This window comes from Sander lucioperca, chromosome 2 (assembly GCF_008315115.2).
Source record: "Sander lucioperca isolate FBNREF2018 chromosome 2, SLUC_FBN_1.2, whole genome shotgun sequence".
Taxonomy (NCBI): domain Eukaryota; kingdom Metazoa; phylum Chordata; class Actinopteri; order Perciformes; family Percidae; genus Sander; species Sander lucioperca.
In genome coordinates this window covers 21,044,780-21,116,868 of record NC_050174.1, presented here as the reverse complement: position 1 = coordinate 21,116,868, position 72,089 = coordinate 21,044,780, and the positions used below count along the sequence as shown (strand labels likewise).

Genomic DNA, 72,089 nt, shown 5'->3' with positions numbered 1-72,089 from the left:
CAACCAAATTAAAACAAGCCACTGGTTGGGCTGTGCTTGCTCAGGCAGCACCTATGAATTGGGACAAACTGGGCTGGCATTCTCAATCAATGACATCACTAAATGAGGAATATCAAACAGGAACGAGGGCGAGGAGTTTCAGGCAGATGAGAAAAAGTCTGTGGGAGAGAAAGTTACACTGAACGTGTTGAATGTGTTTTTTATACATCAACTGCATACAAACATTTTTTTTATACAGTTGAAATCTATTACAACATCTGGGGAATAGTCTGTGATGATGATTGGGACTTAAACAATGCTGAGGTGCACTGAATGCCATTCAGTCAGCCTCTTCTGGTGAAGACCACCGGACAAATCTGACTTGATGATGTGGCCTGTTCAGGAAGTGAGAGGTCTCTCACTGAGTGTCAGCACAGAGGATTTGGGACATAGTGAGGATGCTGGTGTTGTCTGTTCAGGTGAGAAAACTTTTGGATAAAGTGTTTTAAATAAATGTATCCTTTTATAATAGAATAGAATACACTTTATTGTCCCCAAGGGGAAATTTGTCTTGGACATAGTGCTACAATCTGTTGCTTCACAACATAACCAACAAAAAAACATTCTCAGATTAACATAGAATAAAACACAAATACAATACAAAAGGATAAAATCAACATGAAGGTGAGATCAGCATAACATCCTAAGACACAAAAGACACAAAAGAAGGACACATATGACAGCACGAACGACACAACGTCCTAAGAGTGAACTGTAATAATTAAAGTGTGAGGTGCAAAAAGTGCTGGTGTATTTACTGCACCCCTGCTTTGCTGGGCTAAGATTTACTATTGGAGTTCAGCAGCTTGATGGAAGTTGGAATAAACGATAACTTTAGTCTGTTTGTTTTAAATCTTGGCACACGGAATCTCCTCCCTGATGGCAGAAGTTCATATTCAGGGAAGAGAGGGTGTTGAGAGTCTGCAGTGATTCTTTCAGCTTGTTTTCTAACAGCTTGCTCGTACAGGCTCTGTATGGGCTTGTACTCTTTCCTCCCTATTATCTTCATAGCTGTCTTGTGTGTGCTGACCAGCCTGCTTCTCAGCTGCACTGTTAAGTTGCCAAACCATGCTGTGATTCCATATCTAATGATGCTCTCCAGAATCGCCTGGTAGAACATGAGCATGATCTGGCTGCTTACTCCATACAGTCTCAGTCGCCTTAAAAAGTATAGTCTCTGCTGCAATTTATTAGATAGTCAATGTGTGTTTTCCAGCAGAGCAGATTATCTATATGGACACCTAAGTATTTGTAAGACGTTACCTGGATGATTTTCTGATTTTTTATGACGACTGGCTCATGGTCAATCACTTGCCTTGGGTCCAGGATCATCTCCTGTGTTTTTGTGACATTTAAGATAAGATGGTTACTATCACACCACTTGATAAAGGTGTCTATCTCATCATGGTACACAGAAGGATTTATATCTTTCTGGAGAAGGCTCAAAATTGCTGTATCATCTGCAAATTTTATAATATAGTTATTTGGGTGTACTTTCCTACAGTCATTGGTATACAATGTAAAAAGTATGGGTGATACCACAGAACCTTGTGGGACCCCCGTGTTGCTATGTTTGACCTCTAACAGCGTGCCATTGACTTTCACCTGTTGTGTCCTATTAGTTAAAAAAGAATAAAACCATTTGGTCAGGGCAGGGTTCACATGCATATCATTCAGTTTCTTTAAAAGCAGATAGGGTTGTACAGTATTAAATGCAGAACTAAAATCAATAAATAATATTCTAGAATAGGCTTTTGTATCCTCAAGATGTTTAGAAGTAAGATGCGAGATACAGAGGATGGCATCTTCTGTACTGCGTTCATGTTTATAGGCAAATTGCCACGTGTCCAACACTGGCTCAACCTCTGCCTTAAGCTGGGACACTACAAATTTCTCAAGGCATTTCATTACAATAGGAGTCAAAGCTATGGGCCGAAAGTCATTATTCACTGAGGCAGAGGGCTTTTTAGGAACTGGTGTTATGATGGATTTCTTCCATAGAGCTGGGACGGTGTGCGTGTCCAGAGACCGTTGGAATATGGGACACCATGCTGGTGTTAGTTCCTCTGCACAGTTTTTGAGCAGAAAAGCTAGTAGTCCATCTGGGCCTGTTGACTTGTTGGCACACACATTTTTAAAAAGACGCTGAACGCTGGGTGGATCCACTTCCAGCCAGCGGGTGTAATCGTTATCAGGCATAGATTCCCACACACTGTCCAGTTCCTGGGAGAAATTTTCTGACTCAAACCTCAGGAAAAAGTCATTCAGCTCATTTGCCCTTTGTAATTCATCCACTGCGACAATTGTTTTTTTTGGAGGGTTCATGTTAGTAGCTGATTTCATAGTGGCCCACAGTTTTTTAGTATTTGATGTTTGTATACTGTTTTCCATGGTTTGCCTATGTTGTTGTTTTGTATTTCTGAGAAGCTGTTTAAGCTCTTTTTGTACAACAGACAATAATTCAATTTCAATTCAATTCAATTTTATTTATAGTATCAAATCATAACAAGAGTTATCTCGAGACACTTTACAGATAGAGTAGGTCTAGACCAAACTCTGTAGTTTACAAAGCCCCAACTATTACAGTGGTTGCCTCAAGAGCAAGCATTAGCAGTAGCTATTGCGACAGTGGCGAGGAAAAACTCCCTTTTTTGTTAGGAAGAAACCTCGGACAGACCCAGACCAAGAGGGTAGGCGGTGTCTGACAGCACCAGTTGGGGGAGTGGTGAACGGTGGCAATAATAGTCATAATAAAGATAGTGAAACAGTGATCACAATGGTAGTCGTAGTAGTTCATGTCATAGTAGGGTACAGCAGGGCGTTACGGGGTGTAGTGTGGCACAGCAGCCTGGGTGGATGCGGTTGGACGTGGCAGGACGCAGTCGGACACTGCGGGGAATCGCAGAGCGTAGCAGGGTGTAGTAAGTCCATAGCGTCAGCTGCACCCAGGACCCCGGTGTAGGTGCCACCCAATTCCAAATGCGATGTTCTGGGTGAAGAAGAAGCAAAGGGACTCCGGGGAGAAAACTCGCTAGGTTAGTAACAGGCATTTCTGGGACTAAGATGCACACAAAAGGAGACAAGTGAAAAGAGAGAAGAGGGAGCGGCTCATTGTGTCCTTGGAAGGAGCTTCCCACAGCAGTCTAGAGTTATAATAGCATAACTAAGAGAGGCAGGCTAAAGAGAGGGGCCCTGGACCGGGCTCGTACTCTCCCCTGCTGGAACGGGCTTGTACTTCCTGCCTCCCTCTACTCTACTCTACTATGCTGCAACTCCTCACTCCCTAACTATAAGCTTTATCAAAGATGATGGTTTTCAGTTTATTCTTAAATGTGGCGACGGTGTCAGCCCCCCGAACCCAAGTTGGGAGCTGGTTCCACAGGAGAGGAGCCTAGTAGCTGAAGGCTCTGGCTCCCATTCTACTTTTAGAGACTCTAGGAACCACAAGTAGCTCTGAGTTCTGGGAGCGCAGTGCTCTAGTGGGACAACAAGGTACTAAGAGCGCTTCTTCTTCTCTTCTAAGAGGATTTTAAATTCAATCCTGGATTTTACAGGAAGCCAATGCAGAGAAGCTAATACAGGAGAAATGTGATCTCTTTTGTTAGTTCTTGTCAGAACACGTGCTGCAGCATTCTGGATCAGCTGGAGGGTCTTGAGGGACTTATTTGAGCAGCCTGATAGTAAAGAATTACAGTAGTCCAGCCGGGAAGTAACGAATGCATGGACTAGTTTTTCAGCATCGTTTTGCGAGAGGATGTTCCTGATATTGGCATTGTTACGAAGATGGAAAAAGGCTGTTCTTGAGGTTTGTTTTAAGTGGGCGTTAAAGGATAGATCCTGGTCAAAGATGATTCCTAGATTTCTGACAGTAGTGCTGGAGGCCAGGGCAATACCATCTAGGGTAGCTATATCTTTAGATAATGAAGTTCGGTGGTGCTTGGGTCCCAGCACAATAACTTCCGTTTTGTTTGAGTTTAACATCAGAAAATTGTGGGTCATCCAGGATTTTATATCTTTAATGCACGCTTGAAGTTTAGCTAACTGAACGCTTTCGTCTGGCTTAATTGACAGATATAATTGGGTGTCGTCTGCGTAACAGTGAAAGTTAATTGAGTGTTTCCTAATAATATTGCCTAGAAGAAGCATATATAAAGAGAATAGAATTGGTCCAAGCACTGAGCCTTGAGGAACGCCATGGCTAACTTTAGCGTATTTGGATGGTTTATCGTTAATATTAACAAATTGGGATCGTTCAGAAAAATAGGACTTAAACCAGCTTAGTGCGATTCCTTTAATGCCAACTAAATGTTCCAGTCTCTGTAAGAGGATGGTATGGTCAATAGTGTCGAATGCAGCACTAAGATCTAATAAGACAAGTACGGAGACAAGTCCTTTGTCAGCAGCAGTTAGAAGGTTGTTAGTGATTTTCACCAGTGCCGTCTCTGTGCTATGATGCATTCTAAATCCTGACTGAAAGTCTTCAAATAGACTATTTCTATGCAGAAAGTCACACAATTGATTAGCGACTACCTTCTCAAGGATTTTGGAGAGAAACGGGAGGTTAGATATAGGTCTATAGTTGGCTAAGACCTCAGGGTCGAGGGTGGGTTTTTTCAGAATAGGTTTTATCACAGCTACTTTAAAAGACTGCGGTACGTGACCCGTTAATAAGGACATATTGATCATATCTAGTAATGTGGTATTGACCACGGGTAGTGCTTCTTTAAGTAGCCTCGTTGGAATGGGGTCTAAGAGACAGGTAGTTGGCTTAGCTGAAGAGACCCTTAACATTAATTGTTGGAGGTCTAAAGGATAAAAGCCGTCTAAATAAGTATCAGGTCTTATCGTTCTCTCTAGCCCTCCTGCGCCCAATGGTGAGTCGTTAGAAGCTGTGGGCAGAAGGTGATGAATTTTTTCTCTAATTGTTATAATTTTATCATTAAAAAAGGTCATGAAGTCATCACTGCTCAGAGCTATAGGAATAGATGGCTCAACAGAGCTATGACTCTTTGTCAGCCTGGCTACAGTGCTGAAAAGAAACCTTGGGTTGTTCTTATTTTCTTCTATTAGTATTGAGTAGTAGTCTGATCTGGCATTTCTGAGGGCCCTCCTATAATTTTTTAGAGTATCTTGCCAATCCACACGAGATTCTTCCAGTTTGGTGGAACGCTATTTACTTTCAAGTTTTCGTGAGATTTGTTTTAATTTGCGAGTTTGGGAGTTATACCAAGGTGCTAGTTTCCTTTCCTTCATCATCTTTTTGATAGGAGCAACCAAGTCTAAAGTAGTCCGTAGGCAGGCCGTAGCAGCGTCTACAAAGTTATCAAGTTGGGAGGGACTAAAGTTAACATAACGGTCCTCTGTTATATTAAGGCATGACATTGAGTTAAGTGCTGTTGGAATATCTTCCTTAAATTTAGCTATAGCACTGTCAGATAAGCATCTAGTGTAGAAACTTTTATTTAATTTTGTATAGTCTGGTAGTAGGAATTCGAAAGTTATTAAAAAATGGTCTGATAATAAAGGATTCTGCGGAAATACTATTAAATCGTCAATTTTGATGCCATATTCTAGCACAAGGTCGAGGGTGTGGTTAAAACAGTGCGTGGCCTTATGCACCCTCTGACTGAAACCAATAGCAGTGAATTGAAAGCAGTACTAAGGCTATTGCTGTCAACGTCCACATGGATATTAAAATCACCTACAATAAGTACTTTGTCTGATTGAAGGACTACGCATGATAAAAACTCTGAGAATTCAGATAAAAACTCAGAATATGGACCTGGTGCTCGGTAAACAACAACGAATATAATTGGCTGTACTGTTTTCCATGTTGGGTGTTGAAGATTAAGAACAAGGCTTTCAAACGAGTTATAATTTAGTTTAGGTTTAGGATTAATTAACAGGCTCGAGTCAAATATGGCTGCAACTCCCCCTCCTCGGCCTGAGCCTCGTGGAATTTGGGTATTATTATGACTGGGAGGAGTGGCTTTGTTTAAACTAACATATTCATCATGGCCCAGCCAGGTTTCGGTGAGGCAGAGTAAATCAATTTGGTTATCTGATATCAATTCGTTTACCAATAATGCTTTCGATGACAGAGATCTAATATTTAATAGTCCACATTTGATTTTCCTATTTTGTTCTATCGTTGCAGTGGTTGTTTTAATTCCAATTAGGTTGTTTAGTATAGCACCTCTTTTGTTAGTGTTTGGTTTAAACGGTCTCAGTCGGGGGACAGATACTGTGGTTAAGGGATTATGAATGGGTGATTGCTCTGAAGGGAGCACAGAGCGGCGTATAGCGCTGTATCTCTGATTATTGACTTTGGGAGAGTGTGTCTGGTCAGTGTGCTTGTGGGAGTGTTTACGGGATGTAAACAGTCAGAGGTCTGGGTATGCAGGGCGTGGTGCAAATTTCCACGTAGCATCTGGCTTCCGCGTGTATTGGGATGAATCCCATCCCTGCTGAACAGGGAGCCACGTTCCCAAAACAGATTGAAGTTGTCAATAAAACCTATCTTGTGAATGCTGCATGTGAGCTGGAGCCAGGTGTTAAGGGAGAGTAGTCTACTAAAGAGGCATGATCCGCGACCTAGAGATGGAAGTGGGCCCGAAATAAAAACCGACTTCCCAGTGCTTTTTAAAGCCTCAATGAGAGTGGTAAAGTCTCGCCTTGTGCGCTCACACTCCTGAGTCCGAGTGGACATGTCGTTATGTCCACAATGGACCACGATGCGTTTGATAGAGGTCCGAAATGAGGGTATCAGGTCCACAACTTTAGCCAGGATGTCTGCAACTTTGGCTCCAGGAAAACAGTGTGTGACAGCATTATGAAACCGTAGGTCTCTAGTGATGGAGTCCCCAATAATTACTGTGGTTAGGGGGAAGAGCGGACGAGGAGTGGGGGGGTGTGGATAGCCGGTGACGGGAGCAAAACAGTCAGTGTCGGTTTCAGATGGGCAGGGAAAAGAAGAGGAAGATTGCTTACCGTTCGGTTGTGGGGATTGTTTTTGAGGAACGTTGTCATTTGGCAGATCCAGGCAGTGTAGGCCACCGGACCGTCTGACTACCGCATCCCTCAGAAGCTTTCGCCGCGCGGTAGCAATCGTCTTCCGTGACGACAGCTGGTCAGTCTGCTTTGAAGCGGGGCGAGCCCGGTGAGCCGCATTGGCCACCACCGGCTCCGACTCCGACAAGGCATTGAAGCGGTTGGAGAGGCTGAGGGCAGGAGGCGATGGAGCCCTACCCGAGGCTCTCTTTCGGCCGCAAACCACCTCAGTCCAGGGTGGCTTGATAACCGGTGTCGAGCAGGACGATGGGCGTTGGCAGGCAGCTGGGTCCCATGGCGCTTTTCTTGGAAGGCCGCCGAGAGAGATGAGATCCGGAGCGACCGATTATGAGCCACGTCCAAGCAGGCGGTTAACAAAGCCAACGAACATCTTCCCTGAGGTCAGCAATTTCTGTGTTTGTATTATTAAACAACGAGGAAATCATGTGGGGGAGTGATGACTCGCCAGGTGTAGAGGTTGCCATGAAGCTAGCGTTAGTTTAGCCGGTAGGCCTAGTCTTGATAAATTAGCGTGAGGCTAATACTTACTTGCACGTAAAAATGTATCTTTGGTTTTTTTAAAAACACTTTATTAGTATAATAAAAACTAGGCGATAGAGCCGACTGTTAGGTAGGAGGTTGAAGGCAGCTGCCGGCTGCCTCGTCCCCGCCGACTGCTGTCGCTTGTGGATGATGTAGATTGACGTAGATACCAACATCATTGTAAGATGGTGAGTTGAGGACCTCCGAGTTAGTCATCTGAGGAGGAGCTGGTCTTGAACTCTTGCTGGTTCTCCTGTCTGCTAAACATTAAATGTATATTCATATGAAAAAAAAAATCCTATGTCCATTTAGGGGCTCCGTAAACTTCAGTGTCTTTTTTGTACTTTTTAAACTATCCCTTCCTGCTTTAACATTGTGAATTTCCCTGTGATTTATAAAAGGATTTTTAATCTTGAATCTTTTCTGGCTCTTCATTTAGTATGTTAAAGAAACACTGATAACCTTTTATGAACAAACTTTGCTATTTTATACAGTTGTTGGGACCCTAGAGAACACTGAACTCCACTCTACTGTCCCAGAGAGTTGCCTTAGAAGATGAATACATGGACTACTTTTTAGCCATATGGACCATTGACTTAAAAAAAGCTGTCAAACTCATCCTCCTGCTGTTGTTTTCTATTTTCCATGTATTCCATTTTAGCAGTGTGAAGGCTATCAGTGTAGAACACTGGGTAGGTGTAGACGTCCCTGCTTCGGCCCTTTTTCTACCCCTGTGGTGTCTACACTGACTGCCCTTCAACTCCCTCCTCATCCTCGTCCAGCAGGTTACCTGACGTTCTATTACAAAGGTGCTCTAAGTGATGTTGGGTGACGGCACTTCTTGTTGACGTTCAAAGTATTGTCAAACAAAACAGAGGCTAACTCGCCCCTCCCTCCTCCTCATCCTGTCCCCTCCCTTTCGTGCTTCCGCGGACTAACCCCGCAACCCCCACCCCCAAATATCGCAGATAGTGAGGAGATGTTTGCTGTATGTGACAAAAAATATTGTAGCCTAAAAAAATGCGTGAGATCGCTTAGAGCACCTTTAAGATAATTGTATTTTAGTCATGTGGTTTGCTACAGTTGCATGTGAGAAATAATCTGTTGTTTTATGAGGTCCTTACTGAAAACATTTAATCCTTACGAGTATAATCTGTACAACTACAGACTTTGCTTATTGATTACAAACTCACTCCCCTGTACTGGAGGTGCAGGAGCATGAACTCCAGTATACCAGCATATTTATAAGGCTTCCCATATTAGACTGCATCTCCACTCTTGCTAGTTGTCTTTTTTTCTGCTGAGATGATAAGCATCTCTGTTTGTCCATTTATTTCTGGCACTGGCACCTAGAAAAGTTTAAAATGACATTATAAATGTAATGTAAGGTACTTATTGAAATCAACAGCATCCATCTCTCCACCTCCGTGGTGCTGAAAGATGCACAGCCTTGTCTACAACCTTTATTTATACTTGAGAGATCATTTAGGAGCGGCCGTCATTTACAATGACATTGAGTCAAATTATATATATATATATATATATATATATATATATATATATATATATATATATATATATATATATACACACACACATATGTTTCTATATTGATGAACATGAATTTTAGAAAAGGTGTTAAGGTTCTTGCTGATTCAGCACGTAGAGCTTTGGGCCGATGATATATGGGCTAAGCCAAAATTGGGTACTTTTGTGATGATAAAACCGGAATATGGCTGTCACGAATAACGACTGGAGAGGAGGCTTTTCAAGTGCTCAATTTGTGGCTTTATTAACAAGAACGCCCTCACTCAAACCAAACCAAAATACAAAACAAAATATTAAACTGAGGCAAAATAGCAGCAAACAAACAAACCGGCCACCTCACAGCAAGCTGCCAACCCTTCTTTCTTCTCCTGATGCCCTTTTAACAGCCCTTTTAACCCTAATTGGAACCTACCACCTGCACAGGTGATTATCGGGTGAGCTAACCTGAGCATGCAACAGTAACACTTAAGTTTCTCAAAACATCATTACAATTGGATAGATCAGTTACTGCCGACATTACTATTTATACATATATGTGCACCCACTACAAAAGGCACCCCAAATATTATAAACATGTCATTTACTGCAGAACTATCTTACCCATTGCTCTTCACCTTAGTATTGCCCAGCCCCTCCCTGATTAAGCTGCTGAGCTGCTGAGCTACCCCCCCCCCCCATCACAGGCAGAACCACAGCAAAACACTATGAACCCATAAAACCTGCCGAACAGGACTATATCAAATAATGAAGTAACAAATACTCTAAAACAATAACCTACATCATTACAGTGATATCAAGAATTAAGCAGACACAAAACAGTATCAATCTTGGGAACTAGTGAAAAGGGAGAAAGGTAGCCTTTTCACAATTTCACAATAATTTGTCAAAAAGGCAAAGATCTCTATGTGCTCAAGTGAGATCTGGGCTTTTACCTTTGACCGTTGAAACAGGACGATACGTTAATGTACAAGAGGAAAAACGGATCTGTCCCATGTGTTGTTTGAATGATATAGAAAATGAGTTCCATTTTGTTTTCTACTGTCCTTTTCATTGTGAACAGCGTGATTTTTTGTTTAGTAAGATAAAAGCAGAGATTGATTTGGGAAAATATGGATGATGCTCAAAGACTGAGATGGCTGTTCACATGTGAAACATAAATTAGCCAGTTATCTTGAGAAAGCCTGGGAGAAGAGAAAATAAGCTCTTTACCAAGATGATCTGTAGATGAGGATTTGTTGTTTGTATAGACTGTGTGTGTTTGTGTGTGTGTGTGTGTGTGTGGGGTGGTGTATGTATATATACTTGTATTCATTTACTTCTCCGAATGATTTGTTTATGCGACCGGAAGACATTTGCTAAATAAGTTTGTGGTGTCTTGTAATCTCATGTGGGATGGGCCAAATGTTTGGCATAACACAGAAATAAAATTAGATTAACTAACTAAATAAATAAATTATATATATATATATATATATATATATATAATAAATGTATATCTGCCTTTTCGGACCACAAACATAGTTTTCCTTTTTCTTTCACGTTGGTGACTCCCAGCATGGCGAATTGGCTGGTGTCCCAGGTCACATACATTTAGTATGGATAAACTGGTGCAGATTATTAATTGATTATTGATCATATCGAGGCGAGATAGTTAAATACCTCAAGGTATGTTAGCTAGCTAGCTATTCTTAATGATCTGAATGGTTTGAATGGCTGTCAATGTTATCAAATCGCTCAGAAACTAATCCCAACAATATAGTTTGCCTTTGTCATTGTTATAGTTGTGGTGTGAACTCCACCATCCAATTGAGTTAGAACGATTTTACATGTTTATAGTTATCTTTATAGTTATCGTTCTTGGTGTGGACGGCCCTTTAATCCTTGCAGATGATACACAGATGAGCCATCTTCGTGACATTGAAGACTCTGGCTTTAGGCTCAGCATACCTCACTAACATCCTCCCTTGAATTTTCTTTTAATCAACAATTTTAAGAGGCAGTAGTAGTGGTTGATGAGTTGCTTTGGTGCTTCAGCTTTTGTACTTTGCATGGTTTAGAGCTACAGTGGTTCTGTACTCTGTAATTTTAGCTGAAAAAAGCTAAAAAAGATTGTGCAAGAGGAAGTGTTCCGGGAAGGACTAGCAGTGTGCAGTCTTCTGTGAACCGCAGTATTAAGTTCAGTTTTCTGTCATCTGTTCTATCACTCATAAATGATACAGAGCAGCCTTAGTGTCAGCCATGGGGAGCAAACAACAGATAAACCTTCACCATTTGGCCATGGGTAAGACAAATATTCCAAAAAATTATTTGGAAAGCAGCTTTGTTGTACAGTATAACAACTGTATTGTATAGGCATGAAGTCTCTCAACACTAAGATTTTTCTATATAAAGGTCCTACTCTAATATAGCAGTAAACGGCTATTTGCTATGAAAAGATAAAGTGGTGTCCTGGGCAGAGAATGAATTCACATTCCTTTTGTGTGTGTTGTGTTCCGAGCTTCTCTGTTCTTTGATATGTAAATATTCTTGACATTGACCATGCGTGCATGTTAGTGCATGTAAGTTCCTCCCTTTATAACTATTGAGCGGGCAGAAATATATTTCACTAGAAACTGAATTTGAATCATTTACATTTGAATTGGTTAGCTTGAATAATTGCTTTGAAAAACTTAAACTGAATGTCGTAATTTGTAGCTACTCTACGCTGGGTCTAACCTGTGTAACTGCATCCATCTCAAACCGCCCAGCACCTTGCCGGATCAGCAACCTTCTTTTATCTCTGCATTTTTCAGCTTGTTCAATAAAATTAGCCTTGCCATTTTTTTGTTTTGATTTTATTGTTTTCTCTTGACTTTAACGTCACCTGCTGCAGGTCTGTCAATTCTACGGTGTGATACATACAATTCTTTTTTTTCAGTTAATATTTTTGTAAAATACTTAAATATTGTATATTATGTGTTATGTGTCTGACAGATGGTCAGATCAGATTAGCTGGGTCAGGGTCAACTTGGTGCTCTGGAAGAGTTGAAATCTAGTACAACAACATCTGGGGAACAGTCTGTGATGACAACTGGGACTTAAACGATGCTAAACAGTGCGTGCAGACAGTTGGGCTGTGGTACGGCACTGAGTGCCCCTCATTCAGCCTTCTTTCGTGAAGGAACCAGACAAATCTGGCTTGATGATGTGGCCTGTTCAGGAAGTGAGAGGTCTCTCACTGAGTGTCAGTACAAAGGTTTGGGGCATAAAACTGTAAACATAGTGAGGGTGCTGGTGTTGTCTGTTCAGGTGAGCAAACTGGATAAAGTGTTTTAAATAAATGTATCCTTTTCTATAGACAGCTCTATCACTAAGTCTTTGTGGCTTGGGATTTGTGTAAGAGCTGTTCAGATGCAGCGATGAAAAAGAGCTGGTAACCACAGTATACTTTGCTGGGTAAATTTTCCGTTTGACGAGTAAATGTGAGAGGGCTATCCGCCACATGGCAAGTAAATGTTTGAACCAAAATATTTCTGTTTTTCCGTCTTGATTTTGGTGAAGCTGCAGCTACTTTCTTCTGTTCCTCTACTGTCTGCGGTCCTCGTCAATGATTGAAATGTCACGTAGCTCTCCACAAGCAGAAAAAAGAGGAGCTTAAAACTCAACTTGCTGGTTCAAAGTTGGGACTAGCAAGTTAATTAGCAGTTAAAAAATGGATTGTATAGCCTAGTTACATTTTTGCCTATGCCTGGAAATTTGCATAGATGTGGGGAAAAGAGTGGCGACATGCCGCAGATGACCCTTCCACAGGAGAACAGAAAAAGATGACTGAAGTCCGTTTTCTTAGTATGACGCATAGGCCTTCACTGTCTCCTTCTTATTTTTATGTTTACACCACGTTGTGCTATTTTATTTAAAAATTTAAAAATATATATTTTTTTTATTGAATATTGAAGTTCATAAATAAGTGTTTTGACTGGCCTGGCTGAGAGGCACTATCCATGGTATTGAAAGGGGGGATTTCATTCTTGCATGTTTTATTTTGTTGCACATGATTGCAGAGCCTATGTGTCCGCATGAGTAAGTTGAAGATAGGCTATTAAAGTAAAAATATTGATGAGTTAAATAAGAAAACACATTCCTACAAATGCCCTTACCCCTAACCCTAACTGTTCCTTAAACCGGATGAATGTATCTTACAACGGAGTGGGTTAGCGCCTACGATTAGTGGCTAAGGGCTACCAGTCACAAGCAAATGCTAATTAGCACACCTAGCAAACACCACTGCTAACTCCGTAGCTGCAGGAGGCGCAAATCAAGAGTCCGGTCTCCATGGCGGTAGGGACCGGTGTTGCATCACAATAGTGTTACGCCCACTATTCACAATTGCAGCTCAAAAACACAACCTTCCGCAAACTTTATTTATGTCTTAAAGCTTGTTGAATTTATGAGCCTTACCATTTTTTTCTCTTTCTCTCTATAGTCTATTTTCTCTTGAGTTCAACTTTACCTGCTGCAGGTCAGTCAAGTCTATGGTGTAATGCTTACAATCCTTTTAGTTTTCAGTTTTTGCAAAATACTTAAATATTGTATGTTATTTCTTATGTGTCTGACAGATGGTCAGATCAGATTAACTGGGTCTGGGTCTACTCCGTGCTCTGGAAGAGTTGAAGTCTATTACAACAACACCTGGGGAACAGTCTGTGATGATGGTTGGGACTCAGATGATGCTAAGGTGGTTTGCAGAGAGTTGGGCTGTGATACGGCAATGAGTGCCCCTCAATCAACCTACTTTGGTGAAGGAACCGGACAAATCTGGCTTGATGATGTGGACTGTTTAGGAAATGAGAGGTCTCTAACTCAGTGTAAGCACAGAGGATTTGGGACACACAACTGTGGACATGGAGAGGATGCTGGTGTTTTCTGTTCAGGTGAGAAAGATTTTGGATACAACATTTTGAATAAATGTATCCTTTTCTATAGACAGCTCTGTCACTCAGATGCAGCGATGGAAAAGAGCTGGTAACCACAGCATACTTTTAGAATTAGAAAGCAGAAAAACTGTGAAATGTTGCTAACACACCAGAAACTGTTACTTAAACTGTAATGTAAGTGAAGAAGTGTATCAAGTGCTTGATCAACTGGGAAATGTGTTATATCATACTCACAGTCATGTAAGGAATGTAAAGCATGTAAATTAGTCATAACTTTTTCCAAATGTGTTTAAAAAAAACGGTTTCTGACATGACTAAATGAAGACCACCACCCCCCACCCCCCCAGCAATGGTTTGACTTCTGTGTTCTCTGCCTAGGTGTCAGTTTGGCTGGGTCTGGGTCTACTCTGTGCTCTGGGCGAGTTGCAATATATTACAACAAAACCTGGGGAACAGTCTGTGATGATGATTGGGACTTAAACGATGCTGAGGTGGTTTGCAGAGAGTTGGGCTGTGGTACGGCACTGACTGCCACTCAGTCAGCCTCTTTTGGTGAAGGAACCGGACAAATCTGGCTTGATGATGTGGCCTGTTCAGGAAGTGAGAGGTCTGTAACTCTGTGTCAGCACAATGGATTTGGGACACACAACTGTGGACATGGAGAGGATGCTGGTGTTATCTGTTCAGGTGAGAAAGATTTTGGATAAAGTGTTTTGAATAAATGTATCCTTTTCTATAGACAGCTCTGTCACTCAGATGCAGCGATGGAAAAGAGCTGGTAACCACAGCATACTTTTAGAATTAGAAAGCAGAACAAGTGTGAAATGTTGCTAACACACCAGAAACTGTTACTTAAAGTGTAATGTAAGTGAAGCAGTGTATCAAGTGCTTGATCAACTGGGAAAATTGTTATATCATACTCACAGTCATGTAAGGAATGTAAAGCATGTAAATTAGTCATGTTAAGTTTAGTCAAGTTTTGTCAAATGTGTTTAACAAAGACTGTGTCTGTCATGACTAAATGAAGACCACCACCCCCCACCCCCCCCCAGCAATGATTTGTCTTCTGTGTTCTCTGCCTAGGTGTCAGATTGGCTGGGTCTACTCTGTGCTCTGGGCGAGTTGAAATATATTACAACAACATCTGGGGAACAGTCTGTGATGATGGTTGGGACTTAAACGATGCTGAGGTGGTTTGCAGAGAGTTGGGCTGTGGTACGGCAATGAATGCCACTGAGTCAGCCCACTTTGGTGAAGGAACCGGACAAATCTGGCTTGATAATGTGGCCTGTTCAGGGAGTGAGAGGTCTGTAACTCTGTGTCAGCACACAGGATTTGGGACACACAACTGTGGACATGGAGAGGATGCTGGTGTTGTCTGTTCAGGTGAGAAAATTCTATTTAGTGTGTCCTTGCCATTCCAGTGAGCAGCACCTGCTGCATGGTAGCTCATTCCTCGGCTGTGGCCCACTTAAATGGTAGGGCAATATTTAATGTTATTAATTACACCTACTTTCCCTTCAATGAAAATGTCAAAATTGTTGCTGTGAGATAAGGGCCTATTCCCGTCCATAGAGCAATGCTGTGGCTAAAAATACATCACATACAAAAGCGAAAACACAAATATTAGGAGAAATGCATCACATACAAAAGCGAAAACACAAATATTAGGAGAAATGCACTCCAAATTCAAAATGCTCACAATATCAAAGTTTATACATAAGTAAATTAAAACATCAAGAGAAGTGTTCTCAAAATAAGAAAGAGACGGAAATGCTTAAATACAACACATGCATATCCTGTTGTAAATTCTTTTCCTTTTGAAACATTTTATGTACATTATACAAGTAATTTGCCATTTGAGGTCCCACTCTTGACTTAAATGGGACAAAACTGCACACCATATGCAGGGAGACAAGCATATAATCAGGTGGTATTGAAAGTGTTCAGCTTGTGTTGCACCCTTTCACAGATTAAACTCTGGTTGTCTTTTTCAAATATCAGTGGAAGAGAAATTACATTTGAAAAACAAGCATGTGAACCTGAAACCTTTACAGTAATTCAGCTTGACTGGTACAAACAAAAAACAAAAAAAGACTAGTAAATTCTCAAATCTTTAAACTTTTTATTAAACACCACGAAGGCTTTTAAATCTGTATTATTTATTGGATGTTCCATCAGTCAGAGTTCCCATTATACCTCCTCATTATATTGTTGTTTTATGTTTCAGCACTCCTCCCAAAGCCCAACATCTCCATGAATCCTGCTGCTGAGGTTACCTGGGGTCAGAACGTCAGCATCACTTGTTCTGTCTCAACTCAAACTCAACAGATTTTAAGTCCAACATTTATTTTGAAAAAGGCTTCAAGTTCAGTTGAAAAGACCCAAACGTCAAGTACCAACTTTGTTACCTTCAACATGCCTGAAGTCAACTTTGACAACGAAGGATCCTACCAGTGTCAGTATAAGATAACAGTTGCAGGTCAAGACTTCACCTCCTCAAGTGACTCTGTCAGCCTTTCTGTTACTGGTAAAGAAATCAGTCAATTCCCCGAAAATTGATGTTTAAACATTTTGTTTGCAAAGTTATTGGCTTTCTTGTTGAGAGTTATATGAGGAGACACCTGTGAGTGGTATCAATGTTCTCATCTAACTTCTGCAAGAAACATGATATATATGTTATATATAACATATATATATATATATGCCCGGTTGGGCATGCTAGCGCGGCTAAGGGAACTACTACACAAATCGACACTGCCAAGCCTTCTACTCACCAACACCAGATCAATCACACACAAAATGGATGAGCTACAAATGCACACGGAACTGCTGCATGATAATTAAAACAGAAGCCTGGCTGAACACACTTATCACAGACGGCAGCTAGCAGCTAACAGCTAGCAGCTAACAGGGCTAGAGCTGTAATCGGGCCTTAAAAGTTCGGCCCGACAAGGCCCGAGCCCGACAGAATTCGGCCCGAGCCCGACAGAATTCGGCCCGAGCCCGAAAAGTACATTTTGATTGACAGATTTTTAAAAGCCCGAACCCGTTTACAGCCCGACTGTACAAAAGGCCGTCTATCAGCAGTGATTAGAGTGCATGTCGGAAAATAGCGTGGACACGCACTTTACTCCGCGAGCGGGCACACGCACCACTCGGCGGAAAAGGGAGAGAAAGAAAAAAGAGACTGCGCCGCACGCACACAGCTCTTTTGTCTTCCGTCAAGAATGAGTAATTTATACATGTTTTAACATAATTTATTCATGACTAACGTAGGCTATAGGCCACTTGGAAGTTGGAACAAAGAAATAAAATAAGTCCTCCAGAAGCCAGCCTCTGTTTCACCTCCATTTTCACGCTAATTGAAACGCTTCACCTGACCGCTCGTTTACTGCGCAAGCCCGAGCCCGGCCCGAGCCCGTGTAACATGATAGAAATTAAGACCGAACCCGACCGAACCCGGGTTCGGGCAAAGATCTTCAGCTCTAAACAGGGCTAGCTACCTACTGGCAGGATCGAGACAGGGTAGGTGAATTTAAACAATGTCTGAGTTGAAAATGCATCTTGTTGTCACGAAAGTGTCCTGTTCATGTTGCACAGACATTTTAATTGCATTTTGTGTCTGTTAAGAGGCACAAAGGCACTTAAAACTTGCCCGACAACTGCTGTTTTAGCTCAGTGGAAGCTGGTAGACGTAGCTGCAGCTACTCCGTGTTGCCTGCACCGATTTGGGTAGGTTTTTTTTTAGGGCTGTTTAACGATTCATTTTTTTAATCGCGATTAATCGCTGAAGTTCTATAGTTAATTGCGATTAATCGTATATTTTATCACATGATTAAAATTCTATTATTTTGCATTTCAGAACAGTTTTTAAGTACATATTAACAATTGAAAGCAATTCTTACCAGTGTATCTTGATTGGGAATCAAATGAATGCAAAGAAAGTTACTTTATGAACTTGATTTTAAGATTTGTAATTATTTATTTACTGTAGACAAAAGAAAAATGTGTGAATCTGTCATTATTGCACAATTCCTCCAAGTACCTAACTAAAAAACTAAAAATCCCTATACTTACTAGAGTCAATATAGTGTTTAGTAACTCCTAAATAATGTTGATTACTCACTGACGTCCAGTGATCACGGTTAATGAGCAGCTCATTTCTGTCAAGTCCGTGTTAACACAGCCCATCTCCACTCTTACCCGGCAACAGAGAAACAGCCTGGATAGTCCGGTACACTGTTGTTTCCACAACAACAAAAACACAGCAGTCTCTGAACTCGCGTTGGGAGTTTCGTTGAAGTTGGCTGCAGCAGCAGGATGTGTTACGAGGAAGTGGCAGCTTGATGATAAGTGCTGCAAAGGGTCAAAATAATAGCCTGTTAGGCACGAAGCAAAGCCGAGTGAAGTGTAAAATAAATTAATAAATGCTGGCATGCGATTAATGCGATTAAATTTTTTTTATCGCATCGCGATTAACTCGTTAGCGCTGACAGCCCTAGTTTTTTTCAATCAAAAGTACAGACATATTTATAGCGATCAAGATTCACGTAAAAATTGTCTGGAATTCTCCTTTATGCAATTCAGGCAACTAACAAGGGAATTTCCCCAGTGTGGCATTAAGAAAATCTATCGCATCTTAAAACTGAAAAATATCTCAGCTCAAGGTAATACATTTTTCACTCTTAACATTTTATTTTTTTCAGTGAGCCTCCCGACACCCAGCATATCCATGAATCCTGTTGGTGAGGTTACCTGGGGTCAAGACGTTGGCATCACTTGTTTGATCTCAACTCAGGTTTTAGGTGGGACATTCATCCTGCAGCACTCCTCAGGCTCATCCAGAAAGACAGAAACTCGTACCAACTCTGCTACCTTCAACATTGTCCAAGTGGACTTTCACAATGAAGGATCGTACCAGTGTCAGTATCAGACAAGGAGTTCAAGTCAAGACTTCATCTCACCCCAGAGTAACTTTGTCAGACTCTCTGTTTCTGGTAAGATTAATGGATAAATAATCTAATAAAACAACACAACAAGTAACACAGAATAGCATTACCAAGAATAACCGAACAGAAAGAAACAGTACAGGAATATAGCAAGGAGTTTGTTAATGTACAGTGCCTTAGGAAAAGGCACTGATATATATATATATATATATATATATATATATATATATATAATGCTATGACTATGAGTACGTAGATATCCTCAGGTCTGGACTCTTATCAAGCATTGAGTAATTTCAGGCAGAATGGACAATGTACATTTGAGTTGCAACAACTTCTTGTTTTTAGGGCTGCCACATCTTAGTCGATTAGTCGACTAATTGGTCGTTTTGGTCTTAGTCGACTAAGATTTCTTTAGTTGATGAGTAATTTTTTATGCTTATTCATGCTTAATTACTCATTTCCAAGAAACTTATGAGCACATTTCTGGTAAACACAAGATTTAAAGTGGTGCTTTTGCAGGATTAATTGTGGAGAAAGTCAGTTTTACAGATGGTTCATTAACTACATTTATATTGTGCTTTTCTAGTCTTAACCACCTCTCAAAGAGCACAGCTCTGTCGATTACATCAACTAATCGATTAATCGACAAAATCATATAAGTGTTAGTCGACTAAGAATTTCTTTAGTCGAGGACAGCCCTACTTGTTTTATAGCAAAACATGCAAAATGGTTGCCATGTGGAAATGTTAGAGGAAAATTCAAGATTTTAATAACTTTCCATCATTAAGGTTTTTGGATTGTATAGAATTTTTTTTTATTGATCTGGTCAAATCTGTAGGATGATTTCTTTAAAGCTATAGTGCATAGTTTCTGTTGCCCCCATGAGGAATTCTAAGTAATGATAAAAACACTGTCAACAATAGTTTAGGTAGCCGGCTACAGAGCTCAATGAGCTGTCGGTCGTATGTGTTGAACCCCAGGAAGAATAGTCTTCACAGTCGATGACTCTGTAGATGCGGCTACAGAGCTCTGTGAGCTGTTGCTCGTATCAGCGGCAGTTGGTAGTTAAGTTTATCCAACAATAGGTTAATGGTAGCCAGCTACAGAGCTCAGTGAACTGTCGGTCTTATGAGCGGACATTACATTTCAGTTTAGCCAACCATAAGGGGGCACCACGCCGCGACCACATTTAAGTTTAAGCACTAAAACAAGTAGTTATATATATATATATATATATATATATATATATATATATATATATATATATATATATATAGGGGGTCTCGCCCTGGGTGTATTTCAATGTAGAACTGCCACTGGTCTTGAGTAACCGCAATCTGATCTCACTTCCCCACATAAAGATTAACACATGTTAATCTTTATGTGGGGAAGTGAGATTACATTAGGGGTTAGTAGAAAATGATGTATGTATACATCATTTTAATTTGCATATAGATAGCCTACTATACTACTCCTTTTCAGCATCATATGTGTACTCTTGGGGTCTACTAGAATAGGTTTACATGCTTTGATGTTAAAAAAGCATAATATGTTTCTCATACTGCCCATTTCTGCAGCGCCTTTGCCTGAAGCACTCTGTCTGAGATCAGTCTGACCAAATTCAAACAAGTCACTGGGAAACGATGTTTTGAGGAAGCTGGACAGAAAACTTGATAAGTGCAAAACCGGTGGTGATTATTAACAAAACAACAAATACATACTCAAACAAATGGCACAAACTGAACCCCAAGAAATACACACAAAAAAAATAATTACACAGAGGCAAAAAACATTAAACGAACAACAGGGCAACCTCTCAGCATCGTGCAAAAACATTCCTTCATCCCTCTCCCTTTCACACAACCTGTATACATACACACACATGGGTGTGTAACCCCAGCCAATAACAGCGTGCAGGGTGTGCAGTCCGTTCTCATAAAAAAACATTTTTGTGTAATAAAGGGTCAACATGCCAAAACTTTTGCCCACCTTTGCCATCTTGATCTATGTTGATTCATTAATTTGATATTTGTCCCTTTTGTACTTTTGCATTTACTTTAGTGCCGCTGCAGCAGCCCAACATCTCCCTAACATCTCCTAACAGAGGGCTGGTCTGGGGCCCTGAAGGTGCACAGATCACCAGAGGTTTCAGCTTTGTCTTCACCTGCTCCACTTCCTCCCATTATCCTGGAGGTGTTTTCCATCTCATCTTCTCTGGTTCAAACCTCACCAACACAGAGCCAGTGGTCAACCAGTCAGCCTCCTTTTCCTTCCCGGTGGCTGAGTATGAACACCGGGGCAACTACAGCTGTGTGTATGAAGTCACACTGTCCTCGAGAAGATTCACTTCTACACAGACAGCACCGGTTAGTGTCGTCATTAAAAGTAAGTAGAATGAACAAAAAATAATTAAACTAAATTTTGCAATGTTTTATCAACAATTTTTGAATGATACATAGACTACTTCCTGTATATGGATGATTTCCAGTAAAGCCAGAGCAGATAGAGAAATAATGAGCTGCATGATTGTACATGTACCAGCCATATTACTGTTATAGTAGCCTGGCTCAACCGAAGTACATTTCCGGGATAACTGCCTGACATTGCCCCAGATGTCCCTCGCTTTCCACTCTTTGTGTGTTGCCATTCACAAACTCTCTTTGCTCCAGGGAAACAACAAATCTCGAGTTACATGCTGAAAAAGTTTCATTGTTTTTTTCTTCTATACATGAATGTATGTGTGGTGTAGCCAGACCTTACTACACAGCGCTGTGGAGATAGGCCTGGCAATGCAAGGCTAGGCCAATGCATTAAGATGCATTTATGGACAAAACCAAATTTGCAACAAGTCCTTCAAACCATATGATGTAATAGGTAGTTTATTTCTACCCTCAAATAAGACCCACAAGAGCATTTTCCATCCTCATATCTAAAACAGAGAACGTAATGGTCACGGTTTTAAGGATGGTCACAGTTTGGTTATGTTTAGGCACCAAAACTATTTAGTTAGGTTTAGGAAAAACATTGTGGTTTGGGTTAAAATCAAGTAACTTTACTTCCGGTTATGCATGTGACGCTGAACGTGACGTAGCTCACTTTGTTTTGTAAAGTTAAAAAAAAAAAAAAAAAATCTCACCATTTACTTTTATTTTCAAATGGGATTTGAACCCGGTCTCCTGGTTTAAAGTCCTGTTTGGTGCTGGAGGGAGCGCACAGTACCCATTGGCTGTTGACAATGTATGTAATTTAACTTCACTACCAAGACTTAAAATTTACTTTGTTTTTGTCAGAACGTCAAGACGGGAAGAATAGTGACTCGGACTGAGTTTTTTGACCACCTTACACCAAACGATTGAGAAGACGGGAGCGCCCCAACTCTAGCAAGACTCTCAGGAGTTCATTCTGATATTGGAAATTAGTCTCAACGGTGGAAACGCTTGAAAAGTCGTTTGGTGTACGGTCGGCATAACACAAACAGAAAGAAAAAAGGGTCTTCTCTGACAAACTAGCAGTTTGTGTGTAGATACTGTATATCAGATTGTTAATCCCAAGGTAAAACAAAATGGACAACATTTAGGATTAACTGTTGAATGTTTGTCTCTCCTAGTGCATTTGTTGCCGCTGGTCTCTTCAGTAGCTGCTGGGGGTCTGCTGCTGCTCCTGCTAGTCTTGGTGGTGGTCTATCTGGTCTGCAAGAGAAGACGACGAGCCGAGCACACTGGAGCCGTCGTCCAAACTCAATGTCTGTACTCACACAGTAAAGCAAGTATTATAAAGACCAACAAGGTCTGTTTCAGCGTAGAGGAAAACAAAGAAGAAGAAGAAGAAGAAGATGAAGTCTATGAAAATGTTACCAAGCCATTAGGTGAAGAAACTTTGGACATTTCTGGAGAAGAGGATATTTATCAAAACTTTTAAGGTGTCCAATGGTCAACAGTGTCACAGTGGTTACCGTGATGAAGCACTGTTTTTTGACCCACTGCAAAGAATTTAAATCTTAGGGTGCTTTCACTTCTGTAGTTCGGCTAATTTGGTCAAGATCAAGGGCAAAAAATTATACATTGTAGCATTTTTCAGCTGATTCAGTTCCTTTTCACACCACACAGTTTGCTCTGGTCCGAATCAGCTGATGAGTTGGTGAAACGAAGCAAAATGCAGCAATACAAGTCACATGACATTCACATCATTGGCCACACATTTCAGTCCCTCCAGGATTTCGCAATGTTGCAATCGGAACAATTCACACAAATTCAACCAATGACCGTGAATTTGGTGTGACTCGCAATTTTGAACAATCACCACAACTTTTTCGCAAATCTGACCAATAACTGGAGTTTCCCGTGACTTCAACCAATCCCAGCAGTCCCACGTGCCACTCTTTGCATCACTATGTAACTCTGAGGCGTACTCTGAGAGCCACTGACCAAGCTGGAGTGAGAACGGTGTAACACACGTATGTCGCCAAATTAATTTCCTTGTTTTCGATATGAAGACGAGACGCGTGTGACTCGAACATCTCACATTTACCAACAAAACGTACAGCAAAAGACGTGCAAAACATTTCAGACCATCCTGCCAACCTGTATACATTTTAACATTAATGTACGCTGCAACGTTTCTTCACTCTAAAGTAGCTGAAAGCTGCTGTTTCAATTCTGTCGGCTCTCTGCAGCGAGCGGGGCTGCTCAGTTCCGCCCGTGACTGACGCGTGCACACACACACAAACACACACGGTGGATACATGAAAAACCGGAGATGAGACGTACACGATGACCTAAATTGAGGACAGCTACGCTCGTTATTGTAAGTGCAATGATAAGTTGTTATTTGTAAGTACTTTATCAAACCGTATGAATGTGTGTCCCAGGCCAGGTTAGGAAATGAACTAACAATGTAAAGATCAACAAGCCACTGACACATATGTTCAAATTTGATTCATTCAATAAATTACTTATTTTTTTCTTAAATCCACCAGCCATTTTCATATTATACCAACATTTGCAGCATCCTGAGCCTTTTTGGTAAGGTTACTAAGAAAACTCAGCCCAGAGTAATTTTACACTCCCCAAAACAAGTTTCCTTTTTATTTTTAAAGATCTATGAATACCAAAAAAAATCACAACTTTTTTTTGCAACTTCATTGCAACAATGTTTTTTTTACAAGAGCTCCCGCAAAATCAGGCATTTCGGGCCTCAACAATCTCAAAAAAGGCAGCGAAATCCTGGAGGGACTGACGTTTCCAAAACTGCTCTTCGATTGGTCAGAATTGCCATGCAGGAAAATTCCTTTTACTTTTTTTATTTTCTGTGGGTCATAATGATTAGCTACCAGGAAGTACATAAAATAAGGGCGAAACAACAACAACAACAAAAAACAATGTCAGAATTTCATCAAAATCAGAGTTTCGTCAGAATTTCATCTCTATTTTTAAATACCATGCTTCCCTCAATACATATTATTGATTATACCGACCCACCCCTACCACCCACCTTCCTTCCCCCAACCCACCCTACCATCCGCCCAACTCTGCCACCCCTGTCCCCATTTACCCGCCTACCCTGCACATTGCTGGTCCTCATTCAAGACAGATCCCATATACATACACACACACACACACACACACACACACCAACAAAATTAAAATTAAAATTAAAAAAATATATAACAATAATCAAAGTAATAAAGGGGGTTCTAAAGACATGCTATAGAGGGCATAATAAGTTTGTCTCCATTGGCTATCAAATTGTTTATTTTTATTTTTGTCCTCTGACATTGATCTTTCAATACACATGTAATACTTCATTAGGGCCTTCCAATTCTCTATTGAAGGGGCTTCCTTATTTTTTCCAGTTTTGCAATATTATTGTTTTAAAGATAAGAGAGGAAAAAGTATCTGCCTGCTAGTTGGATATCTTATTCCCTCTATATCTTGAAAAATACACATTCTTGGAGAGAAGATGATTTTCTGTTAGTATACTTAGATAACCAAATCTCCATGCTCTCCCAAGTCTTCTTAATTCCTTTGCAGTACCAAAAGGCATGCATAAGGGAGTCACCATATAGACCCTTTGCACGTGACTTCACGCTCCACTCGCGCAAATTATGAACGCCATGACGGACGGGGGAAGAGCTATGCTGTAGACGGCCGACAAGCTAAACGCGTACGTTTTCGTTCGTGTTTGTGTTCTCACATACACAATCTGCAGAGTAATCCTCACCAACACAAGCATGCAGAGTAATCCTCACCAACACAAGCATGTGTATGTATTGCCTTTCTTTTTTAAATGAGTAATAAATAAAATTATACTCAACCAGCTAGCTAGCTGCTGTGCTAACCAGCAGTTCCTGCTAACAGGTCCAACCCGATGATGACCCACATAACTAACATCAGTTATTCACTGACCTAGCTACATTTCCAAAAAAGAAAGCCGTTCCCTTGCTCATTTAACTTTACACACATACAAAAAATATCGGTTAAATTAAAGATGACATGGCACGGAAACTAGCTTCAAAAAGGCCAAAAAAAACAAGTTAAATGTGGGTCTGCGAGTTCCTACCCCGGCTAGCTGACGAGCTAGCTGCAGCTAGCTTTCGACTGCTAGCTAGTTGCTACCCATCGCGACTGACCATGTCCTCTAAAAACATGGGCTACGTGTTATATAAATCTTTACTTAAGTAAAGAATAGATGTTAATACAAAATAAACCCTAGATTGATGTCTTATATTTGCCACTATGAGGTACCTCCCCCCACCGTTAGCGTAGCATTGCCTACCTGTAACCCAGCCAGCTACAAATAACTGGTAAGCATCCAGACTTTTAAAAGCTTTGAGATCAGCACCAGTATATGGGGATACCCTGTTTACCACATAGTGGTACAGATCGTGTGGACTGAAGTTGGGCAGACTGTGATTTAATGAGGTCCGTGAAAACGGAGGGAGGAAGAATTAAGGGTCGGTATACAATCCTGCTATCTCCAACTTCTCCAAATACCGCTCTTTGTGAGCACCTACCAGATGCCCTACCTCGACCGATAACGGCACGACAACTTGTTCAATAGAAGAACCCATAAACCCGTAAATAGTTTATTTAGAGTTATGGCGTGGTCACGTGGGCGTGGTCACGTGTTTGCAAAGGGTCTATAAGTTACATTTTAAACAAATATCTGATGTTTTATAAAAATTGCTCATTTTATCTCGTATAGTATAATATATTCTTGTGATTATCTTAAACTGAAGGGTGTCGCAGATTTTCATTAGCAGTTCATTTGTATGTTAGTGACAAGCTTTCTTTCCATTTTTCTTTAACATCAACCCCCTAGGTCTTCCGTCCATTTATTATATATATACTGTGTAATAATGTATCACTGCTTTCCATGCTTATCAGTAAATTGTATATAGAGCCAATCAGCCTTTTTTTGTTGCTTTGGCTTAAAATGTTTTAAACATTTCAGGGCTGATGTTCTTTTCCAAGTCAAAATTGCAAGTAATCCAGTTTTTCAGTTGAATGAATGAATAAATATACACATATACACACACATAATCATACACATAGGTCAAAGAGCACATATTGTAATTATTATTGTTTTGTTGTATTATTGTAATGCACTGACTTTTTATAGTCATGCGAACAGCTCAAACCTTGAATTTAAACTTATCCCTTAAATCATAAACCCCCTCTCTATAAAAAAAGATCTTCTGAATATTACCTGTTAGTAGTCTGTTTTTTGCTTTATACATAATTTGTGCTACTTGAAATTCAACTAGATCAATGAACTTTAAAGCTCTGGAATGTAATGTAACAGTAAGTTGGTGTGATCATAAAAACCTGCTTTATGAACTGTTCTTATGGCTCTTTTTTGTAGTGTGATCAGTGGTTGCAGTGTGCTTTTATAGGTGTTCCCCCAGACCTCCACACAGTAATTTAAATAAGGTAAAACCAGTGAACAATATAGAATATGCAGTGATTTGTGATCCAATACATGCTTTGCCTTACTCAAGACTGAGATGCTTCGGGACACTTTAGATTGAACGCGTTTTATATGTGGTTTCAAGCAGAGCTTATGATCTATAATCACACCGAGAAATCTATTTGCATACACTCCTTCAATAGTCACACTATTTATCTTAACATGCACTTGATTATTTAACTTAAAATTCCCAAACAACATGATATTGGTTTTACTCAAATTTAATGATAGTTTATTACTGTCAAACCATCGTTTTAATTTGCTCATTTCAGATGTGATTTACTCCAGAAGCTGCTGCAAATCCTCATCTGCAAATAAGACAAATTTGATAAATTCTGATGTTTTACATAAATCATTTATAGAGAATAAAAACAATTGGCCCCAACAATGACCCCTGGGGGACACTGCAAGTAATGTCCAAACAAGATGACATGTTTTCACCCATCTTCACAAACTGTTGCTGTTATGTAGATAGCCTCTCAGCCAGTTCAAAACATCCCCCCTGATACCATATCGTTCGAGTTTACTGATTAATCTGTCATGATTATTGTATCGAATGCATTCTTGAGATCAATAAATATCCCAGCTGCATATTTTTTTTGGTCTAAGGCATTTGTGATTTCTTCAATTAGCTCAATAACGGCTAAAGATGTAGATCTGTTGGGTCTGAATCCGTATTGACTCTCATTTAGTATGTTGTGTTTATTGATGAATTTGTTAAGCCTGCCAACAAAGAGTTTTTCTAAGATTTTGGAAAATTGAGGAAGCAAGGAAACAGGCCTGTAATTTGTGAAGTGGTGTTTGTCTCCAGTTTTGTACAGCGATATGACTTTTGCAATTTTCATTTTACTTGGGAATTTGCAATGAAATGATAAATTGCAGATATACATTAGTGGTTTTGCAATTCCCTCAATTATTTGTTTAAATATTCTCATGTCAATATCGTTAGAGTCAGTTGAATTTTAGTTTTTACATTCATGAACAATCTCTATAATTTCCCTCTTTTCCACTGCTGAAAAAAACATTGAGTAAGGATTATTTTCAATGAAACCAACATTCTTCTCGTCAGGAGAATCAGGGTTTTTTTCTGCCAGTTTTGGTCCAACATTTACAAAATAATTATTGAAGCCATTTACTACATCATCCATATTATTAATAATCATATCATTATTAATAAAGTGATGGTGATAATTACCTTGTTTAGAACATACCAATAACACTATTTAATATATTCCATAAACCTTTAATATTGTTTTTATTAATATCTAATAATTTGCTATAATATTCTTTCCTACAATTTCTCATAATACTATTTAGCTTGTTTTTATATTTCTTATACTTTGTTTCTACCTCTTTGGTTTTATTTTTATGAATTCTTTATATAGTGAATTTTTTTTACAGGCATTTTGTAATCCCTTTGTAAATATTTATGTTTTCTATTGATTTGTTTAAATGGACAGTTTTTATCATACAATTGAAATACCCCTAAGAATATGTCATATGCTTTATCAATGTTTTCTTCATTATATACCTTTTCTCAATTTTGATTTAATAATTCATTTTTAAAGCGTTTATTGCCACGTCTGTCCGTACTTGTCTGTACTCAAATTTCATCTCCTGCTTTTCCTTCTTATAGTCATTATCAAAAACTGTAAAGACTGGTAGATGGTCGTTGATGTCATTGATCAGTAATCAACTTATTGTATTATTTTCTATAATATTCATAAATATGTTGTCAAAGTGGCACAGTGAAATGTAATCCTGCTGGGTCTAGTCATTTTTTGATATAGGCTTAAACTGTACATTGTGTTTATAAAGTCTTCAGTTGGTTTGTGGTTATTTGGATAAAGCAGATCTATATTAAAATTCCCACAGATGAACATGACCTTTTGATTTGACATGAACATGTCTTCCATCCACCCCTTGAATAGTTCAATTTTGAAACCTGATGCTCTATAAATACAGCTAACAATTACATTATTCTTCTTTTTGATGCAGATTTCAATTATTAAACATTCTACCATTCTCTACCACCTTAAAATTGAGGTTTTTGCCAACACACAGGATTAACACAGAACGTTTAGGGAACATTAGGTTATGATTCTCTAAAGGTTAGCTCGAACCAAACCAAAAACAAAAATTTGCATACAGACTTCTACTGTTATAATGAATAATTGATAGTTTCCGATCTGTGTTGATGGGCTTGTTGTACTGAACATCGTAATAGCTGCAGTGGTCATTGATGTTAAAGAAGAAGTTATTTTCTGGGTCGATACCGTGCTCAATGTCTTGTGAATTATGTTCAGTGTATTCAAATGTTTTTAGTTCCAGCTTATCACAATCAGCAAGCAGTTGGGTTATAGGTAACGGTGTACTATCTCCGGATGTAGGCCTAGATGAATGATTATTCTCATGTTTGAGGTGAGTTTGTTTCCTTGTGTTTCCAGTTACCTCATAATCCACTTTGCTCCTCATTGAAACTTGTCAAAATCCGCGATGTCTTTCATCACCATCACTTTCGCCTCCTCTGGTGTTCCGTTTAGTTTTATGAAGATTTTGCAGTTAGTGGACCATGTAGATTGTATTTTCTTCTGCTTCTGCAGGGCTTGTGCTTTCCAGGCAATATCAGCATTTCGTTTGGTGAGATGTTCATTCATGTAGACGTCTGTTCCCTTCAACTTCCTTCCTTGTTTCAGTAGTGCAATTTTGTGTTTTCGGTTAACAAACCTCATTATAATGGCTTGCTTATTATTACTTATAGTTGCATATACCTAAATAATTCTGTATCTTTTAGGTTATATTTGCTTTTTAATTCACTGAATGGTGCAACAGTGTCTAAGTGATTCCATCTTTTATCCAAGTTTCCCGTGCTATGTATATTTATTGATGGGTTGTTCCAAATCGGTATGTGCCTGGGAAGCCCTATTTCTTGATGGAGAAATTTTATTTATTTTATTCCTGGCCTTTAATGTACTATTAATAACAAAATTTGTTGATTTGACGTTGTCATTAGATAAGAGTGCTAACAGTAAACTGTTGCACTGGAATTGATTGTTTTCTATGTCTATCCATGGATCTTCGTTTGTTTTATTTATTATGCGTTCAATATAAAATGACTGAGCTGCTACATGATATAACTCTAAATTAGGGAGATTAAGACCCCCTTCTGCTCTTGGGTGATACAAAAGTTTCCTTTTCAATCTAAATGCTTTATTTGACCAAAAGAACAAAGAAATTATTGAGATTACCTCTTTAAAAAAGGTTTTAGGAGGCGTTCTAGGAATAGTTGGAAATTTTAATAAGAATTTCGGTAGCCACATCATCTTAAAGAGGTTTACTCTTCACATGAAGGAAAATTCCAATGGAACTCCTGGTTGTAAACAAAGAGAGGAGAAAAAGCCAGCAGACAACACATGTTTTTGCCTACTAAGTCCTACTATGGAGAGACAACTGCATGGCTTGACTGTAGCCCTGGTCATCATAACACAGTACAGCTGACCACAGCAGCTGGTTTAGTCATGCACAGTTTTTCCAGCAGTTGGGTCTGTTCCAGGTCGGATCACGTTCTCAACCACAAACAAATTGCTCCAGAATTCATTTGAAAGCATACGCTTATTTGGTCCGCTTTTGGTGCGCATCCGAGTGCGATTGCTGCATTCCACCTGCCCAAACGAACCATACCAAGAAGGAAAACGAACTCTAGTGCGATTCAACTAAACAAATTTAGGCAGGCGTGAAAGTCCCCTTAAAGTGACAAGTGACTATTCAAATAGATGGAGTAGATAAATATTAAAATGATGCTGAAGAAACTGCAGCATGGTGTCTTCCGGCCTCAGGGGAATCAGCTAGTCATTCAATTCTTTATTATTTTGACTTGCATATACCTAGATAAATTACCAAAACTCTTGAATGTACTGTTGTAGATATAGGTTTTAATATTTTAAAAACCAGCAAAGCCAGAAAAAAACTATTTGGTTTTTGATATGTCCAACTGTATTCCTATAGTTCCAAATCCTTGTAGTCTGGCCTATTTACATATTTGAATATTGTAATTTATACCGATGAAACAATATTATCATATTATTATAATTAATATATTAATAATTATGAGCTAGTTTTGTGGCACTGTATCACAATTTATATTTTTCAGGGGACTTGATGCCAGTTAGTATAACTGAAGCAAAAGGAGAACTGGTTGGTCTCTGGACATACTTATATGAATATTTTATTATATGTAGTCAATAGGTGCAAACAGCAAATTATAGTCCTATGGACAGTAGCCCATGATAATTTTATTGCTGCTCCTTTGCACATATTTGCGAATTATCGTGATTAGGTGATGAATTGTTAATGTTTGTAGAATTCTATAATCTGGTGTTTTGTATATAATTTGCGCTGCATTATATAAATGATTTATTGTTCTATCTACCAGTAACCACGGGCGGAAAATAGCAATTGTGCTAATACCTGATGCAATGCATCTCTCCTTGTTTTTATTACAAGGTTAATGTTTAATTGTACACTGTCCTTGTCTGAATAAAATTACATTACATGGCCCCTAGAAGGTTAATAAAGCTATATGTACAGAGTATCCAAAAATAATAATGGTTTTATCCTGCACATATTATATAAATTTCTTAAATATTCAAATATTTAATTTTGATATTTATGCTACCTTTATTAATTGTTTTTATTGAGCAATTCAAGTCCAGCATGGGTCTTTAAAACCCATTGTAGTAAATTTCAATTAAGACCTCTTTATTTACACCTATGTTAACCATCTTGTATTATTGTAAATAACATTTTCACTGTCTTGCTGAGAGTTGAAAATTGAAACCACTCGGTGCCTCAAACAACTGGGGGAAAAAAATCACAGCAATTGCAATAAGAGAGACTTGGCTCAAGGTAGAACATCATGATTTGGTTGAGATTGAGGGATACAAACTGTTTTTATTAACAGGAAACAATCAATGATTGGGGGAGTTGCATTATATATTTACAAAAGATATGGTAATAGTTGTTCTAGATACAATTATGGAAACATCACATTACAGTACAAATTGAAAGGTAAAAATCTAAAAACATTCTCACTACTTGCATTTATAGGAAACCAGGATCAAGTATGGACATGTTTAAGGAAAAAAATATCAGAAATGTTCAGTAACAGCAATAAACAAAAAATGTGGGTTTTTTCTGCAGATATTTCAATATTGACTTGCTCAACCACAAGAACACAACAAAACTATAGAGTTCATTAATTTGATGTACATTACTGGTTTATATCCCTCAATCAACCAGAATTACAACCAATAGTGCTACACTAATTGATAATTTATTTACCAACGTCAATGACTATAAAGTTGAAAGTGGACTAATCATAAATGACGTCAGTGATCATCTGCCAGTTTTTGCAAACATACATAGCTACACTAAGACCAGGAAAAAAAACAAAATATACACAATGACCAGACACAGAACCCAAGAAAACATCAAACCATTCAAAGAGGATTTAATGAAACAAGACTGGGGAAAAGTGTACGCAGAAAATGACAATGAAGCCTATGATTCATTTTTCACTGTTGTAACATCACTTTATGAAAAAAAAACTGTCCTTTGGTAAAGAAAGAAGTAAAACAGAAATCTGATGAAAAACATACATACTAACATACTACGGTATATTAAATGCATGTAAGACATTTTTTTTTATTATATAAATCATTTTTAAAGAAGAGAAAACAAAACAAAACTGACTAGAATCATGAAAAGCAATAACAAGAATTATTACAGTAAACTACTGGAGGACAACAGAAGCAATGTAAGAAACACCTGGTGTTGAATAAAAAAAAAAAAAAAAAAAGGCAAAACAGGAGACTAACTATTTTCTGACTAAAAACAATTCAGCGGTTAAGGATATGACCTCAGCTGCAAATTTTGCTCAGATTTAGCTGAGGAGCTTGCAAAGGCTGGCAGTATAAATTATGTGCTAAGCAAGAATGCAAAAGTATTCACCCCCCCTTGGCTTTTTACCTATTTTGTTACATTACAGCCTTTAGTTCAATGTTTTTTTTAACTGAATTTTATGTGATGGATCAGAACACAATAGTCTAAGTTGGTGAAGTGAAATGAAAAAATATATACATAAAACAGAATAAAAACAGAAAAAGTCAATGTGCTTAACTATTCACCCCCCTAAAGTCAATACTTTGTAGAGCCACCTTTTGCGGCAATCACAGCTCCAAGTCGCTTTGGATAAGTCTCTATGAGCTTGTCACATCTTACCACTGGGATTTTTGCCCATGCCTCCTTGCAAAACTGCTCCAGCTCCTTCAAGTTGGATGGTTTGCGCTTGTGAAGAGCAATCTTTAAGTCTGACCACAGATTTTCTATTGGATTGAGGTCTGGCTTTGACTAGGCCATTCCAACACATTTACATGTTTCCCCTTAAACCACTCAAGTGTTGCTGTAGCAGTGTGTTTGGGGTCATTGTCCTGCTGGAAGGTGAACCTCCTTCCTAGCATCAAATCACACACAGAGTGGTACAAGTTTTGCTCAAGAATATCCCTGTATTTGGCACCATCCATCTTTCCCTCAACTCTGACCAGTTTCCCAGTCCTGGCTGCTGAAAAACATCCCCACAGCATGATGCTGCCACCACCAGGTTTGGTGTTCTTTGGGTGATGTGATGTGTTGGGTTTGCGCCAGACATAGCGTTTTCTTTGATGGCCGAAAAGTTCAATTTTAGTCTCATCAGACCGCCTCTATGGAGCGTACAGCTTATTGTCGTCCTATGTACAGATACTCCAGTCTCTGCTGTGGAACTCTGCAGCTCCTCCAGGGTTACCTTAGGTCTCTGTGCTGCCTCTCTGATTAATGCCCTCCTTCCCCGGTCTGTGAGTTTTGGTGGGCGGCCGTCTCTTGGCAGGTTTGCTGTTGTGCCATGTTGTTTCCATTTGGTTATGATAGATTTGATGGTGCTTCTGGGGATCATCAAAGAAATTTTTTTTATAACCTAACCCTGACTTGTACTTCTCAACAACATTGTCCCTTACTTGTTTGGAGAGTTCCTTGGTCTTCATGGCAGTGTTGTGATGGTTTTGGACATTTCTGTTGCCTGTATTATGATTTCTGTATATATCCTGTTTTGTATATTTCTGTTGTGTATATTTCTGTTTAGTCCCTGTTTATTGTGTAGGTTTCTGTTTACCCTGTCTTGACTGTGTTCTGTGTATTGTGTATTTCTGTTTCCTGTTTCATTTTGATGTTTTCTGTCTTGTCATGTCCAGGGTGCTGTTGCACAAAACCAGGATAAGGGATTAAGCCGGGATATTCAGGTTATCCTGGATGAATTTAGCTTTGACTTGGTTGCACAAAAGCAGGTTGAATTAAACCCAGCCAAGTAACCATGGAGATTTATTCTTTGCAGCTAGCCTGCTCCAGAGCAGGCTAACAGCCAGGCTAAGATTAATCCTGGAGTCTGATGTGTTAAATCAGCTGCTGCTCTGATCCGAAATAAACGTGTTTAACAGTTATTCTGTTGTCTTCTGAATGTGTTCCGCTTTATTTTTAGTAACATGCATTAGGCTACTTGTCACTATTACTGTCACAAGTTTGATTGAAATCGTACTATTGCAGTTCTTTACATGGTAAGAAATGGTTGCACATGCGCCGGAGATAAAGTGGGACAATGCAGAGGAAATGGGCTTTTCCTCCGCTGCTCTCCCTGAGAATTTGCCCCGTACAACATGGAGAGGCGGGGGGAGGCAGGGGGATCCTCCAACACCGTGCAGCGGACTCTAAAGGAGACTTTTAGCGTCAATAACGACGACAATGGACCCTGACCAAACATCCGTATTTTACGAGATGGGAGTGAGAATGTGTTGGAATCAGTGTTGCCACAGTTACTTTGAAAAAGTAACTTAGTTACTTTACAGATTACTTGATTTTAAAAGTAACTAAGTTAGATTACAAGTTACTTTATTAGTTACATTCAGTAGCTGCTGACAACACCCGCCTTCTCAACATAAAAATGACAACCGTGACAAAGCTGTTCTGTGAGGCAGCTCGGCATTGACAGTAGTAGGGATCTTGTTTATTATGGCACGAAACGAAGGCGAGTCAACCATGTTTAAGGGCAGCATTTCCTCTACAACATACTGCCTGACCAACTTCTTCAACTCTCCCCCACTTAATGGTTTTGCACCGAAGTCCAGGTTTTGTTGTTTGGGTGGTGGGGGACCTTCTTCTCTCTGCTTCGCACCACCTGGCGGGACTCTGTAAGTTTGACTGTGCGGTGCTGCGACTCCAAATGTTTCTTCAAATTTGACGTAGTATTTTTGTAGCTAGATAGCACTTTGTACCACCAGCACAGAGTGTACAACAAATCTTAATATTGCCTTCTTTAGCTGACACAAACTCAAAATAGTGACTGTATTTCCAGCTAGAAAACGCGCATATCTCTCCTCCCTCCATTGTTGTTTACGTTTGTGTCGCTGAGTGGTACACGTTAACTGTCCACATGCTGAAAACGTGACTTGTCTTAGCATACGTGACTTCACTCCCCGAGACGCAAGAAGAAAGCAAAAAACTATATATTTTTACTAAGGAAAATGACAAAAATAGTAATGCACAGTGACTTGGATAAGTAACTTTAATCTGATTACTAATTTGGAAATAGTAACGCGTTAGATTACATGTTACTGAAAAAAGTGGTCAGATTCATCATTGGTTGGAATGCCACAAAGCTTCTTAATCTTTTTATTTTGGTGCTGTCATCTTGGAGCTTGGGAGTGAGAAAAAAAATATGAATTATAGGCTACATTGTTTTACAGATATGCTTACAGTGTGTATTGATGTCACTTAGGCTACTTCTTTTTCTAGTTTTTGTTCAGCCAAGTTTGTTCCGTATGAACATTAATTATAGAAAGATATTTAGAATTAGTCATAGCTTATTGAGATTGGTGCATATGGTTGTAAAACATATTCTCGCATTATGAATAAGGGTTTGAAATTAAGCCTAGTCCTTAGGGTAAATTTCCCGAGGAACATTAATTCCCTCTGCTCACTTTTAAGGCAAAGTAGGCTAAACAATAAAACATTTATATAGTGCTTTACAGACTACTCAAAGACACTTTACAGTAAAACCAGCACATTTAGCACATACAAACAGATACAGCAATAAAACCAACACTTAAAACAAGCATATTAAAAGCAAATAAAACAGTGTACAACTTTGTAAAAATGTGGAGTGACTCTTTTTAAATCCTTACGCATTCAGTCGGTCCGCTATTGTCTGTCAGGCTTTTTCTCTCTGTCTGATAACAAGAGCCGTATTTCCCTTTTTGCATATTATATGCTTCACCTCCTCGTAACTTTCCATTAGAAGCTGCTGCTCAGCGGGTGAAACATATGCCGCACGCGCCTTCTCCATTTCTGCATCAGTAAATCTGTGATCGATACAGTGGTCTATTTAAGAAAGCCGTGAACGTGCACTTATCCCAACTATCTACTCCTGGCTTGACATAGCTTCACCTTCTCATCCTGGCTCGGCAACCATGCAACCGATTAAGCCGCGATGAGCAGACCACACTAAGTCAAGCTGCGCTTTTTCAGTTATCCTGGATTTCTTCATTCTACTTTTGTGCAACAGACCCCAGTTTTACTTTCTGCGTTTTCCCGCCTTTGTTCATTACCCTGTCTCTCCTAATGTGTTTCACCTGCTGTGTCACCTGCCCCTCGTTACCTCATTACCCAGTGTATTTAGCCCTTGTGTTTGGCTTGTCTCTTGTTGGATCGTTTTGTGTCCGTTGCCCTGTCTGCATGAGTTTGTGTTCCTCGTTTTGCTACTTTATACTCTGTCAGTTTGTTTCAGCCTTGTGTTTTTTTTGTAGATTTCCCTCTGAGTTTTTCCAGTCTCTGTACTGCCGCTTGTTGTTAATAAATCCTCAGTTTGAACCTTCCCCTGCCTGCCTGCCTGCCTGCCTGCCTGCTCTCTGCGTTTGGGTCCTATTTTCCCCTGCCTGGTAACAGAACGATCCAACCCGTTCTGTTACCAGGTGACACAGCAGGTCAAACACATTAGGAGAGACAGGGTAATCAACAAAAGGTGGGAAAACACAGAAAGTAAAACTGGACATGACAAGACAGAAAACAGACTATCAAAATAAAACAGGAAAAAGAAATACACAATACACAGAACACAGTCAAGACAGGGTAAACAGAAACCTACACAATAAACAGGGACTAAACAGAAATATACAAAACAGGATACGTACAGAAATCATAATACAGGCGACAGAAATGTCCAAAACCATCACAAGTGTTTGGTTAGTGGTGCCTCTTACTTAGGTGTTACAGCCTCTGGGGCCTTTCAAAAAGGTATGTATATGTAATGACAGATCATGTGACACTTAAATTGCACACAGGTGGACATCATTTCACTAATTATGTGACTTCTGAAGGTAATTGGTTGCACCAGAGCATTTTATGGGCTTCATAACAAAGGGGTGAATACATACGCACATGCCAATTTTCAGTTTTTATTTCAAAAAAATAGTTATATGTATATATTTTTCCCATTTCACTTCACCAACTTAGACTATTGTGTTCTGATCCATCTCATAAAATTCAGATTAAAAAAACATTTAACTAAAGGCTGTAATGTAACAAAATAGGTAAAAAGCCAAGGGGGGTGAATACTTTTTCAAGGCACTGTATGTTTGTTAAGGGAACTGATGAAAAATAAATTACTGAGATTGTTAAAACATTTAAGAGTAAAAAGTCCACAGACTGGAATGGTATTGACGTGTATTAAGTATTATTGGTTGTGTTATGTAACGCATGTATTTAATCAATCTCTGAAAAATTGAGTTTTTACAGATAAAATTAAATGGCAAAGGTGATACCAATATACAAGGCTCGACAACTTCATTACTAAACACAATATACTGTGTGATCAGCAATATGGTTTCAGGGCTAATAAGACAACGTCACATGCATTTATTCAGTTTGTAGGAGAAATAACAATAACAACAACAATAGAGCATAACAAATATGCAGTGGGGATCTTGGATCATAAGAAGGCATTTGATACAGTAGACAACAATTTATTGATAATGAAATTACACAAATATGAATTTAGGGGGACTGCACTTTCTTGGTTAAATAGCTACTTACATAATCAACATCAATATGTTGAATTGCAAAACCTTAAATCAAAGTTAAAGAAAATCACTTGTGGGGTCTCCCAGGGGTCAGTGTCTGGACCATTGCTGTTTATCTTGTATATAAATAATGTAAGTGAGGTGTCAAAAGCACTGAAAACCATTTTATTTGCTGATGACACTAATGTAATCTGTTCAGGGGCAATCTGGAACAACTCTTGGATACAGTGAAAAATGAATTAAAAAAGATGAAGAAATGGTTTGATGTGTAAAAAACATACTTGGAAATAAAGATTTTCTGATTTTGATAAACTAACACTGAACTTAAGTAAAACAAAATTTATATTTTTTGGGAATCATGCAACAAATTTACACAAAAACTTATGATAAATGGCATTGAAATAGAAAAAGTAAAATAACTTAAATGTCTGGGAGTAATAATCGATGTAAATTATGTTGGAAGCCACATATACATCATATTAAGGCCAAAATATCCAAATCAATTGCAATACTGTGTAGAAACAAATACCTATTAAACCAACGCTTATTGTACATGTTTTATTGTTCCTTCATCGTGCCATACATTACTTACTGTTTGGAAGTGTGGGGAAACATTTACAAAACAAACACTTAGAGATGCACTGATTACAATTTTCTAGGCTGATTCCGATTTCTGATTTTTCATTGAGTTTGACCTGCCGATACCGATTTTAGCCGATTCTGATTTTCATTTTTTTCAAACCACTTTACAGCACACACAAATATTTATGTTCTATCTTTTCTTTAATAGAACATTTTACAGTTTGTATAGAACATAGAAACATTTTTGAACAGATAATCGATTGCTATGAAATAGAACTATATAAATTTCTCCTGGTGTGGGAAATTCACACACATCTAAAGTGCAATGTTATGGAAGAACCATTTCCTTTTTTTCAACATGACAACATGACGTGAAATCACGTGAAAATCGGCCAATTCCAGTCACCAGCCGGTCAATCGGTGCATCTGTACAAACACTGAACCTATATTCATCCTTTAAAAGAGAGCCTTAAGAATTGTAAATTAAACCACTTATAGAGCACCAACTAATCCACTTTCCATCAAACTAAAGCACTAAAATTCAAAGATATTTAAAACTGCACAAATCATGTACAAAGTAAATAATTAGAGGAACTTTTTGTATTTCAAAAGAAACTTATAAGAACAAAAGTAGTGATAGTACCTGCACCTTTGCGCGTGCCTGCCTCACACGCACGAGTGAGCATGCGTGCGACTGATACGTGTGTAGGTTTCAGGGGTGGGGGCCGATTCGGCGAGCGGGGGAGGTTGCGTGCGCACATCGCGTGTGAATGTGCGTGCACACCTGTGTGTGTGTGTGTGTGTGTGTGTGTGTGTGTGTGTGTGTGTGTGTGTGTGTGTGTGTGTGTGTGTGTGGTGACGTCATAGCGACCGTAACTGCATGCGCATCTCGCGGGCATGGCGTTGTCGTCGCGGGCGGACGTGACTGTATAGGGGGCGTGTGACATTGTTTTATTTAGATGAATGAAGGTGTTAAAAATGTGCTGTTGGACCTATGATTAACGGATAAAAAGCTAGGGGGTAGGTTTATGTAGGCAATTCGTCATAAAGGGTGTGGTTTATGTGCTTTAAAAGCCTTTGTTTCTTGCAGTCTGGTCACTTTTTTCTCCACTCGTTTTTTAGCTAGCTAGCTAGCTTGCTCGTTTTTCTCCACAGCTGTTTCTCTACAATCAATGGTGCTTTTTCTTTTTAATTCTTTTGGTGAAAGGAGGAATCATCTTGCAGTCATGTCTACACTGGGTAAATAGATTTAAAAAGCAAATGTCCTGTTTAAACCTATTCTAAGATAAGTCAGGCAAACATTTATAAATTAAAAATGTTTTTTTTTTTTTTTTTGTTGCCTGTATGTTTATCTAGTTTGCTTCATTAAGTAATTCCACAAGGAGTAATGTTGCTGTGACATTTGATGATACACTTATTCAGTAAGGTAAAAACATTGATATCGTACAACACCTTTTCAGTATAATTTGATTGTGTGGCTATGGCTGTATTTTCATCCATTTTCATGTGTTGTTTTTGATTAAAAAAAAAAAAGAAGATGTGGAGACGCCATTGACGGATCAAACACACTGTTTCTTAAATCAACCTGGGTATCTATTGGGAAATATAAAGCCTTATCATTCTGAGAGGAATAAGAAAGTTGAAAACAGGTATTTTGTGGCCCTATTTTCTATTTCCAGCATGTAGAATTATCACTGCTTAATTTATCCATGTGGTTTTTTAGTTAGCTAACATTCTAATCGTTGTTTGTGTGCAGGCAGCCTAGGCCTCAGGAACAAAGGGTCCGAACGGGGGATGGCATTTCACTAGAACACTGCGCGGAACTCCATTGCAATGAGGAGCAGACATCATCATTAAATAGATATAATGATGTAGGTATTGTCATCAAACCAAACTGGCTAGGGAGGAAGTATAGGAAGAGGAGTAATCTGGTGAGTTGGAAAGAAAAAAGTAAAAATAGGGACGTTGTATTTTAAAAAAAAAAAAAAGAAAAAGAAAAAGGTTGTCTTCTCATAATGATACGTTGTGTTTTCAGACATCAGAGTCAAACCAGGGAGTTTTCCCACCCAAAAGATCCCACCCGGTCTTTTTTCAAGCTGATCCACCCTTGAGCGTGATATTAAAGGGACATAACACCGTAGATAACAACATAGAGGTAAGAGCTCTTTTGCATCTAACAGAATATATATTTAGCCATTGTGTTGGAAATCTTTTTTTCTATGTATATTGTTAAAAAACTGTTTTTTTTTCTCTCTGTTACAGCCGATAAATGCAGTAGCCTCTTTGCTGTGTCAGCATCCGTTGGCTGCGGGGGTGGTCACACCCGAGGTCGAGGTGTTACATTTACCACAGAGTGGCTCTGTTGATCGTGGACAAAGCTTTTGTTCTATACAAAGGGGGAAGGTGTTAGAGACCTTTTTACATCGGAGAGAGGTGTTAAACCGCCCAAACCGGCTAGGGAGGAAGTATAGGAAGAGCGCTATTGTGGTGAGTTGGAAAGGAAAAAAAAAAATAGGGATGTTGTATTTTTATTTAAAAAAAAGGTTGTCTTCTCATAAAGTTACGTTGTGTTTTCAGACATCAGAGTGCCAGCATCCGTTGGCTGCGGGGGTGGTCACACCTGAGGTCGAGGTGCTACATCCCACACGGCATGGCTCTGTTGACCGTGGACAAAGCCTTTGTTCTATACAAAGGGGGAAGGTGTTGGAGACCATCGAGAGAGCTGATGAGAGCCAGACAGCAGACAACTTTTTACATCGGAGAGAGGTGTTAAACCGCCAAGACACCAATGTGTTGAATACTCCACCCATTATCCATCAAAGACCACCAGCAGAGGTATGTGAATGATAGTAAGGAAGTCTGGCTGCGTGTGTGTGTGTGTATGTGTGTGTTTGTTTGTTGCATTATTTAACCAAATATGTCATTAATCCCTACCAGACAACCCTTGCCGGAGTAGAAGAACAAGAACAAGGAGGATCTGAAGACCCACTTCTATCAGAAGCATCGCATGCATTGTTCCCTCCGAATCAGGACGCATGGCTGTGGGCTCACGATAATAACGTAGGTGATTTAAACTGTTGTGAGACCCTATATGATAACGTAGGTGATTTACACTGTTGTGAGATCCTATTTGAATACATCTGTAGACTGGAGAATGGTAGAATTGAAGACAACTGTATAGCAGACACTCCCACCATACATAAACAACTTGATTCATTCAGACCCACTGTAACTGCGGCAGATAAATGGTGTGACAAGGTTGATACCACAGTAGCCACCCCTGTAAATAGATTAGATGTTGATAATCAACCAGAGCGTAGTTATATCACAAAGAATCTTTTTGATCCGTGTGTAGCCGTAGGAGTGTCTGTGCAACCCACAGTGCTTCAGGGTGAATCATTTTTCAACTATTGCGCTGAAACTTCACTCCGACAACCTTTGACAGATGCACGTTGTGAACAATTAGAATCCAAAATAGATAGTCTTATGAATAAAGTAGAGGCCTTACAAACAGCTAGGACACAATTGATTGACATAGTTGCAGCACTTGGGCAGCGTTAACCAGACAGGGGAGATCGCTTGAAGCAGCCGAGGAGCGTTAATTGCAGAGAGCGGCCACTCTTAATAGACTGTTTACACCTGTGATATCAATATTTCAAAAAACCATGACAAAGAAGTAATAAATCTGTCACACGGTGTGTAAAATATAAAAAAGATAAATAAAAACAGATTAAATGTAAAATGGCACCACCTTCCAAAAATGTAGATTTGGTGTGTGAGGAAGACTATATCCGTGCAGGGTGTAATCATGATGCATATATACAGTTGTGTGAGAAACAGAGAAAAATATTCGATGTTGTGCTGAGTGAGTTAAGTAATGATGACGCTAGTCATTCTTGACACTTCCCCGCTGTCAATTCCAATTCAAGCACCAGAAAATCCATGTAATATTCGTCCCAACATTGTCGAAGCCCCCGCAATCCTATATCAAGAATGCTCTAGACCACCCTGTTTTGAGAGGGGTCACTCATCAAAACGTATCCGTACAGAGGGCTGTATCGAACCTCAGCCGTCGACAAGTGCATTTGTGATACCTCCAAAAAAATACTCAGGTGACAGTACAGTGTGGAGAGGGCAGAGTATCCAGTGTAGTATCTACAATAGCATCCAGAGAGATTCCTTTTTTTAATGCAACAGAGTTTCGCCAAGATGTTGATCTGCGAAATATCGACTTGTCCAATATTGATAGCGTACCAGAACAAATACACAGTACTCTAACAGGGTTAATTGACAGGGCCTTAGACACTGCAACACAGGACAGTGTTTTAAATGTAGAGCTGAGGGGTGCTGCTTTAGCTGCCCCTATCCAAACAGTGCTGACCTCAAAAGATGAATATGAACGCTATGCAAAGTAACGACACCTCATTGACCGATGATTCTTTAGAATTCATTGTGACAATATCACGCAATATGTCGGGTGGGAGTGGTCGGCGAAAACTGATGAGTGTATGCTATGATGAAATACTCTCTGCAAAAGGTAATGCGCTATATAACCCAATGAATAGAGATGACAATGAGAATCTATGTTTCGCTCTCTGTCTGGCTCATTACGTAGACTCGAGGATGACTAAAAGTGAGAAGATAGATTATGCAAAGCAGCTACATAGGGACCTGGGGTTTGAATGTTCGCATAAGGTATCGTTCTCCGATGTTGACAGATTTCAGAAACATTTGAATATGAAAATTGTAATATTTCATCATGCGGCCGGTCGTAAAAAAACAGATCTTCAAAACACATGATGAACAGCATGTGAAAACAGAATTGCTGTATTTACATAGTGATCATTTCTATCTCATTGTAAACAAAACTTCCTTTTTTGGCACTATGTACGTGTGCGGTGCGTGCTACAAAGCCTACGACAACCCATTGGACCACCGCTGTAGTCTGAGGTGTAATGTATGTCTCGCGCCTTGTATACCGGGGAAAACTATTAGGTGCACCGATTGTAAACGCATATGCAAGTCGAAGGAATGCTTTGACTGGCATAAAATATCTGGTGTGAAACATCGCCTCATACCTTTGCTCAAATATTGCGATGCATGTCACCTGACTTACTGCGCAACGAAAAAAAATCACACGTTTGTAGACTACCGAAATGCCCCCATTGTGGAGAGCACGTGGTTGATGCAACGCACGAATGCTATATACAGCCCGGCAAAATCACAGAAAGTAATGATAAGTACATCTTTTACGATTTCGAGACAAGGTACCACGAGGGCCGTCATGAAGCACGGGCCTTGGTGTTGAGCAAGGCGCGCGGCAGCTCGGGCTTGTTTTTGCGCATCGTGCCCACCACGGTGAGGCGCCTCTCGATGAGCAGCTGCCGGGCCAGCTCGTAGGAGGTGAAAAAGTTGTCGCACGTCACGTTGCGCGGACCCCGCAGGCCCTCGGCCACGTCCAGCACCACGCGCGTGCCCAGATTCCTCTCGGGCTCGCCGACTTGCCCGTGTACATCTGCATGTTCCACGCGTAGCTGGAGGCGGCGTCGCAGGCCACCCAGGACTTGAATCCGTACCTGGCGGGCTTGCTGGGCATGTACGGGCGGAAGGAGCATCGACCTTGTTGTCGTCGTCGTTGTTGTCATTGTTGTCGTTGGAGGTGTTGGAGGTGGAGTCTGACATCTCTCCATTAGTGCATTGTTGGAACTGTTGGAATTGTTGGGTCGTTGTAAATTATGGAGTGTGGTCTAGACCTACTCTATGTTTAAAGTGTCTTGAGATAACTCTCGTTATGATTTCATACTCTGAATAAAATTGAATTGAAAAAGTGAACAGGGAGTGATTTCGGTCCCACCCTCATTTGAAAAAAACTAATTTAATAATTTAACTAACCGGGTGATGTCACCTGTTCGCAGTTCCATCCATCCAGCTGTTTTCGCTGCTTCTAGAGGTTGTGATGTCAGCTGACTCAATCTGGAAAAAATAATGTGAGATCATTACACTTGATAGGGCATCTGCGTCGGACAACTCTCCTCCGTCTGTGGAATGGACCTGCGAGTCCTCCGTCTACGAATGGGGCGAGCGGCGTGTCTGTGTCTGCGTGGCATTGTCAAAAAAACTACCTGATGGGTGTAACGGGGATCTATTCATAAACTCTCAAGACAATGTTCTGTGATGTCACTGATGATGTCACAGTTTATGTAATACATCATCATCATTTATGATCTCACAGAGACAACATACCTTGATGTCTTTGATGATGTAACATGCTGCATACATCATCAGTGACATCACAGAACATTGTCTTGAGAGTTTATGAATAGATCCCCGTTACTCCCATCAGGTAGTTTTTTGACAATGCCACGCAGACGCAGACACGCCGCTCGCCCCGTTCGTAGACGTAGGAGGACTCACAGGTCCTCCCATGTCCACAGACGGAGGAGAGTTGTCCGACGCAGACGCTAGGCAACACTAATAAACATGCATTTTTAGGGCCCGGACAAGTATAATGATCTCATTCTTTTTCAGATTGACTCAGCTGCTTTGAAGACTCAGAGAAGCACCGGAAACAGCTGGATGGATGGAACCAGAAGCATCACCAAGTCAGTTAAATTATCAGTCAGGTCCTTGTGTTTTCTCGCCTCTCATTCTTCCCTGGATTTGGGTGGCACCTAAATCATGGTTGCAGCTGCTGCCGTGGTCCTGCTCTGCGCACTGCTACACCCTGCTACACCTTACTACACCCTGCTACACCCTGCTACAACTTGCTACACCCTGCTACTCCCTATCACACCTTACTACACCCTACTACACCCTTCTACACCTTACTACACCCTGCTACACCCTGCTACTCCCTACTATACTCTACTACACCCTACTACACCTTGCTACACTCTGCTAGTCCCTCCTACACCCTACTACTCCCTGCTACACCCTGCTACACCCTACTACACCCTACTACACACTGCTTCACCCTACTACACCCTGCTACTCCCTGCTACACCTTACTACACCCCACTACTCCCTGCTACACCTTACTACACCTTAATACTCCCTGCTACACCCTGCTACACCCTTGTGACGGGGCGCATGGCTGCCGTCACGCTAGGGATGCGCTACCTATTTTCTCTCAGAGACTGAATGTAAATGTTGCCTGTATAGGTTTATTTAGCGTGTTCATATGTTCTGTTAATTACCGCACACTGTTGTCAAATAATCTGTAAACCTAGTCATTTATCAAATTCCTCAGTTATCCTGTAGCTTTCTTGTGTACACATTTAACACTTAACATCTAATACTGCAGTGATTAAAATGCTATAGCAACATCCATCAATACATAATTTTCTATTGTTTAAAACCTTACAGTTTATTTCACAAACATGTTCAGTTACAATAATCACACAACACTTGTTCCTTTGTTAACTAGGGTCGTTTATTGAGTTTAAAAGTTAACAGAGGGTAACATGATTTGTCTTACCAGCATGTGCTCTCTTTGTTCTAAAGGAAAGTTTGCTGCGATCCTCGGGTTTAAATGGGTCTATGACTTCAGGGGTAACAGGAAGTTAACCGGCATTTTAAGTATTACATTTTGTAGCCATCAAGATATCTTGGGGCTTTGTCTAATTTGAATGTGAATCATATAAATGATATGCTGTAAATGTCTAGCTTCTTAGATATATTAATTTTGCTGTATGGAGCCGTTTCTGTCTATTCACCTGAGCCACCCCTGCATTGTATTATGTTGGTATGTTCCAATTTGAGGGGTAGGGCTTCAGGCTATTGACCCTTTGCACATGACGTCACGCTCTACTCGCGCGAATTCTGAACGCCATGACGGACGGCGGAAGAGCTATGCTGTAGACGGACGGCAAGCCAAATGAGTACGTGTTCGTGTTCGTTCCTGTAATAAAATGGTTATTTCTTGTTGTGCGGTGGGCTGTGCCAATAGGCAGGATAAAGCCAATACATCCTTTTATCGGATACCATTTGATGTGGAGAGAAGGCAGCGATGGGTTGCTGCCATAAGCCGAAAAGACTGGCAGCCCTCCAAGTACTCCAGGACTTGCAGCCATCATTTTTTACAAGGTAAGACTCATTATTTCCCAGTTACTTGTACTTAATTTGTGTAATACCACACCGTACCGTCATCCATGTCCAGATCGAGATCCAGTCAAATTATCATTTGTAACATGAGTAGCCTAGTAATAGTGTAATAGTCAAGTACCAACTAGCGTGATAGGGCTGTGCAGTCTACCCATTCACAAACGTAGCCTAATGTCAGAAATACACTGATCAGTGTCTCAAACAGTGTCATCTGTATTTCGGTGCCACTTGAATACCTGCACTGCTCTCTGATGCTCTGAAAACGGACGTTAGAGGCAGCTGAAATATCGCCGCATGTCAGGCTAGCTAGTTAACACTACACTTGGCAGCAGGTCACGTTAGCCTAACGTTAGCTAGCAGCTGGAGTAAACACGGTTAAAATGCTGACCGCTAAACGGTGTAAAAGTTTGACTGTATTATGATGGTGTAGCTGCCGTTTTCTGAAAAACACACTTGAATCTCGCCTCGCCAGCCTCGTGCTGCATTTAAAGTTATTATGAAATACACTTTTCCCATCCAGTGGTTGTTTTTGTCGTTTACCAGCAATTCACTGGTGAAATAAGTCATTGTTGTAAGTTATTGTTATTACATTATTAATCAGTCATTTCATTTTGACCATATGGCCTTAGCAATAAACAAGCCGTTCTTTAATGTGTGGTTTTGTGCTCCTTTTTTAAAAAAAAAAATCAGGACAGAAGAGTGAAGACCCTTTATCCCCCGATTATGTGCCATCAGTGTTTGCACACACCAAGTCCCCAGAGATGCTGCGAACCCTGGGAACTCAGTGAAGTATGAGGTCAGAGAGGCAATGAAGAAAAAAAAGCGGCGGGAGTTTTCCAAACGCGAAGCAGCCAGGGCACTCCTCAATCTCTCAGCTGAGATGAATGTGTTAAGTGAGGCTGAAGAAGAGATTGTAGAAGAGGCTAGTATCAGTGAAACTAGTGGCAAATGTGATGCAATGTGCCAAACAGACCTCACGTCAGACTACATTGAGTCGCTTGAATTTGAGTGTCAGCAACTCCGGGGTGATACCTTTGCTCTGAAGGAGAAGCTGAAGCCCTCAGATCTGGAACAGAGCACTTTTGAAAACACAGACAAACTTAAAACATTTACAGGACTGCCCAACTATGAAGTGTTTATGGCAATGATTGATCTGGTAACACCATTACTTAAGGATACGGCAAACATGACTATCTTCCACCAGCTATTGTTGACATTAATGAGGATCAGGCTTAACCTTCCGATTGCTTTTTTGTCATATCTGCATGTCTACAATTTCAAGAGTTTTTACAAATGTCATTAATATACTAAATGACAATTTAGTACCTGTGTGTGTGGTATGGCCTGAAAGAGATGATGTTCAAACATCTCTGCCGATGTGTTTCAGAAAGTCATTCAATCATTGCATGTCAGTAATAGACTGTTGAAATTACCACTGACAAACCTAAAGATTTGAAGGCAAGGGCACAGACATACTCTCAGTATAAATCGCACAACACCATGAAATACCTAATGGGTATAACATCTCCAAGGGCTGGGGTGGGCGGGCAACTGATGCTCACATTACAGCAAACAGTGGGTTTTTGGATAGTCTCCTACCAGGAGACTTGATCCTAGCAGACCGTGGCTTTAGGATTCAGGAACAAGTTGGCTTGTACTGTGCAAGGGTTGAAACTCCTGCCTTTACATGGGGGAAAAAACAGCTGGGCACTGTTGAACTGGAAGATTCCAGAAAACTTGCAGCAGTCCGCATACATGTTGAGAGGGTAATTGGTCAAGCACGATCCAAGTACAGAATGTTGCATGGACCTGTGCCCATTAGTCTTCTAATGAAGTCATCAGAAGAAGAGTTCACCTCTCTTGACAAAATAGTTAGAGTGGCATGTGCCCTGACGAATCTGTGCCCCTCAGTGGTGCCAATTGATGAACTGATCTCACTATGTTTTAAATCAGTTCTTCTTTAACAAAGAGGTTTCAAAGTTAAATGTATTTATTTGAGTAACAGTTCCAAGTGTAAATAGTTGTACCAGTATATTATAGAGCTGGGTACTGAATTTAATACTTTTTAGACACAGACCGAATTGCTTCTAAAGTATCGAGTATTGAAAAATGCCTTGTCATTCAATACCAAATTTCAATAGCTAAGGAGAAAATCTCATCAGCGTCTAAGCATGCAGCATGCTTCCACCAAGATCTAATAATGTCTGTGATTGGCTAACATTTCATGTTGTAAAGACATGCAGGGAAACTCTACGTTATGCACAGAGACGGGGCTCACATAATGTGAGCTGAAAAATAAATGAAAAGATTTCTGCAGTAATGTTGTAATTTATTTTTGTTTATTAAAATTGGTATCGAAAAAAGTATCGTTTAGGGACCGGTATCGAAGTCACGGTATTGGTATCAAAAATGTTTTGATGATACCCAGCCCTAGTACATTAACAATCAAATGTTTACTTATTAAAATCAGCTAAAATGTAACCAAGTACTGTTGTTTGATTATACATACACAACCAACATTTAAATCATATTAATTATTCTTCATAAACACTTTTAAGTGTTTTTTAATAAACAACACTTCAAAAACTAAAATAATAAAAGGTAAAGCATATAGTTGGACCTACTACTCCTCCAGTCCTTGTGAGTCTGTGGACTGTGTTTTGTCTGACAGCAGTCTATCTGGGCATGTATATGTCTTTGCCAATAACTCAGATAAAATGGCTGACTTATAGAAGGCCTCGACATTCTGCACTGCTACTGTAAAAAAGTCAGCATCAGGCAAAATCCTCTGTACGAAGAAATCAGATGTAGACCACACCATGAAGTCGCAGAACTTCCGCCTCGTCACAAACAACAGGGCTTGCACCTGGGAGTGGTATTGATGATCTCTGTTAAGTGCATATGTACCATCTATGTTCTCAATGCAGAAATGTTTATTTTCAGTGGCGCTGAGGACTCCGGTGTCTTTGACACAGTGTGGGCACTTGATCTCCAAAATACCATCGCCGCAGCAGGAGCAGGACAGCAAGGCATCTGGAGATGCTCCAAGGTAGGGACGGGAGGGATCAATGTGGAGACCGGCGTAACGAACACTCAGGTCCTGATGCTGTTGTGCAGCATAAGTCTCATACGTCTCTCTGGCTTTTTGTTCATGTTCACATCCCCATCTAACAATTAGAAAAAATATGTTATTAAGTTATCGTAGCTCTTTGAGTGCCCTTTACATTGGATTTCTTCTCCCATTTCCCTAAGACCTAGTACATAGCACATTATATTCTCTTGTATCATATTCTATCACAGACTAGTTTAAAAAGGTGTCAATGAAATATAACAGGAACATTAGGAATAACTAGAAAATGCATTTCCTGCGGAAAATGCGTGGGAATGCTGAATAGCTGAATTGCTAAAGCTAAACTGGTTGAATAGTTTAAATCAGTAGGAAGAAGTTGAAGTAGTGAGAGTAGTTGAAAAAGTGGAAATCGTTTTAATACGTATGAATTTCATTAAAAACTTAAAAGCTTATGCTAAACTGAACTGTTGGCTTCAAAAGTTGAATAATGACAAAAGACGTAGAACATTGTGAGGTCTGAGTATATTTTCAAACCGATAATCACTCACAAATGCAGAAATATGAAACAAATAGTACGAAAAATCTGAAAGCTTAAATGCACTACACGCTAAAAAAATCAGGAAACTTGTTAGAGTTGGAAGCTAAACTGCATTACCCAAGTGAAGAGCTAAAATACATTGTTAGAAAAGCTTGAAGCTGAACTGTAATACTGTCAAAGATGAAATGAATTACCTAAAACGGCTGGAGCTGCTACCCCCGCGACCCGTTACCGGATAAGCGGACGAAGATGGATGGCTGAAAGAAGAAATACTTTGTATTATTATCAGACACTGCATAGAACGAAAAAGCATCAATTTAGCTGATATGAGATGTGAAATATCAGGTGAAAAGAATGGGGCTGAACAAAAGGAAAGAGAGGACAGAGAGAAGGAGAGAAGAGAGGAGAGAAAGAGAAAGAGAGGAGAGGAAAAAGAGAGAGCCAAAATAAAACATGAATAGCTGAATTGTTAAAGCTAAACTGGTTGAATAGCTTAAATCAGTAAGAAGAAGGTGAAGTAGTGACAATAGTTGAAAAAGTGGAAATCGGTAGAATGAGTATGAATTTCATTAAAAAGTTGAATAACACCACTAATGTATAAAATAATTTATATGTTATATAATATTTTATCTGAAATTATGAATCAGTATGGAAAACTTACAAATGCTGTGAGAAACATTGATGAAAATGCAGAAATATGGAACAAATTGTTTGATCTAAACTGCTGAAAAACTTGAACTGAACTGCACATGAGTTAAGAGCTGAAATACATTTTAGAAAAGCTGGAAGCTAAACCGTAATACTGTCAAAAGTGGAAGTTTCAATGAATTGACTAAAAAGACTTATTATCAACCATATCCATTGCATAGAACAAACAAGCAGAAAGAGGAAAAACAAAAGGAAGCACCTTCCTTTAAAAAGGAGAGGAAAAAAGGAAACAACTTTCTATCTATAGCTGTCAGTTGAAACACACCCTTGGAGGGATAATGGGTTAAGTGATTACCTCAGGGACATATGAACTGATGTACCTCAGTGGGATTTGAACCCGGCTTTACCACACCAAAGGGATGCGTCATATCCACTACACTATCACCAAGCATGGCTGGCAAATGGTCCTTCAGCTCTATATGTGTGTCTGTGTGTATGTATATGTGTGTGTGTGTGTGTGTGTGTTTGTGTGTGTATGTGTGAAAATTGTCAGAGTTGGAATGGAAGCTAAACTGCATTACCTAAATAAGTGAAGAGCTACAATACATTGTTAGAAAAACCAGAAGCTAAACTGTAATACTGTCAAAGATGAAAGTTGAAATGAATTGCCTGAAAAGGCTGAAAGAAGAAATACTTTGTATTATTATCAGACATTAAACACTGCATAGAACGAAAAAGCATCAATCTAGCTGAGATGAGATCAAAGGCGTAAATCCCAGGGGGTGGGGGGGGGTCAGGACCCTCCTATCTAAGGGTTGTCCCCCCCTAGAAATATCATAAAAACAATGCTGTGTATTGTAAATAACATAATGTCGTATTCTTAAAATATCTGTGTAAGTACTAAAACAATACAAACCCCAAAATATGCTTTTTAAGTTTAGAAACATTTTGAGTCCCCCCTCCCTTGAATCATGCCTGCTGTACGTCAGGACTCGCATCGGGTAGTGACAGGAATGTAGCGGTTCAAGGCTATTTTATTCACATTAAACATCGGATGAAGTTTTTCTTTTCTCAAAAGCAAAAAAAACCTAACAAGAAAAACTGAAAATACAAGACAGAAAGAAAAAAGCAAGAATAAGCTAAATAAATACAGTGTGTGTGTGTGTGTGTGTGTGTGTGTGTGTGTGTGTGTGTGTGTGTGTGTGTGAGTGCGTGCGTGCGTGCGTGCGTGCGTGTGTGTGTGTGTGTTATTACGTATTTTTTCTCATATATCGTTACATTTACATTTCTTCATCATAGTAAAATACTTCATTTAATTTCGCATTGTGGGTAATTTTGATGAAGCGAAAATATTAAATAGTATAGCCTATAGGCTATACTATTTAGGGCGTGCTGTAACCTGGCTGTGCCATATGGCAATAACACAGCATTGCTGTAAAAAAAACGTGACTCTGTCAGTTACTCAGACCATCCAACTGAATGAAATGCGTGCTATTGGTGGATTTCTGGAAGTTCGGTAAGTTTGGTTTATTTAATATTTATAGGCCTAACGTTAATCCAACTTGTATTAGCCTATAATGTTTCATGATTTTACAACTTTTAGTGTGGGGTTGCAGCCAGCTAACGTTGCATCTCCTACCACACCGAGTCAACTAACCTTGTCACGTTAGTGTAGAGCTTAGACCAGTAAACATCTAGTAGCCTACTATAAGATCATTTATGATTTATTACGACTCATAAACAGACAATAACTTTTTCGGCGATCATAATTTAATATAAATCGGTATTAACTTTAGCTGCATGTACATTTGTTAATGGTGTTTCTCAGATATTGCTATCTTAACGACGCAGGTAACACATTTATAACTGCTGATTCATTAAATCGGAGTTCAACTGAAAGCCAAATTAAACGTTAGCAGAATTACTATAAAAAGAAAATGTTTTTGTCAGGTCGCAAACATTATCAGTGTCTGATAACCAATGTTATGTTAATGTTGTTTTATTATGATTAGGTCACTGCAACCCAGGCAGACATTGATCAGATGGTAGCCTACTGCACTGCTCTCCGGGCTGAACTTGTAGGAAAACTCTTTCGGCGATCATTATTTAACATAAATTGGTATTAACTTTAGCTGCATATAGTGTTTACAAACTTTCAAACATAATTAATCCCATCTATGTTATATGAACTACTTTTTTCTTACCGAGTGTGTGAACTGGTGACTAAGATGTAGCCTTATAGCTTGCCTTTTCCTATAGCTAGTAGTCCTGCATAAAAACTTTTCATGAAACTTTTACAGAAGCAACAGTAAATGTAACTATGTTAATGTCAAAAAATATATAAATATTTGAGTATTTACTAAAGAAATGATGAATGATTAACTGAACAGCCAATCTTGTAAAACATGTAACATTTAATTAAACATCAACTGAATGTAGCCTATATATATATATAACAACAACAACAACAACAACAATATAACAACATTATTAACAAACAATAAATCTATAAAAACAACATAAACTAAACAGACCTAGCCAACTTAATCATGCATCTGCCTCGCAGGCCTCTGCCTCAACAATTCTTTTGCCTGACAATTTAATTTTTACATAAAAGGGCAGCTTGGTTAATTGTTCTTCCAAGGGAGACCACAGGGCCTCCTCAATTTCATAAACTACATCTCCTTCCTCCACCAAGAGCTGCAGGAACCCGGGTTTCCCGAATCCAGTGGCTCCCATCGCACTGACCACAGCCATTGTGACGGTGTCCTGGACGGAGGAAATGAACATCTTAGCACAGATTTCAAGTTCATGTAATCAAAATGTTTGAAATAAAACATCCATCCTCTGCAAGAGTTCATCAAAGTCAATAAACAATTGTGTGGCCTAAAAATCATAACTGCACTGGTGATTGAAAATATGTTTCTGTTTTTGTTATTTTCTTGTCATTAATATTCTTAAATGTACTGAACTCATCCACTGCAATCTTTAAGAGATTAGGCATTCAATCCTCCTCCCTTTACTGAAATATTCTCCTTTATTAAGTCAATGTAAAAGTGATCGGTAAAAAATACTTTTCTTGTTAATAGATGGATGGCTACAAACTTGTCTAAATGTTTATGGCTAGAAATAAAAAATAAGGAATTGCATGTATTTACTACTTTATTGAAATATTTATAGAGTGTTAACTATTTGAGATTTTTTATTCTTCATATACGTAGCCTACTCATTACATATGTTGTGTGTATATGGTATATTTAAATTAACAATTAAATAATCAATGAAAAAAAAACCTCAAGGGCTGTACAGGCCGTCGATTGTAGGCGAAATCCATATGGGGATCTGTTGCCTTTCAAATGGGTCAGCCTGGCCTGCTGACCCAACTCCACCGCGAACATGGCCGCTTCCCTCCAAAGATTTATTGAAGCGCGATGTTTGTCCTATAAAAAAAATAAGGAAAATATATTATTTGTATCCCTGTAATATACAGTAATATCCCGTAATATTCCCTTTAAATACAAAATTACCACAGCATTTCTAGGCTATATGTTATGTAGCCTATAAGAGATTATAATAATAACAAAAAACATCCCATGTCCAGTCAGTTGAGTAGGCTAGTGTGTGTACGTTTTGTATTTCGATTTGATATTATTTCTGTAATTCTCAATGACCAGGCTGCGACAGGATATCCCACCCTTAACAGACTGACTTCAAGAAACACTGTCACAGATATCAGTCATTTTAAACTATGACACATTACACTACAGGACCACCTTTCAAATATTGGTATTCTTTTTCGTCTGTTTAGCAAGAGGCAGCCATATAAAGTCTCCATAACTCTTTTTTCTCTTTCTGGAGCTGTCCATGGTTCTGAAAGTGAAGCACAACTTCCCAAACAGTATCAGTACTTTAATATCTACCTGCTCCAATGAGATGGTCTTTAGGGGAACTGTTTCCTTCCCCACCTGGACCCGTTTTATGGCTGAGACCTGAAAAACAAGGACAATGTATTAATGTTAAATAGGTTACACTTTTTATTGGCTACTTACAACACATTTTACTCACAACACCACAATTAACATAATGTTGTTTTTTTAAATTAATTAACTGACCTCCACAACCTCTCCTTGGATGGTGAGAAGCCCCTCTGCCCTTTCAGCTTCCACTATTGCCGTGGTTACTGACGTAGGGCAGAGGAGCTTCTCCGCCTCTTCCCTTAGTGCATCTGGCACTTGCAGCGGTGCAGAGCGAAAAAACTGTGTCTCCTTAGTCACATTAATGGAGTACGGTGGCGCCTGGCCCCGCAGTGCGTACCCCCTCATAATGTAGCTGCAACCACTACTGACTTTTGAGGCAAATTCCTCATATAGTGTAATTTTTGTGAGGGAATTTCCGTCAGACAAAATTACAACAACATTTTCTTTAGAGACCAAGGGTCTCACCACCCCGTCCTCGAAAGACCAGGAGAGCACTCTCTTTTCTGGTTTGCTATTAACCGCTACAACATGAATAGGCGGGGGCCTGTAGTATGGGGTCTCCGGTCTACTTTTCAGAATTTTATTCAAAGCCATTCTGAAACAAATAAACACAAAAAGGAAATAAACAAATTAATATGACAGAAAGAAGAAGACAGCACACATCAGTAAAATAGCTTACAGCCTCAGATTTATGGACTATGTTGAAGGCTACTATCAGCTCTGTCAAACTGCGACAGTTTTCCTTTCATGTTCCCGCCACTGAAGCTTCTACTTTATCTCCAGTCTTTTTATCGTTCAATCCTGAAATGGCGGCTAATAGGTCTACGCTTATGGCAGCTAGTAGCCTAGCCTATACCGTTGCCTACACCGGTTTAAAGTCCTCTCACATTAGGCTATATTTTATATTTATGTTGTTATTTTTGTCCAAAATGTCATTGCACATTTAACAGCCTAAATACTACGCATTTATTAACTCCACTCTCATTAAGTTTTAAGGTTAAAAAAAAAAAAAACATTTGTTAGCTAAACAAGAGAAGTTAGTTTACTAATTTAGTGAGCTATTTTTGTTAAAGGCTTAACACAGAAAAATGATAAATAGGCCTACATATTAGCCTAATATTAACACTTAATATTGGACAACATTGTCTGTATAATAACTTGTGAATTAGTAGGCTATTAGCTATTTTTGACAAGAGGAAAAAGACACATACCTTTCTCTCGGAAGTTTTCTATCAAACTGTATCTGTTGAATGGGATGTTCTGATTGCTTTGATGTTCCTGCTTTGATTCTTCCCGCCACTGACGATTCTCCTTGCGCGAGACATAGCCTACTGTAAAATCTGTCAGGACGTGTGAGTGTGGCTGCGGCTCTATCTATCTATCTATCTATTTATCTATCTATCTATCTATCTATCTATCTATCTATCTATCTATCTAGTAAAATGTGAATGAATGCATACTTAATTTCGAAAATACAAAAAAATAGCCTAAGAAAAAAAAATGAAAATAGCCTAGGTTACAAAGTATATTTCATGTAATTGCATAAATACAGTGTATTAAAACAACAAAAGTCAAGGTGCCACTCCAGATCAGTGCTTTAAAAATAATAATAATAATAATAATAAATTATTATTATTATTATTATTATTATTTAATAATAATAATGACGCTGTTTAATTTCCCGATGTATGTGTGACTTCCACATGCAGGTACAAAGTATTATAATAATAATAATAATAATAATAATAATAATAATAATAATAATAATAATACTTTGTACCTGAAGTCACACATACATCGGGAAATTAAACGGCGTCATGTCTGGATTAATAACATCAGCTGGCGGACCGAACAGCAGCCTTCGGTAATGTTTTACTGCCTTCTCCAGGAAGGAAACTTCACGTCTGGATATCTGCCACTTCCAGCGCGACTTGAAGTACAGATCATACCCTTTTTTAATTGCAATAAACAGATACAAAGTATGCTGCAATAACAACATCATGATGTTGATTAGTAAAACGTCTGGAATCATACTTTATAAGGTCTGTCCACAAGATGACAAGCAAACAACTTTTAAAATTCTTGTTTTCTGGATGGAGTTTGGATCGATCATGGCTCTGCTAACATTGGAGCTGATCCATAAACAGCAACAGAGATATACTTTGAGAACTTACTAGTAGATAGGTAGGCTAGTAGTGTGTGTGTGTGTGTGTGTGTGTGTGTGTGTGTGTGTGTGTGTGTTTATGTGTTTGTTTGTTTGTTTTGTGTGCGCGTAAGTGTATGCTACGTGTGTGTGGGTGCGTGTGTAGGTGTGTGCGTGTGTGTGTGTGTGTGTGTGTGTGTGTGTCCCAGAGAGACAGAGAGAGAGAAAGGGAGAGAGGGAGATGGAGAGAGAGGGAGAGGGGGGGAGAGAGAGATAGAGAGGGAGAGAGCGAGAGAGAGAAAATGAATAGTTGAAATAGTAATAACTGTAATACTGTCAAAGATGAAAGTTGAAATGAATTGCCTGAAAAGGCTGAAAGAAGAAATACATTGTATTATTATCAGACAATAAACACTGCATAGAACGAAAAAGCATCAATCTAGCTGAGATGAGATCAAAGGCGTAAATCCCAGGGGGTGGGGGGGGGTCAGGACCCCCCTATCTAAGGGTTGTCCCCCCCTAGAAATATCATTAAAAACAATGCTGTGTATTGTAAATAACATTATGATGTATACTTAAAATATCTGTGTAAGTACTAAAACAATAGAAACCCCAAAATATGCTTTTTAAGTTTAGAAACATTTTGAGTCCCCCCTCCCTTGAATCATAGTGGTTTGGTCCACTGCCTGCTGTACGTCAGGACTCGCATCGGGTAGTGACAGGAATGTAGCGGTTCAAGGCTATTTCATTCACATTAAACATCGGATGAAGTTGTTCTTTTCTCAAATATAAATGATGCTAACTAATTAATAAATTAGTCATGACAAAAAAGTTCACTATGTTAGTGTAATATAATGTAATGTTACCTAGCTTGTTGGATATAAATGCAGCCACTACAACTAAAGTTAACACAGTCATATCATCAGTTCAAATACAAACAAGCGTGATACAATGTTCATACTGATAATAATAATATTTCAAATCATTCAAATGACAAATGCATGTACAAAAAACAAACAAAAAGTACCAAAGAATAAAACTTGGAAATGCCCTCTAACAGTCTGTAAAGATGATAGCTGACTTTAACAGATGAATAAGAACACAAAGAAAAAAGGAATTGTACCTAATACCAAAAGTAAGTGAGTGAAACATATATTAATAACAAACTGGTTACTGGCAAAACCAAATTCCATAATGCCTAAACAGTAATTGTTTTGTACTACTTCTACATCTGTCATTTATCTGTTAGAAAACAGATCACGAGGGAAAGGAAAGGTTGATATGAAAAATAAATGCATTATATTAATTGTGATAAAATAAAAAAAATAAGCATCCACTTCTGAGGCATATAAGTTAGATATTAATAAATAAATTAAATTAAATTGTTGTCATACTGTTTAGAAAGGAAGCCAGTGTGCCCGACGGGTATGTTCCAATGGTTTAGAATATTGTTGTTGTTTTTTTAAATAAATAAAAAGAACAAAAAAATACAATAAAACAATTCTTGCAAAACCAAAATCCATAGTGCCTAAACAGTAATTGTTTTTCTACTAGTTTTGTAAGGCAGGGCCCAACAATATACAGTGGTGTGAAAAAAGTGTTTCCCCCCTTCCTGATTTCTTATTTTTTTTGCATGTTTGTCACACTTAAGTGTTTCAGATCATCAAACAAATTTAAATATTAGTCAAAGTTAACACAAATAAACACAAAATGCAGTTTTTAAATGAAGGTTGTTGTTATTAAGGGAAAACAAAATCCAAACCTACATGGCCCTGTGTGAAAAAGTGATTGCGCCCTAAATCTAATAACTGTTTTGGCCACCCTTAGCAGCAACATATGCAATCAGGTGTTTGCATTAACTTGCATTGAGTCTTTTACAGCGCTGTGGAGGAATTTTGGCCCACTCATCTTTGCAGAGTTGTTGTCATTCAGCCACATTGAAGGTTTTTCAAGCATGAACTGCCTTGTTAAGGTCATGCCACAGCATCTCAATAGGATTCAGGTCAGGACTTTGACTAGGCCACTCCAAAGTCCTCATTTTGTTTTTCTTTAGCCATTCAGAGTTGGAATTGCTGGTGTGCTCTGGATCATTGTCCTGCTGCAGAATGCAAGTTCCCTTCACCTTGAGGTCACAAACAGATGGCCGGACATTGTCCTTCAGGACTTTGTGGTAGACAGCAGAATTCATGGTTCCATTTATCACAGCAAGTCTTCCAGGTCCTGAAGCAGCAAAACAGCCCCAGACCATCACATTACTGTTATTATGTTCTTTTTCTGAAATGCGGTTGTCTCATCAGTCCACAGAGTATTTTCCCTAAGGTGTTGGGGATCATCAAGTTTTCTGGCAAAAATGAGGCGAGCCTTAATGTTCTTTTTGCTCAGCAATGGTTTTCGTCTTGGACCTCTGCCATGCAGGCCATTGTTGCCCAGTCTCTTTCTTATGGTGGAGTCATGAACACTGACCTTAACTGAGGCAAGTCAGGCCTGCAGTTCTTTGGATGTTGTTGTGGGGTCTTTTGTGACCTCTTGCATGACTCATCACTGTGCACATGGGGTTAGTTTGGTCAGCCAGGCACTCCTGACAAGTTATGTTTTTACTTTGTTTACTAGTGTTATCTTTGTCTTATATTTAAATTTGTTTGATGATCTGTAACATTTAGGCTAAGTGTGACAAACATGCAAACAAAATAACAAATCAGGATATTGTTCCCATCAGTAGGCCTATGTCCTATCAACTAAACTAACTGAAAATTAAATTAAATATATCAATTGTGATAAAATCAAATGGCTCCATAGTGTATCTTTCAATATACAACATTGTTAAGGTCGGCTTCACTCTGCCTGCGTGGCGTGAGCGTGGCGTTTCTGTTGCGTGTCAGTTGCGTGGCGGCTTGCTTGTCACATGAAAAATAGGCGGCAGTCCTATTTCTAGCATGCACACGTTTTCGGTGCCCATGAGACACATGAGTGGTGTCACGCAGGCAGTGTGTAAGCTCTAACCTGGGAACATGGGAGCCGAAATAGGAACGGACACGCCACGCAGCTGACACGCTCAGGCCACGGAGCCAGTGTGCAGCCGGCCTAAGCCCTACCATTAAAGGCTTTTTACATGGTTGTTAGACTGAGGCTAATATCCCATGTTTGGTTCAAGCTGCAGTCGCCCTGTACTGACACTTGCTGTCATTTTATCCCAACATTTAGCTCAGTTTACTGAAATCCCACCAAATATATATATATATATATATTTTTTACATCTGTCCTCTCTTCCAGATTCAGTTAGTTCAGATGCATGTAGCAACTAAAGTAACTGAAAAGTTTCCCCCTTCAACTGGCATATATCTGTTAGAAAACAGATAAAGAGGGAAAACTGAAAGGTGAATAAAAAAAATAAAAAAAGATATGAATTGTCCTGAAACATAAACATAAGCATAAAATGTATTTATAATATAAGGTGGAGATAAATAATAAAAATAACTACAAAAGTATTGGTGTCATACTGTTGAGAGAGGCAGGTAGGTCAGTACAGTATGTTTCAATGGTTTACAATATTGTTCAACCCTACAAATAAAGGCTTTTCACATGGTTAGACTGAAGGCTAAAACCCCAAGTAATGTATCCCGACATTTAGCTCAGTTTACTGAGCCTCAAAATAATGCAGGGTTATCCTTGACTTTGAAGGAAGATAGGGTTAGAGTCACTTGATTGTCTTCTGACATGATTGAAGTTCTTGACTAGTTCTTTTGACAAGGCTTATTTAACCAAGTCATGTGTTTTGGGCATTCTGAAGACAAAACGTTCAGCTTTGATTACACCGACTTAAATTTAAACACTGTGACACCTTTTCAGTAGGGTTTAGATTAGCCCAAGGCCCAGTTTACATGTGAAAATCCTTTAACACGCCTACCAGCTCAAACCCCACACTAATAATTATAATTTTTGTGATATATATTCCATGTCGTCCTTTCCATTTCCTTCTGTGTGTGTGTGTGTGTGTATATATATATATGTATATATATATATATATATATATATGCATGTATTTATTTTATATATATATATGTATTTTTTTTTCTGTTGTGTCCTTTCCTTTTCCTTCTGTGTGTGTGTATATATATATAAAAATATATGTATTTTATATATATATATATATATATATATATATATATATAATGTATTTTTTGTCTGTTGTGTCTTCCAAGAAAATAGAGAAAGAAGGAAAAGGAAAGGATGACATGAAAAATAAATATAAAATAAATAAAATAAAAGATATTGTGATGAAATACAAAATAAGGTTACATTGTTCGAATTAGACAAGGTATTGTTGTTGGCACAAACCAAAACTCTTAACAGAGCATGGTGTAATTGTGAAGATGTAAGGGGCTGTAACATTGTGACCTTTGATGATCCAGGGGCTGTGGAACTGCTGCTTTCAGGTATCTGGCCAGTCTTTGGTGGGAGGACAGCATCACTTTTGTGACGTTGACGAGCAGAGGCCTTAGATGGAAAAGTAATGCCAACAGTGTTTTTGTTAGATTTTTGGACAAAAAGCGAATTTGTACTAAGTTAATAAAAATAATAGTTACCTTTAAAACTTGTTTAGGGCAAAGTGTAATGCTGCACTCAGGAGGCGCTGTCTCTCTGACAGCGTAAATTTGGTTCCCCGCATCAGTTCACCTGATCACTCGCCAAACGTCAACAGTAGGTAGGCTCTACTGAACTGTGCACAGCATTGGATGCAAAGCTGTGGACGTAGGAAAATGAAGCAGGTCCTGACAAGAGAAAATAGAAAGTTGTTGTAATAAACTGCAGACCATGCAAAAAACATGTTCAAAAGTTACATAATACACAATAATTTAATACCTTGAACACTGCTGCAAGGCAACACAACATTTCTGTCCAGTGCCATTTTACACAGAGTAGTTTAGGAAGGCTGCATGGGGTTCAGCTTCTTGTCATGTTTAGCCTTCTTTATAGTCCTGATTGTCTCCACTGTGTGAAGTGGAGTGATCACAGCAGAGGCAGACCTGCAGCAAAAAGTTCATTTAAATGACAATGTACTGCTAGCTGTAACAACGGTGTTGCAAAATTGCTGCGTTATTACAAAGTGAATACAGGAATAAAGACACAATTAAAGCAATATAGAAAGCACATATGAAATTAGAATCATTACCTTCGGGTGTGAAGACTCTTCAGCGCTGTCAGGTAGAAAGCAGGCAGTGGTGGTCCATTGTTTCAGTTTTTAGAGCCAGAGATAATGTGAAGCAAAGGCAGACTGGTGTTATCTCATCCTCTGCTTGGAAGAATGACTGGCACTAGCATGAAGGTTAAGGTGTCCCTGTGTGGTCCAACAGTGATTGTCTGTCCATTGTTGATTGACAGTTAAGCTGCTGCTGCTGCAGCATCTGTTGTTGGTTGTTGTCGTTCTTCACAGTGATGAAGGAGGTGAGGCCATAGCTGGCGGTGTCCTCACAGAGGACACAGGAGAACTGTGTCTCTCGTCCAGGGGAAAGTAAACGTAATGAGTTATAGTCTATAACAGCCACCCACCCTGAAATTGGGTGGCATGTAAATGTGGGGTTTCAGCTGGTAGGTACCAATACACCAGAAAGTGCGTGTTACATATAGAACACGTACTTTCTGATGTATTTCTGCTAGCGTAAATGATAGCAACTGTGTACAATGCTGTACACAGCTGCTGAATGTTTAGGGCTGTACTTGGGATGTACAGCCCAATATATCTTGTAAATATATCTCATAATAATATGGTTACCTGAAACAATTATGACCAATCACATTATCCAATACTGCCAAAAATGAACATTACCAAACAAAATGAGACCAACAACAATGAGGTATCCTAAAAAAAAAAAACACAACATAATGCTCAGTGGATTTTTGACATCTGCAAGCAAATAAGACACCTTTAAATTATTAGACCATAATGTATTTTATCATTGCAGATTTCATTAATTTAGTTTTTTAAATCAAACTGTTATCACTTTTGGTATTAGGTACAGACCTTTTTTTCTTTGCTGCCATCTTTATGGACTGTTAAAGGACATGACACAGTATACAGGATTATGATAACTGTAATACGTTCTCATCACACCAGAGTGGAGACAATGCTGCGGTTTAGAGATGAAAATGAGGTCCAGAAGTGTGTTCTTATCTGTGGTGGCAGCAGTGATGACTTGAACATATCCCCGGGACTGAAACAGCTCAAGGATTGGCTTACTTGCGTTGGATAAGTGATTCTCGTTGAAATCCCCACAGACAATGATAGGGTGGCAATCCATGACCTCCAATGAGTCCAACAGGCTTCCCAGGTTTGACAGAAACAACGTCACACTGTAGTCCGGAGGTCTGTACACAGCTGCAATCAAAGCACTCACTGGGGCTTCAACCTTCAGAGCCAAAAACTCAAGGTCAGTGACATTATGTATGTACTGTTTTTCATGTACTTGAATGTGCTCTTTCACATAAACTGCAACGCCACCACCACGTTTGTTGGCCATCTGTGGAACATTTGTGTAGGACAGGTGTCTGTTGCGTTTGAACATAGTGTAGCCCTCTAAATGGAGACTGTCTGCAACAAAGGAGCCTTGTAGGTGAGTTTCTGTGAGACACAAAACATCTGCTAGACACAGTTCATGGTGGCTCTTGATGTCATTCACGTGGCATGGCAAACCTTCTGTGTTATGGTGAACAATGGTCAGAGTGTCATGTCCGTTCACAGCCTGTGTGATTTTGAGAAGAGGCATCATGTCATCCAAATTGACTTGTCTCATGGTCCGTAGGGCTCCAGTGATTTGTGGGTTGCCATATATTTTACTCTCGTCCATATCCAGCATGTGCAGTCCGCTGAGAGAGGTCACTCTGCTGACAGCTACGTAAGCCATGCCAGGTTCAAAAATGTGTTTCAGTGACACTACAGCTGATGTCCTTGTCATACCTTGAACCTTATGAATCGTACAAGCAAAGGCCAGTTTAACAGGAAACTGTCTGCGTACCACTCCTTTCTGTTTCATTTTCTCCTCTGCTCTGTCGATGTACACTAGATCGTCTGGTCCTCCTGGTGCTCTGTTACGATAATTCCTTCCAGCTGTTTCATCATCCATCTTGAGCCCGAGCATAGTGACATGTGCGACACCATTTTGTTCAGAGGATATTACCCTGACTAGCGTAGCGAAAGATCCATTCACCAATCCTTGAGACACGTCTATGTTTCTGGTGAGCATGACTCTAACACCTTCAGCTACGTTTAGCGTATCTGGTAACTCATTTCTGTTTCCTTTAAATGGTTTGGCTTGTCGTGCCATTCTGCCTGTCTGTGGATCCTTTTTGTAGTCATCTGCATCAATCTTGGTGATGTGAGAATGGAGCAGAGCTAACATTGCAGAGTTGTGTGAATCAACTTGTTTATTAGTTGCAAAAATGTGTAGCACATCAGTTGGACACAGTTCTGGTTCAGTGACGGCCTGTGACAACAAAGCTCTGTCTGCCTCTGACAACTCCTCTGACTTTTCTTTCACACGGATCCTGTTCAACATCTCTGCAAAGGCAACATCATCCTTCTGACGCATAATCTCAGTCAGAGTGATCATCTGAAAGTGTTCCTGCCACAGGTCAATCTCACTTGGGTCGTACACGCAGAGAGCCTTGGACTGTCGCACTGGTGGAAGCTGAAAAAAATCTCCAACAGCTATTACCGACATTCCTCCGAATGGTCTCTGACTGCCTTTGATCTGTTTGAGTCTCACATCAACATAGGCAAAAAGGGGCTTTGAAACCATGGACACTTCATCAATGATGAGGATTTCAGCATTTAAAAGTTCAGATCTGACTTCATCCAAATTGTTACCAAGGCCTTGAAATGGAGGTTTTAGGCTTCTCGGCAGTTTGAGTAATGAGTGCAGTGTGGAGCCTGATATGTTGAAGGCTGCAGTTCCAGTGAATGCGGTCAACAGGACAGTTGGGTTTGATATGTCGGCCTCCTCAGCGCGTCTCGGCAGTTTGCACAGTATCTTAGATGCCTCAGAGTAGATGCATTTGATTAAATGTGACTTTCCTGTTCCTGCGCCACCATTGATGTAAAAGAAGAACTGCTGCGGATTTAGGCCACAGATTCGCTTTACGCACCACTCTCTTACTGCATAAAACACACAGGCTTGTCTCTGGTTCAGATTCTGATACATTTGGCGTAACAGTATGGGGTCAAATGCAGGGGGCTCTCTGATGGCTCTGATTTCTGTTGCAGCATTAGCCTGATTACTGTATTCCGGGACATTATCTTGTTCATTTTCACAATCTGGCTCTCTTGCCTCCAGTTCTTCAATACACTCCAACCTCACAACTTCCGATTCTGGCGCCAGATTACACCATTCATCGATCACACCTCTGTTCTGCTCAAACTCCTCAACAGCATTCTCAATCTCGTCACTGTTTTTCTCATATTTGTCTCTGTTTCGTTTCACAATGTGTTGGACACTCTCTAGATGATCACAACCTGGTAGTTGCACACATCCATTACTGTAAAACGACTCATATGTGGGGTAATACGGTCTTTTCAGTTCCTGCTCTGATCGGTAGGGAACGTACAGTTTCAGTAACGTGCCGTAAAACTTCTCAGGATATTTTTCCTTGGATGCACGGTAAAATCTGATGATAGCAGGCTTATCGTCTTTCCGCCTTTGCACAAATCCCATCTCATTCAGGAGGGGCAAAACATTTTTACCTTTCGTCTGTTTGCCATAGACAATTCTGCAAGTAGCTGCAAAATCAGCCAAACACATCTCCTCAAACTCCAGTGTTTCAGGTCTGGCTTTGTACTTGTCAGTCAAAGACGTCATCCACACATCTGAACATTCAGGTGTTGTGTTTTCCAGGGACGAGAGGGGACGACTCATTTTCACTGCGTTGTCATCTGTCGGTATGAATACGACACCACGTGAACACTTCTTCATGTTAATTCCACATGCACGACTCACACATTCCTGAGCGCTGACCTCTCTTTTTTTGGAATACGCCTGCATTATTTCCCTCATTTCATCACATTCATTGACGTTGTCTCTGTTGGAGTTTTCGATGACTGTTTTGAGGTACTCAGAGAGTCCAGATTCTTTTTTGGTAATGTAGCTGGTCAGATATATGATGCACGAATATGCGTTGAGAATATAACTGACATCAATATTGGCATTCCAGGCTTCAAGTAGATGTGGATTATATCCATTTACCCAGCAGTCCTTGGGGTCACGCTTCAGAATGACTGCACTGGATTTATTCACCATGTTAAGGCATTGTTCGTACTCACTGTATGTCAGATTGCATTGAGCTAGGAGCTGCTGCAAACTCAGAGAGGCCGTTTCAGGTTCATTCAAAAGCAAGTTAAGTGGTTGGAGTTTTTGCTTTGCTTTTTCCACTTCCACTGGATCGATGCACTCACCAGGTCTCGTTATCACTGTGTTTCTGACAGGTGGTTTAGGAAAACCAAATCTGCATCCCGAGTTGACACTTCTGAAACATGTCCTTGAATGATTTTTGCTGTGTGTCTGAACTTCTGTGACTTTCTTGTACAGATCAGGTTGTGTATGTGGGTCAGGCAGCTGAGCTGTGATGTATTTGGACACAAAATCTAACACAGTCTGATCGTCGTCTTCGTCAAAAACAGGAGCACCATCAACCCAAATGAGACAGTGTATGTGTGGACTTCCGCGATGCTGAAACTCAACTCGGTAAAAGAAGTCAACGACTCTGCCTAGGGGCTCTGCAGGAGATAAGAGCAAATCCCTGAATAATGCCTCAACGCGCTTATCAAACATGCGCATTGCTGTCACAGGATTGCTTCGCAGTATGTCACACTTAGCTGACCAGTCAAGCCCTTCAAAATCGACATCTTCACCTTGCTGCCTTTTTATTGCCTCGATAACCTCAGGCCATCGCATTTCAGCTGCAGAAAACGTACAGAAGAATGTAGGAGTTCCCAACTGTCTGATCATGGCAAAAAGATCTCTTGTAGTTTTCTCCCAATAGGCTGGAGTTCCCCTTAAAGGCTGCATAAATCTCACGGCGTCCTTGTTTCGCACCAGTCTCTCCACCTCACGTTTATCTTGCAACATTCCCGAGGTAATATTTCTTCCATCCCTCGTAAACGGTTTTCCTTTCCTGAGCTGTATTGTCATACTCGATGTTGCCAAATGCATTTCTGTCACAAACTGTGCAAAGAACAAGAAGTTTGTGTCTCTGGCGAAACGATCATCAACACCAAAAAGCCTTGCTTTGAAATACTTACTGGGTGTTAATTTAAGAGGTCTCTCTTCATCCAGTGTGTTCTGACCAGTCGGAAACTGTACAGGGAAAGCCATGGCCTCCAGTTTAGGTGTTTTGAAAAAGCTGACAGGATTATTTCTTTCAGCAGGCGCAACAGAATAGATTCCCTCGCTGAAACATAAAATCTCCTCTGCCACGTCACACGGCTGAAGGCATGATTCCAGAGCGAAACCACCGTTTGGCATGTCACCATGTTCGTCGTCATCTCTCTGCTCATTTGGTTGTTCACCATCACATGACAACATGTCTATATCCTGTTCATTTTCAGGCTCATTTTCTGCCTCACACAGTGCATTACTCTCACACCTGTCAATTTCCATTAAATCAGTTTCATCATAATCATCTTCCTTCATTGTAGCATCCACATCATCATCATCTTCATCATCCTCATCAGGAAGTGTTGGATCACATAACTCAGCCTCATCTCTGATCGTTATGTCCTCATACTGTGGGTGTATCTGTTTGAGTTTATGCAGTGCACGCATGAGTTTACACCATGTTACTGTCTGAAAAAGTTGGTGACCCTTATAACACAATCGTCTCTTCAGTTTTACTCTCATCACCTGAGACTCACTTCTCAGTCTGGGTAATGCTTCTACGGTTTCCTGTACCTCAGACGGGACACACACAACATTTCCTCTTATTAGTCTCTGGCGGCCTTTAGGAAGAGGAATAATCTTGGCAAATGCTATACATCTGGATGCGAGATGCCTTTCCAATATGTTGAGATCTGACAGTTCAGGTGGAATGTCAGCAAGCATTAAGTTGTTGGCTACAGCGAGAGCTGGCATAGCTCCATCTTTAAGATGATCATGACAGGTGTAACAAATCCACTCACTTCTTCTCTCATCAGGCACCTTGCAGTGTTCACAGCCTTCATCGCAAACATGCACATACTTCCCTGTCAGGCAGGCTGCAACTATATGTGGATTTTTGACATAATTTGACCTTGTGCAGGGGCGGACTTGGTTTGGAAACGAGGCTTTATGGCAGACAGTGCAGACATAGGTGGGACCTTCCTTTATATTAGATCTGAAAACAGAAATGGCCTCTTTGATTAAAGAGTTGTCATTTTCTTTGTCACTCTCACATGTTTGTCGATTTATCCATCTGTATTTCTTTTTTATTTTATTTGAACATCTCATTTTAAACAGACTTCTAAACGGAAGGTTGTTCTTAAATCGTTCTCTCATTCTTTGTCTCATTAGTTGTCTGTGTCTATCTCTGAAAGCTTTGTCATTTGCATAACGCTGAGTCGTATAAGATCGCATAACAGATCGCTGCTTCACTCTGAAGTCAACATCGTTTCTGTAAAACGTTGTCATTCTTTGTCTTTTTTTCATTCTTAACTCAGGGTTGTCTCTGTATGACCTTGACATTCTTTGTCTTTTTTTCATTCTTAACTCAGGATTATCTCTGTATGAGCTGTTCATTCTTTCTCTTTGTTTCATTCTTAACTCAGGGTTATCTCTGTATGAGCTGTTCATTCTTTCTCTTTGTTTCATTCTAAACTCAGGGTTATCTCTGTATGAGCTGTTCATTCTTTGTCTTTGTTTCATTCTTAACTCAGGGTTATCTCTGTATGAGCTTGACATTCTTTGTCTTTGTTTCATTCTAAACTCAGGGTTTTGTTGGTATTGGGCTGTTAAATAACATTTTTTCTTTGCTTTATATGTTTCATTTGAAGCATAGTTTGTCCTTTCTTTCCTTTTCTGATTCTCCTTTCTTTGTGATACCTTTTCAGAGAGCAATAGCCTCCTCTTAATCTTTCTCCTTTGCTGTTTATTAAGTTTTTTCAGTTTACATGAGACGTCATCACTGGCCACAGTATTTATTAATGGAACAATCAAGTTTGACTTACTCTCAGTAGCATTGTGTGATGTAACAGAATTCACACTGAATTCAGTTGATGGTTCTGCTTCAGTTTGACATTCATCAGGCAATATGAAATGAACCTCTTTATGTTTCACAAACGGTACAGACGTGATGGTAGTGGACACTCCCTTTATGTTATCAGAGACATCTGTTGAATCAGTGTTTACCTTTGAAATAGTTGAGTTTGAATCATTCAGCGCAGCATCATGTGATGCGACACAATTTGAGCTGATCTGGCTAGACATTTCTGGTTCAGTTTCCATAGGAGTGAATACTTCATGTACAGATTTGTCACTGATGTGTGCACTCAGGCTTGTCTCCTTTTGAAGAGAAGTTGATACAGCAGCAGTGTGAGTTGTAGGCTGACTGTCACTGTCTGAGATGGCAGTATTCAGGATGGCAGTGTTCACATTGTAAAACTCCACAGGCTTGAACTCATAGTTACAGGAGGGCTGTGTTCCCAACATTCTGTGATACTTCAGAAGGCGATCAATCATATCACTAAGATGTGTGAATGTCAGCATGACAGCAGTACCAGGAGTGTGAGAACCAGGGTGGAGGGGCAAACCTTTGGCTGTTCTGGAGTGTGGATCAAAGAAACCGTATCTGCCAGACTTTGTTCTGAATACGGCAATACATAATACTCTCATCAGGAGCAATCCATACTGGATATCGGATAGCAAGCAGCTGAGTCCGGCCTCTAGGTCCAGAAAACTGTCTACTGCTCCAGGTAACGGTTCTCCTAATGTGCCATATCTAGACAGTTGTTCCATGTCCACATAATGTGTATGCGTGCGTGCAGGTACTTCGTGAGGGAGCTCATCAGTAGTCAGATAGATGTGATTAGGAAACATTTTCCTGACCTCTTTATACATTGCATTACCTTTATCCAAAACAAGGTCAAGATCTGCTCTGGTGATGTTTTCATTCTCGTGAAGGAACGCCAGAAATGTAAGTGAGTTGCAGGTACACTGCTGATTTCTGTTTTTACCATATTTAACAGAAGCCTGGCTACGGGATGCACGGACGTGTCTTACAGAACGCTGACCTGCCGGATTTACACGGTCTGCATGAGAAGGGCCTGCTACACACTGAGGATGTCCACTCTTTACATTAGCATAAGATGCCTGTGGTGACACATCACTTTGACCTCTGTGGTTTACCTGGTTAGCTTCAGAAGAAACTGCCACACATCTTTTCTTGACCACGTCAGCATAAGATACCTGTGGTACACCTGGCTCATCACTTTGACCTCTGACTTTTACTGGGGTGACAATAGAAGGCCTTGCTTCACCATCGCTGTGACATCCTCTCTCATCAGCAGAAACCTTTGGTGCATTGCTCTGACTTCCCTGTGTCACTCTTTCATCATCACGAGACGCTGCAGCCATCTTCACTTCTCCACAGCTCTGAGGACCAACACATTCTACCTGTTCACCTGTTGTACCCTGAACCTCCTTTGACCGCTGCTGGCGCAGACTGTGAGCTTGTGACCTCTTACTCTTCCTCGGCATTGTTATGATCCAAAACCACAAATCTTGTTTTATTTTTATTGTAGACAATCAAGACAATAAACACAATATCAATCCCAATATATTACTATTAACTTAGCAGGATAAGGTAGATTAAAGCAGTATCTGCTCTTAGTAATGGTGATTTATATCTCAAGGGTATTCTATTTATAATTTTTTTTAAGGAACAATGTCAAATGAATGTTTTTCCAGAAAATCCTTTTCAAGCCTGTAAATATATTATAGATATTTAGAAGATAAAATTAAAGTTGACGTTTTACACAAACTATATATGGATATATTTCAGTGGTACTTAAGTTTCAATATCTTCAGCAAACTGAAGACCAGTAGTTGATATACCGATATAGGACACAGGAATACGGTTTTAGTATTTTAAGGCACTATCAAGAAATCAGTGCTGATGTTCAAATGCTGTGCTTTTCTAAAAATAACTCTGGTATTTGTATATTTAAGGTTTTGTAAATGCCAGATTAAATGTCTTCAACCTTAATATATTCAGAGGTTTATTTTAATATAAGCAAAGAATACAGTTTCTCCTTACAGTTGGTTTATTTATTTCACTTTACAAAGGTTTAACCAACAATAAAGCACGTACAAAAGGTGTTGATGCCAACAATGTGGGTGGATCTATAGACGAGGTACAAATATGTAATCAGAGACAAATAATACAATGTATGTAGTGTAATTAGTTTTACACTAGTACTACTCAAGTAAACAAAAACTGATTATGTGTACTCTGGTGTGAAGATATTTGCAGTCAGAACAAACCTTTTGGTTCAGAGCTCCACAGCAACAAGGTCCAGGAACAACTACAGCTCTTTTCTTGTATAAATATAGATTTGGATTTCAATTTATTGTTATACTAACAAGAGATAGTTTTCTTCAATGATACTTTATGACAGCAACTTCTATTTGGAAATGTACCAGATTTAACTTTGAATTAGTTTTTACAGTCCAATGTTTGTGATAAAAGCTAAACAAAATGTGTGTTATGTATGTGTTGCCAGTCTTTTCAATTAATTTAAATTTAATGAACAAATTCAAAAATACTTTTCTTAAAAATTTATTTAATGACTTACCAAATAGAATAAATTGAAACAATATGGATAATTCAAAAACA

General features: G+C 39.5%; 1 protein-coding gene and 2 long non-coding RNA genes across 5 annotated transcripts; 2 read left to right on the top strand and 1 right to left on the bottom strand.

Annotated features, from left to right (window-relative positions):
- The first annotated feature begins 11,326 nt into the window (after window positions 1–11,326).
- On the top strand, window positions 11,327–25,112 carry LOC116037679 (deleted in malignant brain tumors 1 protein-like). Its single transcript, XM_036008274.1, has 9 exons — window positions 11,327–11,461; window positions 13,643–13,678; window positions 13,776–14,090; window positions 15,177–15,479; window positions 16,324–16,623; window positions 18,803–19,093; window positions 21,110–21,433; window positions 22,656–22,790; window positions 25,078–25,112. Exons 1-9 carry the CDS (start codon window positions 11,419–11,421, stop codon window positions 25,110–25,112), a joined length of 1,782 nt encoding a protein of 593 aa, XP_035864167.1. The 5' UTR covers window positions 11,327–11,418.
- Window positions 25,113–39,572: 14,460 nt separating this feature from the next.
- Window positions 39,573–60,646, top strand: LOC118494611. Of its 3 annotated transcripts, none has more exons than XR_004896723.1 (3): window positions 39,573–39,612; window positions 45,105–45,260; window positions 60,611–60,646. It is a non-coding gene; the product is annotated as an uncharacterized LOC118494611 (long non-coding RNA). The 3 variants fall into 3 exon arrangements; XR_004896722.1 differs by lacking the exon at window positions 60,611–60,646 and adding an exon at window positions 56,090–56,124; XR_004896724.1 differs by lacking the exon at window positions 60,611–60,646 and adding an exon at window positions 47,675–47,702.
- On the bottom strand, window positions 45,112–56,914 carry LOC118494610. Its single transcript, XR_004896721.1, has 3 exons — window positions 56,905–56,914; window positions 51,737–51,742; window positions 45,112–45,270 (listed from the first exon to the last, which is right to left on the bottom strand). It is a non-coding gene; the product is annotated as an uncharacterized LOC118494610 (long non-coding RNA).
- Window positions 60,647–72,089: the final 11,443 nt, after the last annotated feature.

What these genes read in the sequence shown, in the direction of transcription:
- LOC116037679 (XM_036008274.1), top strand. Translation starts at nt 11,419, where the DNA reads ATGGGGAGCAAACAACAGATAAACCTTCACCATTTGGCCATGG. An exon ending in CCTTCACCATTTGGCCATGG is followed by an intron (nt 11,462 to 13,642) that starts GTAAGACAAATA and finishes TTCTCTCTATAG; the next exon opens with TCTATTTTCTCTTGAGTTCA. An exon ending in AGCCGTCGTCCAAACTCAAT is followed by an intron (nt 22,791 to 25,077) that starts GTCTGTACTCAC and finishes ATTCCTTTGCAG; the next exon opens with TACCAAAAGGCATGCATAAG.